Raw genomic sequence first — 56,383 nt, 5'->3', positions numbered from 1 at the left:
TACTGCTAAATACTCCTCTTTCGAATTCTACTACTTTTCCAGACAGCTTGGTACATATTTGCACATGTGCCGCGATAGAGAGCGACGGATCAGGAGAGCCGGAGAGCAAACAATAAATAAAATATTCACATAAATGCGTAAGACGTCAGCTTGGTTTAATAAATAAAACAAGCAGGAAAATAAAACAAGCTGATCGTAATTCGAAAATCAAGTTTTCGATCTTTACAGCCAGAAACTTATAAAAAAGCGAGAGAGCCAAAGCTAGAAACTAATAAGCCACACGGAAAGAAAAAAGTTATCAATACAAAAAATTAGCATATTTTTATTTTAACTGGCCATCACCTGGTGAGTGCAACACTTATATTGATTCAAATATAAATTCGAATAAAAATATACTTTTTTTTTCAACGTTATGGAATTTTCATAACTAATAATGAAGCTTTTGAGACACAAACCTTTTTTAATCAATGTTATATTTTAAATTTTTTTTTATAAAAATTGAACCATTTTAGAAAAGTATTGAGTTTTTACATCCAATATTCATATTTATTAAACAATTTTCTTTGATATCATTAATAGTCAGTAAAATTAGTTCATATTACACGATTGATCTTAAAATATCAGTAAAATATTAAATGATTTATATATGTAATTTTTTTGTCTGGTGAATGAGTTGGCCGATCGCAGAGAGAATAAGCAGAGTTCGCGTGGGAGAGCTGATATCAGCGTTATAACGGTAAAGGGCAAGCCCCACATGTAGTAAAGCAAAAAAAAACCGCCAATACAGTCAAGCCTCTTTGCCCAAAATCAATATTATAGCAAAAATCGAAGCGTTTTAATTGAAATGTTTTCGCTAGATTTTATTGCTGTTTATGTTTACTTTTCGCACTCGCATGTTTAATTATAATGTTAACAGCGGCTGAGCGGCCCCAAACATCTTTCGGGGGGTACGACTGTACTAACTAAATCGCCAAAACCGAACGGAAAACGTTCGAGCCAGATAGCCCGCTGTTTATTATTTTTTCGTGTTCATGTTAGACCTTAATTAAGTGTTAAAATGGCATGAAATTAAATCTGCGAGTGTGAGTTAGCTGGAAGTGATGACGCTGTGACGATAACGTCATTATCGTTATCACCCCCAAGCCACTCGAAAGGCGCAAATGTTATCAGCACTCGCACGAGAGAAACAACAACAACAGCAACAGATTCCACTCCGCAATCCATACCCAGAATCGGCCGACATTATTCAGCTCCAGCATGGAGCTTCAGTCTCAGCACACGGCATCCGCCCATGCTCACGCTCCAATCTCTCCACTTCCCGGGGGGCCTCTGGGGACATTGCCATTGCTGTCGCTATAATGTTACACATATTGCTATTGCTATTGCTCCAGCCAGCTGGCTCTATTCAAACAACTTTCTTACGACGGTAGCGGTCAAATAAATAGTAATTAAATAAATTTTAAAACAACGGGAGCTGACTTTGGCAAGCCGAATTTTATATATCCTTGCAGATCGTTGCAGATAAAAAGAAATTACTATGTTGCATTGAAAATTTACCTTGATTTACCTTCAAATCTTATTCGCTTTGACACAACATTTTAAAGTGTGTTCACGAAAAAGATTCTGAAAAATAGGTCCGCAATGCTGTTTTGCCAACTTTGAAGTTATTTAGCAGGTGAACGAATTCTTGTTTTTTTAGCAATTAAAACAATTAAAAGTTTAGTCCTTTATCTATCAAACCCCATACTCAAAATATCTTTTGGATTTTTTAAACGGAATAATATAATAATTCTTTACAAGAATATACACATTTTTTTAATGCGGTATAAATAAAAAAATTGTTTTAAGTTGTTACACTTTTAAAAGTTAATTAAACTCTCAGCCAAACTTCCACGTTGAAAGTGTCCCAACCTTGCACAAAATCGGTAATGGTACATATTATGTACTACATATATTGATTGGAGCTTAATAACTTTTGTGTTAAACATTTTACATTATACAATTTTTAAAAAACTTAAAAAAAAACTTTTGTTGAAAAATCGTACACATCTGTCACAGCTTAAGGGGTTATATACCTTTTTTGCGCGAAAAAATAGAGGGAACTTTGGATTTTTTTTTTGGTGTGTAGCAATTATTTTATGACAGTGAAGTTATTATTTATTGATAGTACATGTTCTTATCGAAACAACAAGCCTTTGTTCTTGAAAAAATATGAATAATTTACGAAGTTATGGCAATTCTTTCGGAACCCTTTTTTTTTTATAGCGGCTTGCGGTGACCACGATGGAAGTCCAGCAGGTCAACTGATATCAAAAAACCAAAAATTTTTAGTTAGTATAGTATTATTTTCAGTTCGTGAACGATTACTTTTAAGAATATTTCCTTTTTTCCGCATACAGTAACAATTTTTCCAAAAAGTTGATTTTTCAAGTTCTAAAAATTTTATTTAAAAATTCTGATCTGCGAAATTAAAATTGGCGCATAAAAACTGAATCGTTCACGAACTCGGCACAATCATTACGAATAATTAAAAAAAAATTGAAGAAGATCGATCAAATAGTTCTTGCGCAATCGTGGTCACAGCGAAGGCACTTTTGGAAAAACACGACTTTGAGATAATCGCATTTAAAGTTTTACGTTGACGTTGCAACTATTGGAGTCGAGCGCGTCAAAACGCTGTTTTCCTATCGAACTATTATTCGGATCTGTATGAAAATTTGGGAAGATGTTCTCTAGGGAATATTCTTTAGGATTCAGCAAAAAAAAAATTTCGTTTTTTTTTTTTTTAAAAAGGTATATAACCCCTTAAATTTGGTTTAGGCCAGGTTCTAAAGGTTTTGTTTAAAAACAAACTTTCCAGTGGAAAAGTTTTATGAAAGTATACTGTCTCAGACTGTGGCGGATCTATTTGGTATTTTTTGAATACCAAAATTCGTTTAATTTTTTAGCCGAGTGGATTTGCGCAAACTTATCGAGCCAAAAACACCTGGTACCATTAAAAATATGAATGACTTAATCCAAGGATTTTCTGTGATGTTTTTATATTAAATTTTAATGTACAAATATGGAATTTTTAAAGTTATATTTTTAAAATTGTTTGCTTAAGTTTAAAAGTTTATGCTGATTTATTGATGTCAACTGCGCAACGCATACACAAAATGTACATAAACATATATCGTAGTTTTTGCAGCACAGGCCAGGCCAGTTGAATGCACCCCAGTTGCTTATATGGCACACAATTGATAAGAACGCAAGAGATTCTCGGATTCCAATTGTAATGCGTACATCGGTGTGTGTGCGTGCGCAGAAGTAATCATAATAGCAAATAATTAGTATTGATTACAGCGCCTCCCCCATTGATTGATAGCACTATGCAAATCAGAAAATGCGCATTTTTGACTGGAACGTCTATACCTTAGCAATTATAATTACCTTCGCTTTTAAGAGTTTGTTATTTGGTGACTATTTATAAATAAATTTTTAGTTTTTTGTATTTTTAATTAATTACAATCTATTCGTAGACAATACATTTATATTATTTAATTAGTTATTGTGAACGAAGGGAAGGTATATCTTTTAATGCATGAGAAAAATTTGTTTACTTGTAGGTTAGTCTATTAGGGCGGGGCACGTGTCTTAAGTACGTACGTTTAGGAGTACATTGTCCCTGTATATATATTTATATTGTACGATTGGGCCTGCGTGTGATAGGAGCAGCTAAAAATAATCCATATGCATCAGAGGGGCCCAGCATTGACGTTAGAGATTGGATTGGATTGGATTGTGATGGCACATGTATTAGGATGGTTGGTTGCATTGCCTTCAAGGGCAATGTCGATAAAGGGTCCATCACAGTGGCGCATAAGACCTGAAATATTCTATAAAATATTATTTGGGGAGAGGATAGTCCCTTTCGAACCACTGTGAAACGGCGACTTTGATTACAACAATAGACAACAAGGACAGCAAATAAGAAATACTAATATAAATATGCATTGTAATGAAACGTAAACAGGCGATAGTGCACAGAGTTTATAAACAATTTTATTTGCTCTTTTCTCTCTGCCGATTGCGGTGCAGCATATTTCGCTGCTGTAATCAGTTGTGGGAGAATCGTATACTTTTAAATGCATTATTAAGAATGCTAATATTCAGAAAACACTTTTTAACGTTTATTTGCATAAACTCGTTTTGCAATTTATTGCCCTTGCGAGTGTATTAAAACTACAGTTTAAAGTTTCCAACGTTCTGAATGAGACCCACTAAAGGTATATAGTCTTGATCGCACCAACAGCTCAGAAAAACTAGATAAACGTTCGCAATATTTTACTCTATTACTGTTTACATTTTTGAATGCAAATCAGTCACAAAAAATAAACTTTTCAAATCGATCTTTTTTTAAACTTGACAAAAAAATATTTTTTAAGCCAAATAATAAAGAAATTGTAAATGTAATAATACAAAAATATCTGTTTCTTTATTGCACAACAACAAAATTGAAAACAATTTTATAAAATAAAAAAAAAACATCCCTTCGACTATTTTAAGACAAATTTGTTTAGAATTAATATAGTTAACTAGGGAACTGTTTGCTCATGCGCAATATCCGGACAATAAAAAGACTAAGAGAGCGGAAAGAAGGCTGTCAAGGCTGCGTCACACATCGGAAATAGACATCAGCTACGATTTTGGCGGGCATAAATATGATATTTGCTGTTTCAGTTACCACAATTACTCCAACAGGCTGATCAAATATTGATCGACCTGAGGACCCCCGACCATGTGAGCCCACTACGTCACTGCTGTGGGTCCGCAAAGGGGGTGGCGATGTGTTGTTTTGCCGGGGGGAAGTACATAACATTGTGATGTCTTCACAATGCGATAAGAATTCCGACCACAATGACCAGACTTTGTTGCCTCCGGGAACTTTCCTTTCCCATCGATAACAAGATAACAAATAAAATGATTTAATTTATATTTATGAATCAAAAATTCTCACCTGAGGCGCCGGCGTCGCATTGCAGTAGTTACCCATTCGAGTGGCTCTCAAACTGTTTTTAAACCGGTGGTGTTTTATACCGGTGGCGCGCAAAAAAAGCTCAGTCAAACATATGTTCATATGGGCATTTCCAGGAAAAAGTCAACTTGACTATTTAAAAAAAGTCAACTTGGCAAATTTCCTTTTAAGAGTTATGGGGTTATTATATTTAGTTTTCCTACTGCGTACTAGCCTCTTAGAATCTTATTTTAAGTCACTACTAATTATTATTATAAAGAAATCGGCGATTCCCGGTAACTTAGCATTTGCATTGCCTTTAGAAACGAGCTTTTCTAATGTCCTTCTTTTTTCACATTACACTTTATTTCGCGAATCACTAAAAGTACTTAATCTTAAAAAAAAAGTTAGAAAAATGAAAAAACAATAAAAATATTGAGATGGGTTTTTTTTTCAGAAAAAACTAATTTGATCTCATTTAAAAATCTACTAAAAACATAGAAATACGTTGAGAAAAAGGAAATAATTGATATTAAATTATTATTTCTCAAATTTCTTATTTGGTTATCCCATATATGAAACTATCCTGTTTTTTATGCATTAAGCTTTATACACACTTCCATCTTAAATCTTACAAAATAAATATTTATATTCAATAATGACGGATTACAATTTTAAAGAATCGAAATAAATAATAAATTTCTCGATTATCTTCGATTTTACTTAACTAGAAATAAGTGAGAGATGATGTTCGAGTTTTATAACTTCTACTGAATTGAATTTATTAATCTACTGTTTGGGAATGATAATTTCAGATCCTATTGGTGCGCAGATAATCCTCTTCGTCGTCTCCGTCGGCATCCTCGACCACGCTGTAAGAACTCTTGCCGGCACCATCCTTGGCCAGATGCGTTTCGAAGAACTCCTCTACGGTGTCCGTGTTCCATTTGGTGATGGAGAGGGTCTCCTGAACTTTACCACTGGCATCTAGAAGCTTGACCACGGGATCCAGGCCCCTTACGTATTTGATCTGCAAATTGGGGAACTTGGCGGGCCGGCCGCTTTGGATAAAGGCCTGAATCTGGGGATAGGCCCGGAATTTGCAGGTGCAAACCTCCAAAATGGCCTTGGCATATGTTCGCTGGGCCGCCGGCTGTTGATCTAAAGTGCAGCATTGCTTGCAATGGGGTCTGAAATGTTACAAAATTCTTTAGTTGTGAAAGAAGGTTGTTGTTAGAAGTGCAAGCTTAAAATAAACTTTTGGCTTTAAGCCGATTAACACTAATAGCTATTCTTTGAATTTCTATCAATATTAATTGTTGATTGTTATCATTATTGTAAGTAAAGTAAAACGCCTATAATTCGGATTTCAAAATACATAATAAGGTCTAGAAGTACGATTCACGTTGTTCTTCAGAACAATTACTAGAATTCTTATTTTCTACCTCACTAACTTTTCATTTTCCCGAGATCTTGAAGTTTCATACGGACATGTTATATATGAATATACTTTATAGGGTCGAAAACGTTTTAATCTATGTAGATAGTAGATTAGTATGTAAATACATACTTTTTAAGAAACTAAATATACATCTACCTTATAATCTGAAATCTAAATTAATCTATAATCTAAATTAGGTTTAAGAGAAGTAACGAGGGCGTAATCGGTAAGGTCCCAACATCGTTTGACAGATTCGAGTAAGGAGAATGCTTTACGATCAGAATTCTTCAATTACTTCCTCCTAACCACCCCCAAAAAATGTATGTGATATTATTAAACCCACTTGATGGTGTCCAGTCCATAATCATCTAGTTTGTCACAACTAGAACACATTAACTGGGCCTTAATGAATCCCAGTTCCCGGCAGTCAGCGGCCGTCAATTCGGCGTGGATTTGCTGGTACTGCAAAGGATAAATTTGACATTTTGCACATGTTCTGGATGCTACATTAACTTACGCCTAGGGCCAGCAGCAGAACGAACACAAATTGTCGCATATTTAGGGATAATTTCTAATTAAATTTACTACGTCCACGTCGTTGTTTACAAAATGTTCTTGGCTTAGTGGTGGGAGTTAGGGCCTAGCGAATCGTTTATCGCTTTTATCGATTGTTATCTGCGAATCAGCAATATAAATGTAAAGCTATTAAAAACACTTATTTCTTATGAAGTGTTTTATAATATTTTGTATTTACCTTTTTTAGTTTTATGACCCAAAATTTCAACCACTCAATATTTTTCCCTGCGATGGTACCTCACGCTCCCATCCCCACTATCGATAGCGACTGCGCAGCACCTTGCCACCACTAGCTGAGAAATCGAAGATTTATTCCTGGTGGTGCATTTGTTTTTTTCGCTTCGCTCGCGAAGTGAGCCCAGTTTTAAATTAGTTTAATTGCCTACAGTGAAGCCACTCGAGGGCGGACCGTCGACTGTCGCTGTGCAGCCAAAAAACCAACAGTATTAGCTGTGTGCGTGTTTGGCCAAAACAAAGTTTCGAACAAAATCAATAAAACGGAAACGCGAGAGAGCTCTGCGCAAAAGAGAAAAGCGAACGCAATCGCAATCGACCAACGCATAGAAGAAAACAAGGTGAATAAATAGAACATGGCACAGAAAAGGAGAAATAGAATCAAATCGAATTAAAATCGAGGACAGAAATAGAAAAGAAAAGGCAAGGCGGAGAAAGGGAGGAAAATAACCGTTACAGGAGCGCTCCAGGAGAGAGTCAAGGCTCTCCCACCCCCCTCGCTCACCCGCACCCTGTGCGTGTGCTCGTGTGTGTGTACATGTGTTTATGTTTTGTTTAGCAAATTAATAATCTTAATTCTGCTGGGATTTCGCCACTCAGGTGCTAAAAAAAGTGCACACTCTGATAAGTCTGGCCATGTGTCGGTGTACTTGTTTATTTAATTCATATTTACACAAGTAAATTAATTCATTTGCCCTTGTACAATAACAACAAGCGCCGTTTGCCTGGAAACTTGTTCTCGCAGTTGTTCCCCCCTCCCCTTCCCCAGTCGACCATCTCGTATTCTTTTTCTCTATTCCATTGCAATACCAATGCAGTTGTTGGTGCTTGTGTGTTTCATTCAATCCAGGAAATTGCCCCTTGAGAGACCTTCCATTCAGACAGCCTCCATCTGCATCTTTGCGTCGTCTTCTTCTTCTTCTTCCGCTTGCATCTTGAGCCTCTCTTTTGTGCTCCCGGTCCCGTTTAACTGGTTTGCTTCTTACTCTATCCCAGCGATACACCTCTCTCCCTCTTGCACACCTGCTGCTCGGCAGCTGTCCACGCGCTCAAATTTCTTATCAACGAACGAAACAAACTCCGGCCGAAATCCAAAACCTGGCCCAAACTGCGTTGTTACTTTTCCACAGCGATTCGCTAATTTCCAACGCCTTTTGTCACGGCCCTGTTGCTTTCTCCCTCTCAACTTCGCCGCACTCCCTCCGCCCTCTCCTCTATTTCGCACACGCAAAGTTACAGTACAACTTCGAAAAGTTTAATTTTACTTTCTATTGCACGTAAAGTTGCATTTTCCACAACTAAGTACAAAATATTCATTACAGATAAAGAATTTAAAATATTTAAATGTTGCATTTTATGTTAAAATTTATTCAAAATAAGATTTAATATTTCCTTTTTTTGTAATAGTTTATTACGAACTACATGTTATCAGGAAATTAGATAGTAAAGCTAAATGAATAAACATATATTTTTGATCGCATTGAATTGATATTCTCAGAAAATGGAATATAAATTTAGTGTTAGTCTAGGTCAATTTAAATAATTTTTACATTATTCAATTTCAATTAAATTTAATCAAATGCGACCTTTGGAAAATGTAAATTGTAGGCGTACATGGCCCCGATCATTGCTGGATTCTTAGAAAATTTTGATAAGACTATGCGGACTCAATTCACATTTTACTTGCATATAAAAAGTGTTTACAATCAGATAAATCTGGGCAAAATTTGAATGATGTTTAAGAACAATAAAATGAAACAATTTCAACCTCATGGTGTCAACAAAGAAAAGTTATACCTATACATTTTTGTACAGAATTTTGTTATTTGAAATCGACGGCGTCACTTTTAAAAGTTTACAAAAATAAAGTTAACGTTTTTTCTAAGACATCACATTTTAAAAGATGACTCCGACTAGTACGACTGTATAATTTACAATCTTTCTCGCTTTCGTGCAATTTTGCAATATTTCAAGTGCCCGCACACCTGACTCATCCGCAGGTAACTGTAATTACCGCCTAGCATCCACTTGCGTTCCGCACTTGTGGATGGTATTTGTCACCTTATCAATACCGTTCACCTTTCTGTTGTTGGTGCTCCTGATGTTTCAGCACTAATCATCACACAGGAAGAAATAAAATATATATCAAATTGATAAAGTTTATAATGAAAATATATAAATTTTTATCGTATTTTTTGTAGAATTTTTATATTACATATATTTTTATAGCCAATATGATTGCAATATTAAATAATCAAATTGGTTATACTATCATATCATGGTTTTTTTATGTGCGCCCTTTTGTTTGAGGCCTTTTTTGTGATAAGCCCCCAGGTGCTCATTTTGCTCGTTGGCGTCCATTAGCTCATTATTCAAGCTTACGTCCGGCTCACCCACACACTACCACTAACTATTAAAAAACAAAAAAAAAAAACATTTGCATACACTATCAGAAATTAGGCACATCTTAGGCCCACTCACGCAAGTCTTTATTGGCTTGAACTATTTATTTTTTGCTTGTTCAGCTAAATTTACATTTCAATTGACCGAATTTATTGCATTTATATCTTGTTTCCATGGGACTGTCTCATTCGCACTCTCACTCCTCTCCTGTCATTTCAACTGTCAACTTTCACTCGTACGCATTGTTTTTTTTTTATTATTATTTTTAGACCTATGTATGTATGTAGAGGTGTGCATGTGTTGCGCAGTAAAGGAAAATATCTTTATAAGTATGAGGCTTTAAATTGAGATAGTTTTTATGGATAACTGTTTAATTTGATAACTGTTTAATTTAAGAAGAATTCTGGACAAACGCCAAATTTTTTTAAACTTTTTTGTACATATTCCATATTTTTTTCGTAGTATACATGCATGATTGTTAAATTAAGTTAAAATTTTCTTATACAAAATATAATCTATAAAATGCATATTATACGGTTAAATTCCATTGACTTAATTTTATAATATATGGTGATAGACAGTTTCGTTAGCATCGTTAACATCGATTAACTAATTTTATTCCAAATCGTTTGATAGATTAGAGCAGTTAACAAGAAGTTGATAACTTAATTAGGATAAACTTTTAGGACCATCGCTGTTTTCATTTTTTAAATATAAAACATTTTAAAAATCTGCCTAATTGGAAGTCTAGATCATAATTCTTTCAAACAGCAGTTTTATCTATCCGTTAAATTCAGTTTTGCTGACTAAGGCCAGTGCCTTATTATTATGGGCTTACTGATTGCCAAAGCTAAATCACCGCGAAGACGGAAACTAATTTGTTTATTTGAATGCCCACTCAAATGGTGGCGATTTACCTTAAACAACAATGAAATTGTTTGTTTCAGCGAAAAGGCTGTAAATCCATTTTGCAGATATAAACATAACGTAATCTGAGAAAAATTATTTTGTAAATAAACGGATCGGAGATCAATTACATTCGATTGAATCAAATGAAATGAGATACTTTTCGTCGGCTATCTTGAAAATGTTCTTTTCAAGATCAGCTTCCAATACAATTATATAAGTCGTAGATAACCAGATATAGCGAACCTTCGTCTCGTTAGCACCTTAAGGTTAAGATAGTTTTTTTTCTAAAATTTATATAAATAAAATAAACAGTTTTTATATATTGAAGTGTCTGAAGTGAACGTAATGTTAAGTGAGAGTGTAACCTGTAAAAAATACTCGATAATGAAAGCAAACTGTGCAAATACAACAGCCGCTTGGGTTCCGCTCGCGATTCCGGCCAGGTAAATAAATGATGACATTTTTTTGTTAAAAATTTATGAAATTCGATTTTCTGTTTCTCGTCCTCACTTGTAGGTCGAGGAGCATAGGTTGTAATTGTGAGAAGGAGGCGGCTGGCGGTGCTAGGCAGGCAATTAACCCACACAAACCCGTATACGAGTTTACATTTTTGAGTTGATTTTAATTGCACTTCGTTTTTGTTTTGCAGCCGCCTGCCGCCTGCAGCCTGCCAGCCAAAGCCAAGAATTCCACATTACCAAACACCTCACACTGCATTGCGCAACATTCCCAAGTAAAGCTGCCATGAGTTAAGATCAAGATGCGAGTCCAGGACCTGCCGCTTGCCATCGCTTTAATCGGCGCTTGTTTGCCGCTAACCGCCGCCTGCTCATCGCGTGCCATAGCCAAGCCGCGGCCCACAGCTGCACCGATCCTGCCGCCGGACAATGTGGAGATATCCACGACGCCGAGGCCGAATGTTACCTTTCCGATCTTCGCCTGTCCGCCCACATATGCCGCCTGGTATTGCCTAAACGATGCCACCTGCTTTACGGTGGAGATCCACAACGAAATCCTGTACAACTGCGAGTGCGCCTTGGGCTTCATGGGGCCCCGGTGCGAGTACAAGGAGATAGATGGCTCCTACCTGCCCACCAGGAACCGTGTGATGCTGGAGAAGGCCAGCATTGTGAGCGGAGCCACACTGGCGCTTCTCTTGATGGCCATGTGCTGTGTGGTCCTGTACCTGCGACACGAGAAGCTGCAGAAACAGAAGCTGCACGACGGCACCACAGCAACAACCACAACGACCGACGGTGGTTGTCAGAACGAGGGAATGGACGAGGTGGATGGCCTGCGACCCCTGCGCCCCGTGAGACGTCCCTTTGGCCCCTGCCGCATCCTATCGCTGGAGGAGGCTCACCTCCAGGCGGTGGCCTCCAATCGCCCCAGGCACTGCAACTAACACTCCCAATCGCCAATTAATAAGCCAGGCTGCTAATTTGTTTTTGAATGTCTAACATGTCCAACTGTTTATTTTAATTGCTACCACAAAACTATTCTTTTAACCATCCAATTGAGATGGCGAAAGCTCTAGTTTTAAGTGCCTACTGACGTGCCTCTAAAAATTTAGATCAAGTATTAAAAAAAACGACAACTAATTGCTCAGAGAGAGAGATGAAATGAAATCTAGATATAATGCAATGCAATTTTGGCAGCTAGCCGCCCATTTATTTATTATACACCTAATATTATTTAACGACGCGTGAACTATTAACGTTAATAAAAGCGAGAACTAAACAACAAGCTATACTTTTAATTTGGATTGGAATTGTGATGGAATTGAAATAGAGTTACATGTATACCTATTTATATATTTAACCTATTCCGATTCTGTAAAATTCTTCTGAAAATTATTCAGAAACAATTCTCTCTAAATTCAGCATGTATTTAATTATATTTTGCAGTTGCATGAAATATCAGGAGGTTTAATTAAAGCTGTAAGTTACATAGATAAATTATATAACTAAGGGGGACGAAAATATTCAATTTTAATTTATTAATTTAATTTCATTTAAAAGATTTTTCAATGCCAATTAGGGAAATGGATAATTAAATTTAATTTAGGTAGACATGTACATCTAATTTATCTGACTTGAGCTGTCAAAAAAAGACAGCTAATATATTCTAACCCCAGAAGCACTTTATTAACTAATCTTATTGATTTTTGTATCCCAATTTCCAGTCATGCCGCACAACAACCAGCCATCGCCCGGGGACGATCAATTGGGACCGCCAAAGGCGGACTTCAGTGCCCCACCGCCGTACGAGGCGAACGTGGGCCATGGCCAACAGGTGGCACTGCCGGCTCAGATGTCAACGCTGGCCCTAGCCACACCCGATCCCGGCCAGATGCAGATGCAGATGCCGATGCAGGTGCAGCTTCCGGGCCAGGCGGATCTAATGAATGCACAGCTGCCGCCGGAGATACACGGGAAGCTGCCCACCTACGAGGAGGTGCAAATGGAAAAGTCGCTAAACGGAGAGCTGCCGCCCGCCTTTTTGACGCTGCCCTCCTCGCAGCAGCTTCCGCCTCCGCCGAATCCGCTGCTGCCGCCAAATCCGCTGCGCGATGGAGCCGCTGCTGTGCGATCCGCTCAGCCGGCGCTCACTTTTATCGCCATCGATGCCAGTGATCCGGAGAACAGCCTGTCGACCACGGACAACTTGCTCGGCACGGACATCATGTTCATCACGGCCTTCATTGTGGCGTTTCTCTTCAACTGGATCGGCTTCCTGATGCTCACCTGTTTCTGTCACACAATTGCCGCCCGATACGGAGCACTGTCGGGCTTCGGACTGTCCCTGGCCAAATGGACGCTGATCGTCAAGCACTCGACGGACCTGGCCTCGCACGAGAACTCCTGGCTCTGGTGGCTGATCTGCGCCTTTGGCTTCCTGATCAGCATACGCGCTTTAATTCAGTATGTGAGCATCAAGCGATCGTGGCGCCTGCTCTCCGCCTCCGCCCAAGAACGGCTGCTATTCTTCTACTAGGTGCGCCGGGTGGCTTTCAATTGGCTACCATGTAAATACGTTGTGGGTGGCTAGGAAGCTCGAATCTTACCCGTTCCCAACACACCCAGAATTCCCCAGGAACCCCGGCACACAAAACATAAACAAAATCAATGCGAACTTATTTCGGAGAGTTTGCGAAATCTCTGAGGGTTTGAAAGTATGCCATTAAATGTATTAGTCATGTCCTACTTCAATATAAATCGAAGTAATAAGAATGTACAAAACTATTCTTTCATAAAACCATTTCATTTTGGGGCGAAATGCCTATACTTTAATGTCAGAGAACCAAATTGGATTGCTGGCTAGTCCAAAACTGTATTAGAATCCTATAAATGTTCTTTTGGAAACGAAATGTATTGCATACTTTAAGCACCACCTTTACGATATCAAAATCAGTTAGGCTTTGTTAAAAGGATGGTACACCGTTTACAAACCCCTTTAAGATTTGTGCGAACCTTTCTAGAGATTTCGTGAGCGCCCTGAGCTGTGGGTTAGTGTTTTCTCTAGTTTCTATGTTAAATAGCGCAACTTAGTCCACGGAGCCGGCAACTGTAGCATAATGACGTTAACTATGTGTGTTGAATGGTGAAAGGCGGATGCTTCTTCGCCTGCACCCCACAATCGATTATAATTGTATATGTATGTGAAATGTGTATGGATATATCACCCTTAATAGATCCTCTCCACACCCTTACCAAATTCCCCTTAGGCCATTTAGTGGCGCCCATGCACTTCAAACAAAGACACAAAACAAACCAAAAAAAAAAAAAAGAAATAAGAAGAAATATGAAAGGTCGAAGCTGAAAATATGCCACACATATTTTTTTGTTGAACCTACTTTACGCTGTGGTACTTAATTAATTAACTACACAAGAGCCAGCAGTAATAAGAATGCTAAACACACAAAAAACAACTATTGCTAGTACATATGATTATTGCCTATTATAACGTTTACAATTAATATGTTTAATCCCTTTGTATGTAAATCAAACGATGCATATGCATTGCAAGGGCGCAGAGTAGCAGGATCTGCGCCAGTTTTATGCAAATTTAATAAAATCGAATGTTGTCATTCAAGTAATGGACTTGGATTTTTTATTTTAGTTTGTGGCTTGGATTTTAGAAAAAAAGAACCATCAGAAATCCCTAGCAACTAAAGACGGTTGGTTAAGAACATTTTATAACGAAAAAAATAAAAAGGATTTTGATGGGAAAAGATTTCTGCGACACCTCCAATAAAAGACAATTTCCATGTTCCTGCTTAATCATTTTGTTTTTATTAAAAACTTAAACTTTAAAAACTTTTTAACGCTGTTTTAAATTTTATAAAAATTAATGCATATTTCGAATTTATTTCGTAAATTTTCATAGCAGTTTTCGTACAAAATAATTTTTTCCGATTAAGCTATACAACAACATTAAAGGATCAGTTGGTCAAAATATAGACACATAAACCCAACCCGTTTATATGTATTTTCAAATATTAATTTTAAAACATTGCTTAACATAGTAGGCTTTGCTTCTCATTTCCAACACTTAAGTTAAGTTTTGTTTGTAAAATTTCATTCTTGCTCCTCATCTCAACCTCTAAGGCTCGATACATTCGCTTTCCTAAACTGTTTTCGAAATATAGTGAAGTCCTGCGACAAAAAAATTGTGAATTTTACTCTAACGCTCGACCACCACATTCGCTTTCCCAAACTGTCTCCGAGAAACGTTAAAGAAATTTGTAAATTTCATCGTCCAATACAGAAGTCCAATAGTCCTCGAGTGAAAAAGTTAGTAGTGCTTAGCAGGATGGCTTATAACGTTCAGGAAATTCCCACATTCAAGTGCGTGCTCGTCGGCGATGGCGGTACCGGAAAGACAACTTTCGTAAATCGCCACATGACCGGGGAGTTTGCGAAGAGTTACGTGGCTACGCTGGGCGTGTAGATGCATCCGCTGACTTTCCACACCAATCGAGGGGCCATTCGATATAATGTTTGGGACACCGCCGGCCAGGAGAAGGACCAACAAAGATGGTTACGTAACTATTAAAATAGTTACGTGTATTTGGTTTTTGCTTTGGGTGTGTGTCCTTGCTAATTGTTTGTATTTTGTTGTTGTGGAATAACTATTTACTTAGTAGAATTGACAATTTTGCTGCTTTGGGCCTATTTGACAATTATTACAGTTGATTTTACCAAGTTTTTTTTTTTGGGTGTACGAAGTGGTAGATTTTTTTTTGTTAACTGAAAACTCGCGGAGTAGTTCCAATGCATTTTTATCTATTTTCGTGATTGCAATATTGAAATGACCACATCTTCCTCTACAGTATTACGACATTTCTGCCGAATCGAACTACAACTTCGAGAAACCATTCCTTTGGATGGCGCGCAAGCTGATTGGTGACCCCAACCTGGAGTTCGTTGCCATGCCAGCCCTGCTGCCGCCCGAGGTCAGGATGGACAAGGATTGGCAGGCGCAAATCGACCGGGACTTTCAGGAGGCTCAGGCGACCGCCCTGCCCGACGAGGACGATAGTCTAGTTAAAACAAGCCGAAGCTTATATACCCTTGCAGATAAAGTAATGCTCACTCGGTGCAGTTCCAGGGATTCCAGATTCAGCGTTTCTATTTTTGAATTTTGTTTTTAAGTAGTCAAGAATTAAAACGCCTACTTCCTACAAAGTAACAATGAATTTTCTTTTATATGTTTAACTATTCCCATGGGAGCCTTAAGATATAGTGGTCCGATCCGGCTCGCTCCGACATATGTAAAAGTTTCATTGCGATAGCTTTAAAACTGAGAGACTAGTTTGCATAGAAACGGACAGACGGACAGACGGACATGGCTAAATAGACTCGTCTATTGGTGCTGGATCAAGAATATATATACTCTATGTGGTCGGAAACGTCTCCTTCACTGCGTTGCAAACATCTGACTGAAATTATAATACCCTCTACAAGGGTATAAAAATGTAAAATGCCAATAATCATAACTGAGGAAAAAATCATTTTTAAATGTCAGGATCAGGGTCAATCATATGCTAATATAGGGAACTATGTGCCCAGAAGTGGTTTTTACCATTCCGATCCCTTTACGGCGTTTTAACTGTGCCAAAATGCAAGGCACACAGCCCGACCTCTGGGCTTAAGAGACCAGATAAGCGAAAGGATCAAGAAAAGGGATTGTGTCAACCCTTACATTTTATCAGCACAGATCGAAGTTTAGGATAGGAAGGACATTTGCAAGGATATTCAAACATCAGCCTTTCAAAAGGCCCTGCAATGTGCCAACTCTTTTTTTTGCAGTTAGAAAAAATTGATGTATTTTGAAGGTTAACTCTCCGAGTCCTTAAGTCTATAGAAAGGATTGATAGATAAGGTAAAAATGTTCTAAAAATCGAGTGGGATACTAAAGAATCCATTTTCGTACACAGCCTATGTAAAAAAAACAAGAGAGAACGCCATAGTCGGGTGCCCCGACTCAGAAAGGTAATTGCTACTCAGCTAAAGGGAGTGCGAAGGAGTTGGGGATAAAAACTTTGATCCGCGGTAACTTTTTAACGAATGGTCCGATTTAAAAAATAAACACCATAAAACTGCATTTTTACTTTTCCGAAAGATTGAAATTTTTAAAATCGTATATCTGCGATTGTGGGCGTTAGAGGGGGCGTGGCACCCTTTTGAAACAAACTTGCGCTGCGTAGGAACCCACAGAATTTGCATGCAAAATGTCAATCTTCTAGCTTTTATAGTTTCCGAGATCCCAAAGTTCATACGGACAGACAGACAGACGGACAGACGGACAGACGGACATGGCTAGATCGACTCGGCTAGTGATCCTGATCAAGAATATATATACTTTATAGGGTCGGAAATGCTTACTTTTAGCTGTTACATACTTTTGCACGAATACAATACACCCTTTTACTCTACGAGTAACGGGTATAAAAACAGGGTTATGTCAATAGTCCCACCCTAGTGTCAATAGGCTATTAGCCGAACTGAATACTAGGCTTTTGGCTTTGACCCCGGCTAAACCTAAACACAGTGGAGACAAAAACCAACCACCTTTGTATCCAAAGCGTACAAAAACATCGATGGAAAATCTGCACCTCTACAAAGTTATCGACAGCTAATGGTCTATTTACACTGGGGTGGAGTTATGGAGTTATGAGGTTATTGACATAACCCTGTTTTTTTTACATAGGCTGAGTATAGGCAACTAGATGTGAGCAAAAGTGAGGTACTTTTAGGGTCTTTGGAGTATTTTTTGTATTTTTCGATATATTTTGTATTCATTTCCTATCGGGGAAGGTCCATCCCTTGTCAAATAAACAACACAAACACCAAACTCTTGTTTTTTTGAGTAATCGGGTTATTGGATTACTCGATAGGTTACCCCACATAGTGTGACTAGACTATTATCTTAGAGCTGCAAAAACATCGAAGGTACCCGCATCGATAGTTTTGATAGTTTGCGGAGTTAACCTCGATACTATCGCGATAGTATCGCTCATACATAAACAGTAGGGGTCTTTTAGAAAATTATTTTATGAAATTAAAGCAATTATGGAAAATATCCATTTTTTAATGAGATCTTTTTAATACGTATCCATACATAATATTATAATATATATATATTATATTATGTGTGACATATGGATCAGTAATCAGTGATCCATTTTGTCTGCTGAACTCTTGCGATAAATTTCAATGACGTAAAAGTAAGAAACAGTGCGCGCGCAATCTAAAAAAAATATTTTTTTTTATAAAAATCAAAAATGGCTGGTCAATTATACAGGGTATTCCCTAAACTGTTAAATTGCTGAATTTGTTAAAAATTCAACAGAAAATTTCAGCAATTAAGGGAACGACCCAAAATGGTTCCTGTTGAATTTTCAAACAGCGGAACTTAAAGCATGTCAAATTTGATTTACTATTGCTAGTTACTGCCTAAAATCGTTACCAAGGTAAAAAGAACCACAAATATGCTTCCTAAGCTGATTTTAAATAAATAATGCGTACTGGTGATACTAAAATGTTACAGAGTGGCCACGACTTTTAAAAAAAGGTGACAACTCTTGCTTTTCAGCAATTCAACAACATTTTCAACAGCCCCGAGGCTGTTGAATTGCTGAAATTTCTGAAAGTTGACTTTGTATGGAACCGCTGATTAAAAGCTGACCAAAATTCAACAGTTCCGGGAGTACCCTCATAAAGAATTCCACCGAATTGATGGTTTTTTAAAACTATCGTGATAGTCGGCGGGCAACCATCGATACTATCGATGGTTACATCGATTTTTTGCAGCTCTAACACCCTAGTCAACGCATACGTCATTAGATTTTTTTCGTTTCATCAACATACATAACTGACACTTACGTATACATGACACTTACGTAGCACGTAAGTGACACTTACGTTTTGACACGTTGCCCGAAATCGCGTGGGATTTTTTAGGGGAAAGCAAAATGCCCATCTGGCAACCCTGAGTCGTGACAAGTATTCAATCTTTTCAATCATTCAATTTTTTTCGTCGTTCGGGTCGGTGCGAAGTTTTCAGGTAGCGAACTTTTCCACGCAGGCGGCCATCTTGCTGAAGTGAGGAAAACTATAGTGCAATAGCTGAGTAATTGACAAATCGCCGTTGCAATTCGTAAGTTTGCCAATATATTTGCCGTTTGCGTAGTTCCTTTGTGCTTTGCTTGTGTGCTGGTGAGGGACTAACGAAAATTGTGTGTGTGTGTATCTGGGGGCAAGTTTTTCTTTCGATCCCCGGGCATCTGAAAATAGTAATTATTGATTTTCCTGGGCCGCCTTGCATGTATTTGTGGATAAAGTAATGAGATAATCGGGTAATTGCTTTTTTACGAGGGCCTTGAGTGTTTTTTTTGTCGTGATGTGATTCGATTGGGGGTCTGGAATTATAGTGGGGCTATTTGCCGAGGTTTACTACAATTTAGCTCAATTTATTGGTGCAAAAACATGATTTTATCGCTGGGGAAATGGGGCTTCATCATTATTTTCTGTATTTATCTCTGTCGCCCTCTCTCTCGCACCCACATGGCCGGCCGGCTTTCCGACTGAATCAATTACTTATACACACGCACTGTCTGGGCCGCCATCTTTTTTCCACTCTGAGAACCCATTCCAGGGTTTTTACCTCTTTTTACCTGGCCAAAAGCAAGGGCATTGATGTGTTGGTGTCGCACAAACCAGTTTTAATAGTTATTAATGTAACCTGCTGACTGTAGCGCCAAAATTGTTCCCATTTCCTTTTCATTTCCCCGTCTCTTTTCATTCTTTGTTTGTCGGGCTGTTGGTGTGTGTATACGCACGCTGGGTTGTATTCCGGTGTTTTAGGGGGTTCAAGAACTACCCGCAGAAAAGAAAACCATGATCAGGGCTTACTAACCAAAAGAAATTAATATTCCCGCTTGCATCTCAACATTTGTTTCGTTCTTTGTTTGTGCCGTTTTACTTTCAGCTTGTTTTAAGTAATTTGCTCGCTTAAATACAAATCCTACATTACACATCCCATAAACTCTCCCTCAAAACCAAAACCCATCAAAATTATGGTCAGGTATGCTGCACATCAACCCCGAAAATCCCAAATTATTTATGTATCTCATGTTCCCAGACTTGTATTCCTTTGTAAAATTGTATTTTTCCAGGAAACTCTTAGAATGTTCAAGAAATGTTTGATAAAGTACAGAAAATCTTATGATATATTTTAAATTTTCATTTTAAAAAAGTTTGTATTTTACTATTTAGTGCTAGTACTAAACCCAACAAAAAGTTGTCCAAAACAAAAAACTTCATATGATACAACGACTTTTTGTTTTGTACTAGCCCTCAGGTACACATTTTTAAATATCCCTATTAACATTTTTGTACGAAAAAAAGTAAAATGAAAATATTTCATAAAGACCTGGAAAAGTATAAATTTATTGATCAACATTTCCCCCATATAACCATAAATCGGAAAGTCTTACTGATGAGTTTCTCCAATCTTTTTGCAGCGTAAAGGTCAACGGAAATCCTCAGAATCGCTTAGGAAACAATAACCCAAAGGTCAACGGCAACATGGCATTCCGTGGCAACCAGAACCGCAATCGCAACTTCGGAGGCGGCAACAACAACTATGGCGGACCCATGGGCACCAACCGAATGGGCGGCATGAACATGTCGCCTTGGGAATCGCAGAATCCCGGTGGCGGACAATTCGGCAACAACATGCGCCAGGGCGGCGGTCAGATGAACGCCCAGGCCATCAACTTGGCCAATAATCTGCTGAACAACCTGTTCAGGAACCAGAATCCACCATCGCTTCTCGATTTGCCCCGCGGCGGCGGAGGCATGGGAAATCGCAATCAACGCGGCGGCCCGGTATGTACAAAAGTTCAATTTTCCCCCACCAAATAAGTTGACAATGCCAACCGAATGAATTGTTATATTTATCTATGTTATTATTATTTCACGGTTCGTGTAGTGCGAATCGGACTTCTGTGGTGGAGATGTAAATATATAGATAGAAAAACGAAAGTTCCTTTGATTAAATTGTATAATTCTTAACTCATAGGATAGAAATATTTTAAGAGAAGAGTAAGCTTGAAAATATTTGTGAATTACCTATTTTTCCTATGTCAAAATAATCCGTATTTGTATTTTAAAGCCTAGTACTCACTTCAATCAAAAAGGCAACGAAACGAAAATTTCTATACAAAAATGGCAGGCCGAAAATTTCGTGATCAAAACTTTGTATGGAGATTTTCATTTCGTAGGCTTTTCGATTGAAGTGAGTATTAGGCCTAAAGTATAACAAAGTGTCTGTCCGTTTCATAAAATTATATTAGACAACATTCCAAATCACTAGTTTCAATAAATCAATGTATTTATAAAATGCCTATAACTCGCACTCCACAACAGAACCGTTTATTTTGTGTTTATTTACCTTTAGTTAGATTGTTATATTGCCAAACGTAGCTAATGCTTTTCCTTTAAGTGATAAACTACAAAGATCCAAAATCTAATCGTAGCTTGTAGTTTACTAAAAACCAACAACAGAAAAGACACAAATTAGCCAAAAAGAATATTGTAAAAATATAATGAGAACTTTGTGCAGTGTAGTCAGGGTTGTAAGAGGAGGATGGATGTGGTAGACGAAGGTTTTCATTATAAAAACGCATTTATTCCATTTAAAATGCAATACTTTTTTAGTTCTGTAGAAACTGCACAAAACGAAAAAGAACCTGATTATTAAACAGAAAAAAAGAAACGAAATTTATATAATACACACGCATTGATAACGAAATGTACCTATAAAAACATGTACCGCCAACACTTGTTCCACTTAACGATGAAAAGAGTATGATGATGATCTCTATATGTCAAGATTGAATCATAAGTAATTTATATGCAATAATTCTCTTACTAGATGTACTTAAGCATTTAATTACCTTTTTACCATATTTATAATTCGATTATTATCCGAAAATCCATTGCCAAGTCAACCAAACATTTCTTGGCTGGACTCTATTTGCCACAACGCTTTTCTAATTTATCCATTATCTATTTTTATTCTCTCTTCCAAAACCAAAAACAAAAATGCCAAACTCAAAAATTCGATGCTTTTCAATACACCTCAAATATCGAATATCGAAAACGCATCGTCTTGCATATTTCGAATGATGCATTCCATATTGTTGTTGCTGCTCCGGCATATATACCTGCTGTTATTGTTGTTGTTGCTGCTGTCGTTGTCGTTGTTGTTGTTGCTGTTGCTGTTGTCGTTGCTGCTGTTGCGTGTTGTTGTTGCCGTTGATGTTGCCTTTTCCCATTTGCAATTGCTATTTCTATTGCAATCGACGAAAATCAATTTCCCAACCAAAAAATGAATTCCATTGACGGCCAACAATATTTTCGAAAAACAAAATAAAATTGAAAAATATAAAATGCAACGCGCACACACTCAACACACACACACGCGCGATGCACACACAATGTGGCCAATATGCGAATCTCCACCAACGATGCGATACTCTATACTATATGATGCTTCCCGTGCGACGCCACTGATTGATTGACCGATTGCTCGATCGATTGATATATTGATCGCATTGCAATCTTCTAATCTGCTCTGCTCTGAAACCGAAACTGATCCGATCTGGTACTGGTACTGCTTGATGGTGCAACATAATTACATCCAAAAAAAAAAACCATGCAAAATATGTAATACCTATTAATATCTAATGTCTAATGCAAATTCATCGCCAATTCTTCTTCGACGTTCCTGCCTCTGAAACTCAAAAATCAAAAATCAAAATCCGATTTCCATTTTCAAATGCCACCCGCCGCCACACGCCAACGAATAAATATATATATGCAATATATATTCAACTATCCCCGTCGACTGATTGGCCGCCGCAACTGCCCCGTCGATCTGACCGAAATGACCAAAATATATACCCATGTGCTCTATGTGCCACTACATTTATATATATTTAACTATATATCAAACATCTCTGTAACGATTTATCCTATACCCGCAATTATCAATTATCTGTTCAATTTGATTGCTCCGCCCCCCACAAAAACATTGTAAATGGCCAACCGCGCCATATTGTCTCTGATCTTTCGGAAATATGCTCTATGAATATTGTCTCTGTTTGTAAATCAAAACGAAATCAATTCACATATATGCCCCATGTGTGCATTCGTGCATTCGGAATTGTGATAAAATGTTATTGTTAATCCTAAATGATAAACTAAACAATATATAGATGGTCAGTCGCGGCGGCGGTGCCGGCAATCGTCTCAATAACCGTCGTGGCCAGGGAGGTGGCTTCCAAAATCGTGGCGCCACTGGTAGTGGACCCAAGCCCCCGCAAAAGCAGGGCGGCGGCGGTATTCGCAAGCAAAATGCTTTTGATCGTGCCAAGAAACTTTTGGCTAAAAATGCCAACCAAAATAAAAAGAAGGAACCCACTCCTGGCGAAAAGAAAATCGAGAGGTAAGACTTACTACAACTTTTCCAAAAAAAACCAAAAACCACAACAAAAAGAATACATTTTTTTGCTGCCCACCAATCGAAAGGATTGATTTCTTTCACTAAAACCAAAACCAAAACAAAAAAAACGAACTCAGCAGCGCAAATATATTATATAAACCGTTTTACTACTTAAGTACTTAGGCATTCAAATTCTCTAATTGCGTTTCCTCATACATCTCTAAAAAGTATATTTAATTAGAATTAGTCCTTCATTAGGGATATTACCTTTTTTGATGCTGTTTATATTTCTGTGTGTATGTGGTTAATGTGGGCGGGCCACGCCCATTTGGGTAGGGAATCGAAAATCTATAGTTGTAAATATTACCCAAATCTATACAATTTTTTTTTAAATATATATTTATTTCAAAAAAAATAGATTTTAATATGTAAGATTGGGCTTTACTATTTTGCGTTTTGTGTACAATCTAAGTTTATTTTTGAAGTTTTTTAAGTTAAAAAGGAGAGAAGCAATGGAGTTTTATGATAATTAACTAATGTTCATCTGGAAAAATTGAATTCTCGATGAATTTAATATCTCCGCAATAATTATGTGGAGCTTTAAAAATTTTTTTAATTATCTCTCCTTTTTAATTTCTAAATATATCATCAACTCATATTTTAAATAACCTAAAGAAACTATAATCATGATTTTAAGATATAAGTACAAAAAGAAATATGCTGTAAATATTTTGAAATTTCTTTGTAATAACATTTTAAATAAATTGCTTAAATAGTTGAGACTAATACGCGACAACTTTTGTCACTCGTTAAATTTATGGCATATTCCTTTTTGGCAAATCATTCATATTCACTTTCAAAACGCATCAAAAACATAGCTAAAGATATTAACTATTGTATGACTCACCTATCGCCACCTGTAATGTACGTATCATAAGTATAAATTGCAGCGAGAATCATTCTCTACCTACCTCTAATATTGTATTCTCTTCCCTAGAGCCAGACCAGACGCCTCCCCGTCTATACACCTTATATATTTCACAACTAATGAATTTACCTTTCTTTATTCCTTCCCCAAAAAAAAAACCAATGATCTCTGATCGAACTCTATAGCCCCACCAAGGAGTCGCCCTACGCTAGTGTGCCGAACGACATGTTCTACTGTCATCTGTGCAAGAAGCACATGTGGGACGCCAACTCGTTTGAGAACCACATCAAGGGACGCACCCATCTGATGATGCGCGAGGGTATCGAGGAGAGCTATCGCCTCAAGGCCAACATGATCCGCCAGGAGGCCAAGATCGCCGAGCAGCTTAAATCCATCGAGTTCGACCGTTTGAAGCGCATGGGCAAGAGCAAGCAGCGCCAGTTGGACTACTGCACCATGTGCGACTTGAACTTCCACGGTCACATCTCGACCCATCGCAAGTCGGAGGGGCATTTGCAGCTGAAGAAGTTCCTGCATCCCAAGTGCATTGAGTGCAACAAGGAGTTCGCCACTCGCATCGACTACGACACACATTTGCTGTCCGCCGAGCATCTGAAGAAGGCCGCCGAGAGCAACACGAAGGTGGGAGAGCGCAAGCGCCAGACCCTGCCCATCAGCACCGAGGAGGAGGAGACCCGCGATCTTCGTCTGCCCCAGAAGCGCAAGAAGAAGCCGGCCAAGAAGGAGGGCGACGCGGCCGCCGATGGCGAGGGCAAGAAGGAGGGAGCCGGCGATGGTGAGGCCGCGGAGGGCGATGAAGCCGAGGGCGATGAGGCCAAGGAGGGCGAGGAAAACGCCGACGAGACCAAGGAGGGCGAGGAGCTCAACGAGAGCCAGGAGGAGGAGGAGGTGGCCCTGCCCGTGGATCCCGAGGACTGCATCCTTGACTTCACCGACGGCGACGAGATTCCCAGCGAGGTGGACACCCGCCTGCCCAAGTACAACTGGCAGCGTGCCGTCGGTCCCGGCCTGATCTCCAAGCTAGAGTGCTACGAGTGCTCGGTGTGCTCGAAGTTCTTCGACACCGAAGTGACCGCCGAGATTCACTCGCGCACGGCCACCCATCACCGCAACTTCTTGAAGTTCATCAACGAGAAGTCGAGCGACACCAAGATCGCCCAGAAGCGTGCTGCTGCCGCGCTGGAGGAGAATGAGCGCAAGAAGCGCAAGGTGGAGGAGTCAGAGGCTCCGGCCACCGAGGGCGCCGCCGAGGAAGCCACCGAGGGAGCCGAGGGTGAGCTGTACGATCCATCGGAGGCCACCGGCGATGACGACGATGTCGAGATGGTGGAGGACAATGCCGAGGGAGAGGGCGAGGGCGACGAGGAGGTCGAGGGCGAGGGTGAGGGCGAAGAAGGCGGCGCCGGCCAGGATAACGGGGAGGAGGAGATGGAGGCCCAGGATGAGCAGGAGCAGGAGGCTGAGCCGGAGCCCGAACCGGAGCCATCTCCAGCCAAGGCGGCGGCTCCCGTTGAAGCAGCGGCTCCCGTTGCCAAGACCCCAGCCAAGACTCCGGCCAAGGCAGCTGCTCCGGCTGCTGCTGCAACGCCCGCTGCTGCAGCGGCGGCGACGCCGGATGCATCGCCATCGCCGGCCAAGAAGGCAACTCCCGCTCGCGCTGCCGCCGGACCCAAGGCCACTCCGCAGCGCCAACGCGCCCGTGGTCGCTACAACCGCTATTAAGTAGACGTCGGAGGAATTCGTAATTTAATATAACACATAAACTTAAACTCTACACAAGAAACAAATATATACATTCACGCCCAGGAGGAGGATGATGAACAGATCAAATCGATCTCTTCCCGCAATTTGACATTTGCATCCCAATTTGCATAAAAACTGAATGAGAGGAAACTGAGAAGAAGACGACAGGCAACAGTTGAATACATTGTGTAACTGAAGACGGAACTTCTTGATATACTGTGACGAGGGAGAATACAAACAACTTGATTGAATCGATTTAAATTTGAACTATACGCAATTCCCCCTACCAACACTGCATACCATACCAGCCAACCAACCATTCAACTTATGTAATCATAAAAATTTTAAAATAAACAAAGAAACAAAAGTAGTTGTAAAACAAATGCGATTCCTGTTTGTTTTGGTCGAGGGAAATGGAAATTAGCTTTCGGTCTGTTGGGCAATGATGTGCAGTAGCCGAATTCCGGAGGCTGCACGGATTGGGAATGTAATTAGTCGGGGAAAATAAAGATATGTACATTTACATTCCTGTCGGATTGCCATTTGATAGATGGTTTGGCCTAATGAAGGATGTACTTTCTCAGCTGTACAATGTTTTCATTTTTGAAAGTTCGTATAGAATCTTAACATTTCCTGGCACATACTATACCCTTCTTTTTTTAAAGTAAAAAGGCTACATTGTATTAGTCCCTTTGGGAGGTGCACTCAAAACATTATTCGCCCTGAATTTTAGAAATTTGCTTCACTGGCAATTTTTTCTATATTTCAGGAAAATTTCTTATATTTAATAAATTTTGATTAATTTGAAGAACATTTTTTTACCAGTAGAAAATGTTTATTATTTTAAGAATAAAATCGCCAGTGACGCAAATTTCTATAATTCAGGGCGAATAATTTTTTGAATGTGGAAGGGTTTTCCACTATAGTATATTAATTCTTGATCAGGATGAAACTATAATAGCTAGAACATTTCTCATGCAAATTCTAGAGGTTCCTGTTCAGTTCATCAAAGTGCTACGTCCACAATATTCCGTAACGACCGAAAAAATATTTTTCCAAATGAATCCAATTCCGGAACCCCTTAAATCAAAATATATATATTCTTGGATACTATACATTCACACATAAGCGGTATATTTTATTCCACAAATCGCCTATCGATTCTGAGATTATGTGCGCTGAGCATACATATAAGGAAAGCCTTGATATGGTGTGATACAAAGTAGAGTATATTATTTACAGCTTACGAAACTACGAGGCGCTACTCCTTAGAGACTTTTTTTTTAAGAGGCGTAAACGATAGTTGAGTGAGATCCCATTGAGCCGGGACATGGGACTAAGTACTTGGGTGCAATATGAGGATCGGTCGGAGTCAGTTAAACTCCAGAGTATTCGCCTCCGTCATCGTAGTGCGCATACGGCTCTGGTCGCTCTGGGATCGGCGAAGTCCACCCGGACGCCATCCGCTCCTCCACCGCTTGATGCAGCCCAACAAGGACCAATTGATGGACTTGGATCGACTTAGCACATAGACATACGGATCCGAGGTAAAGTGCAAGGCCGTCAAGACGTCGGCGATGAGGAAGAATTTATTCGTTGCGGGCACCCGATCTGGGGCTATGGCCAATGGGATGGCAATCTTAAAAAAGGATACAATAAATATTTTAATTTTAAAGGAAATAATACGGTTTCATTAAGAACTTGAATAAATAAGAAATGTTTTTTTTTCTTTTTGGCGTCTGGTATAAAAGATCTTATAAGTTACAAAAAAGCATGCTTTAATAACACAGGTCGACAACATCAGGACTTTTTCTTGGCCCAAGAATAAACGCTACAAAACCTGAAAGAATTTTAGCTGTAGATTACTACCTCATACTTGGAAACTTTCCATCACGTCGAAGTTTTGAGAAATCCGTGGTCAAAGTTCCGAATTTTCGATTGTTAGGCACTTTTTGCGGCTTAATAGTAAGAAAACCTTTCGTAGCCCAGAGCCACAATTTAGCGGAAATGGTACCTTGAACCTTTAACTTCAAGAGTGTCCAATCACAAAGCTGGGCGACCTCTACTTCTTTAGCTACAATGGATTTTACAGAAGTACTTTTTGTCACTTTTTTTCATCTATAGTAGCCTGATATTTTTCTTGTTGAACTGAGACCCATATACATACAATACATTAAAAATATCAGGCTACTATAGATGAAAAAAAGTGACAAAAAGTACTTCTGTAAAATCCATTGTAGCTAAAGAAGTAGAGGTCGCCCAGCTTTGTGATTGGACACTCTTGAAGTTAAAGGTTCAAGGTACCATTTCCGCTAAATTGTGGCTCTGGGCTACGAAAGGTTTTCTTACTATTAAGCCGCAAAAAGTGCCTAAAAATCGAAAATTCGGAACTTTGACCACGGATTTCTCAAAACTTCGACGTGATGGAAAGTTTCCAAGTATGAGGTAGTAATCTACAGCTAAAATCCTTTCAGGTTTGGTAGCTTTTATTCTTGGGCTTTTTTTTTGTCGACCAGTGTAATATGTCCTAAAATATGTTGGATATGTCAAATCCTAATTTAATCAATACCCAGAAAATTATACACTTCATTAATATTTGCAACATACTATATAAGATATAAAAAAAATCTGTAAAATATAATAAAAATAATAATCACAACTACTAAACTACAATAAGCGAGCTTAAGGCCTTTTGCTGCTTTAGCTCTAAAATAAAACCATTGTAAGTTTATAGTTTAACTATAAGTTAAGTAAGCATTAGATAATAATAATAATAATAATGTTGGATATGTTCTTGATATGCAAGATACTTCGAATATGTAAAAACTTCATGGGCTTAATCTTATTATTAACGAATTTAATGAATTTCAATCGAAATTTGATTTTTACAAGTCGTTAAAAATATGATTTTCAATATAATCCAATGTCTACTTATAACCGAATGATAGTCCGAATGATATGAAATTTGGTATGTGGATAGAATATATTAAGACCCATGATATTTATCTCAGACTCACCATCTGTGGCATCCAGCAGATGACGAATGAGATGCTGAGGAAGGCCATCAACTTGGCGAACTTGATCTCCACCGGAGAGGAATCAGTGGCCGCCATCGTAACGCTAACGCTGTGCCGGAATTGCCTCGTCGGTTGGACACCGCGATGGCTGCCACCGCTTCCGGAGCTCAGCTGCGTCTGGTAGAGAGTGGTGCCGCTGCTGCTCTCCGGATCGATGCTAATGGCACTGTTCTTATCCCCCGAGACGAGGTCATAGTGCATGTGCCTCTTGGCCGTTCGAGTTCTTCCGATGACGCAGAGCAAAGTGTGGGCGACGAAAAGGTTGCAGGCCACGATCACAATGCATAGGAGGGTACCTAGAAAAGATCTCTCGCCAAATTAGTAACAATATATAGTATCTGGTATCGATCGGACATTACCGAAGACCATAAAGAGCACCGCGTACGACTTGTTCCACACTCCCTGGGCATCGCGATATCGCATGCACTTAAGCTTTTCCGGATTCGATTCATCCATGTACGCGCCAAACCCAACCAATGGCAGGAACGTGATGACTACGGCCACAATCAGTATGCTATTGATGCTTTTGCGGATCAGCTCGTAGGTGATGTGCTTTGGGAGAGATTTATAACGATTAGATGGACGGATGTGTACGCTTTGTGACTTTTTAATCATAAGACATTTTTTTTAATGTTTTATAAAAATATCAAATAGTAATATCATTTAAAAACTATTCTTTAGTAATAATATTAAATAAAAAATGAATTTTAAAATCGCATGTTATTTTGATACATACATTTGGGAAAGGTCTGCCATTGCCTCAGATTTTTTCAAAACCTTTTACATTCACTTTTTTAATTCAAATATAAGCTGTGACAGTCCTTTAACATTTTCCACCATAAAAGTGGAACTACTTTAAATCTAAATCTAATAAAATTAAAAACGCGCTTAAATTGAATTGAAAGAAGGTAAAATTCTAAATTCCTAACAATATCGAAAAATATAGTTAATTTAACTGTTAGAACACAAGGTGTTTATTTAATCCTGTGTTCCTTCAAATAGGACGAAAATCAAGTTAAAGCTCAACTGATTAAGTTAAAGAAATTTGTATTTTTGAAAAATGTTTTCTTTGGCACTTAAAAGAGAACATTTTTTTTCTTTGTAAGCTAAAAGATTAATCTTTGCAAAAGTACCTAGCACGTTAGATTCATTAGCGATTGACCAAATGGCAGGAAAAAATCAAAAATTATTACAACCTACACATATTTCCTTATGTACTGAACTTACTTTGTTACTAATATATTACACGTAAAATAGGCTAAAATTATTATACCCTTGTAGAGGGTATTATAATTTCAGTCAGATGTTTGCAACGCAGTGAAGGAGACGTTTCCGACCACATAAAGTATATATATTCTTGATCAGCACCAATAGCCGAGTCTATCTAGCCATGTCCGTCTGTCCGTTTCTCTGCGAACTAGTCTCTCAGTTTTAAAGCTATCGCGATGAAACTTTCCCGAAGGTCTTCTTTCTATTGCAGGTAGTACATATGTCGGAGCCAGCCGGATCGGACCACTATATCTTAAGGCTCCCAAACAAATATAAGAAAATTCATTGTAACTTTGTAGGAAGTAGGCGTTTTGATTCTTGACTACTTAAAAACAAAATTGAAATAAATCGAAACGCTGAATCTGGAATCCCTGGAACTGCACCGAGTGAGTATTCTTTTATCTACAAGGGTATATAAGCTTCGGCTGGCCGAAGGTAGCTTCCTTTCTTGTTTTTAAATAATGTTACGAACCTTGTGATAAATGAAGGGCCTTGCAAGGGCCATCCACCTTTCCGCTGCCATGACTGCCGCGATGCAGCCGGAGCTAAGGCCGAAAAACCGCCACACCACGAGTCCCACACAGTCCAGTCGAATAAAGGAATAAAGGACCTCCTTCGAAAGGTACATTTTCAGCAGTGATGTGGTTAGCATCCCCAGAAGAGCCAACAGATTGTTAGTGGCCAGGCATCTGAAATAGTTAGGGACTTTCATTCATAAATTTCATAAAGGTTCGTAAATGGGATAATAAAATTGTTCCACTCCATTAACGCTAATGTGCAAACAAACCATTGGGTCTATAATAATAAACCACGAATATAGGATGGAGGAACGATAATTTGTAATAGCAAAGTGTTTTTAATTAATTGCCAATTTGATAAGGCGAAACTTTCAATCAAGATACCTCAAAGCTGCCCCATATGGTTGTATAACTTTCTGATTTTGGTGGCCTAAGACGTGACTTGATCTTTAAACGAACATCGGCATATTTATAAGTGTAATTTATATTGTATTGAATAAATTAAACAAAAAACCAACCAAAAAATAATATGGATATTTTTTTTAATAAATGAATAATATATATATATTTTTTGTATTAAACGAAATCTTATTTGTAAATAATACACCAATTAAGTAGTCATTACCTAGTCGGTAAAATATGTGTCTGTCAATTTAATTAAGTGTTTCCCTTTTATTGAGATCAAAATATATTGCGTTTGGGTATATTTCTTTCCGACTACTTTTGGGGCCCCGTTAAGACAGGAAACTCATTTTTCTTCGGGTGAGATGAAAATATATATTTAGATGCAGGGCTTTTTCAATGGAAATGAATGAAAGCGCCTGCTTGGAATATAATAAAAAGTGGGATTGAACATTTCTGAATATTGAGGCTGGGCTAATCGTTGGGCATTGAAATGACTTTATTCATCTATATTACTTGCTTGTATACCATTATACCTGTTTTTAGCGCAGAAACTACTAAAATTCAATTTATGGTGCGTTGTAAAAGTTTCACTGAAAGCAAAAACGCCGAAACAGCTCATTACAGGGCGAAAATATCTAAATTTTCGATTTGCAACGAGAAATGCATGATTGTGTTGTTGGCTTGTAATAGCAAACTCATTGTTTATTTTTGCAATGGGGAAATACACATTTCCCCAACCATTCCGGTTCTCTTTCAGAGGCAAATAGCAATAAGGGTGATGCCATTTGGGATACCCTGATTTATCGACACTGCTCAAGTGCCAATCACCGGGTTCATTCAATCAATCAAATTACAGATCAAAGGCTCTTCCTAAAGGAGGCTCATGTCTGGAGTGGAATTCGCCTTAATTTCTGCTCCCTTGAAGGCTCAAATTGCTGGCGACAGCAATTTGCGCATATTACGCATACGCACTGTCGTCTCAGCATAAAATGTAGGGAAAGGAGCAAATTGGAAAAAAGCTCACTGAATCTGCTAAACGGCCCAATGCTGATAAATGACGTATAAATTGTGACAAATATTTGGCAAATAAACTACAAGAATTTCTTGTGTGTCATACATAACATTTCATCACTTGATAAGGTTGCACTTAATATCATTGCATACCCTTTTGGATTGTGGTTTTTTTTATGTCTAATTTTAATGACTCAAAATAAGTTGTGTAATTAAGAAGTAGACACATGATGCAAAAAATTGTAAAATACATACAGCATTGGCTCTGTGTTTTTAAAGTAATAAAGTATGCAAACAAATAAAAAAAAAACATTTAAATATATGGCAACATTTTTGCATAATGCAATAAAAACATAATAAATTCTCACCTTCTTAATTTCAGATTGCAATTCCTACATAAGTATATGCACATATGCCAATATGGCAAGCTCTGATCTCTGTCTTCAGTTACACCATTAAGCTTTTAATGCATTCGCAATTGCTGCATTCCCATGTCGCCGATAAGATTGTCCGAAACAGACTGGTATATGGCAAAATCTCACTACCAAAACACATGGCCAACGAACTAATTCCGCCATTTGATAAGATATTCAAAAACAAAGCCCCGGCCAAACAAAACAGTTCATAGTATGCAAATCAGGCCCGCATAGGCATATAATCAATCGAACACTATATAGTGGCCGCAGTTGAGAGCAGGTTGAATAAACTTACATAGCCATGAACTGGCCGCAAACAGTCACAAACATTATGTGCATAAAATGAGTAGCTGCACTTAAAGAAAATATGCTAAAATTTCTACACTTTGTTAGTCATTTTAGATTTTAAAAAATGAGTTTTTCCTAAACATAAATTTTTCTGTTTTTATTTTTTTTGCTAAAATCTCAAATATTTTAAATTTGTAAATTATTTGTTCATCCATTTAAATGACATAAAATTGGTTTGCTTAAAATATTTTTAGCAGCTTTTGGGAAATTTTTAAAATTGTCTTTTTAATTGCCAAATCAATAACAAATATTTCAAACATATGTACAATTTTTTTATGTTTGTTTTTATGCACTTACCGCAACATGAGCGTGTATTTGCTGTTTTTGTTGAGTTTTTTGCGCGCCAAAATAAAGAGGGCCAGGGAATTGCCAAAAACTCCTAGAACCATGACAATGACACCGATGATCAAATTCTTTTTGTTCGCATAGAGGGCTTTTGGAGTGGCCGCAGTGGTTGAACTCTCCAGCAGCAGCAGCTCCAGCACAGGTGTTGTGGATTCCATGTTGCCGGTATGATTGTGATAATTGGAGCTCAATTGCAATTCAGGTGAAAATCTAAGCTGACCGCAAACGATTTTTCTTTTCACAAATGAGCCTGCCGCAAAAACATAGTCGCTTGCACATGCAACAGATGGAAACCCGTTTCGATAGCCAAATTGGAATTATTTTCCTAAGACACTTAATTAATGATTAGAGCGAGCGACACTTGATTAACCGACCAATTCGATGGCGATTCGATCCGAGGAGTGCGTCTGCAGCCAGCAAGGCGTCGATTTAGAATGACTTGCTCGACGAGCGCGCACTCGTCGGCTGCTGCCCATAGCTCCGAGCTATATATGTAAGTGGGTGGTTGGGCAGATCGGACCGCAGTGGGGTTTTCTAGGGGGCATGGTTCCTTGCTCAACAGTTGGCAAACATTCGGCCTCGGCTCTGGATCGGCTCTACTTCGGTTGGCGCCGTCGGTGGTCGGATCGGATATAGTGTATGGCATATGGACACCCCAAAGCACAAGCCCAATCCGCACCCACTGGCGAACCACCCCATCGAAAATGCACAGCTCGTGCCAGCGCCTTTGGACGTGTGCGAACGGTCAATATAGCACGACAAATTTTATTGTTTCTCTTCATACCCTATCGAATTGCGGCTCACTAAGAATATCAATTTCAATCGGAAATTATAAAGTGCCATTTTTGTATCGATTTTAATAAAATAAATCATTATAATTTAACTGCTTACTGATAAAATATAATAAATAAAATATTTCATTTAAAACTTATTATTTTATTTATTTTTAAAACAATCTATTTATTATTAATTAAAAACAGAAGCAAAAAAAGAACGTAAACGTAACGTAATGATTATGTCTTTGGTTTGTGGTTCGATACAATATTTAAACAATATAAATGTACGGTTATTCATTAAAAAAAAATAATAAATTGCCACCCATTCACTAACAGTTCTTTTAATCTCGTTTGTCGGTTAGTAAAGATAATATACATTTAAAAAGGAAAATTACGTGATACATTTTTTTGCACATCTGTAAGACATTATTTAAAATCCATTACAATTTCCTTTGTCTGATTTAAAATTTTATTTTTATTCATATGATGAATACTTATGATTCTAATTTTTAAGAAATTATAATCTATACTCTCGGCACAGACAAAAATGGAACTGGCATTTAATATGAGTTGTTAGTCATACCCATTATTTTAGACCTATCTTGTATAACAGCAAAGTGTTTGCTTAAGTTTACCGGAAGTTTGCTCGGCAATAAAAATGTTTAATGTTTTATTAAAGCTGCTAAGAAAAATGTACGTTTCCATTACATAAGCTGAATTTAAAATGTTACTATTCCAAGTTCAAAACATATAGAATATAGTAATGAAATAGAAAATAAAATTAACAATAAATTAATCAATTTATTCTTCTTCCAATTATAATTAATAAATATGTTTAGTCGATTTTTATATTCCCATCAATAGAACGAAATAACTAAAAAAAAAAGGAATAAAGAGCATTTATGAAAGTCTACTTTGAATATTATTCACCATGCTTTTGATTCAGCTTTCTGATTTGACTTGCCAGGCGCTCTAATGAAAACTCACAATTAAGATTTGGCCATTTGTGATTATTGCAAAATTGTTTTGGATTAGTAGATGCAATAGAAATTTCGGAAACCAATTCTTCAAAGAAATTGTAAATAAAAAAAATTATTAATGAATCGATTAAGAATTTATTGGAAAATTTATTGGGATTTTAATATTTAAATTGAAAGTCTCGCATATTTGTATTTTAAATGGGAAATTAGCCATGCGGCGAAAATAGCGGAAGCGGCCAATCGGCTATGGAAAAGATCCATATTGGGATAGCTCAATGGTAGGGAATGGATGGGTGGTCTTTGTTGTGGCGACAACGGGGCGTATGAGGAACTTGAAATTAAATGCTACATCTACAGCTGGATGAAATTAACGAGCCTGCGGCTGTGGGAGGCTGATGTCGTCCTTGTGGTTCGAAATTGCGGTTCAAGTATCATCCCACTGACTTCTGCAGACGTCATGCGGTTGGACTATTTTTAGTTAATTCCCCCGAAAGGCAACAAAACGCAAAATGTGAATGCTGCCCTAGAATTGGGTGTCCCTTGATATCCTTGTTAAGCGTCACCAGAATTGGTTTGGTGTCTATTAATTGTACGCCTCGAAATTGGATGCCCAGAGCAACGTCGACGGCAGCCCATATATTTGGGCCTCCGCTGCGTGGGGTGGATTGGATGGCTGGGACAAATAAAAATTACTTTTTCGTGGCTCAAGGGTTGACTGACCTCTGATCCGACCCTCTTTGGCGCGTTTTTGCAAAATTAAATGAATAAATAATAACTATTTGCACTTATTCAGTTAGCACTTCTCAGTCATAAAGCGGTTGATTAATGGGCCAGGATTTTTGGGCACAGAGGCATGAGGTCATGACATGCTCGACTCGTGACTCCAATTGAATGTTATATTGCAGTTTTCTTTTTATAATCTTTCAAATCAGTTCCGAAATGTCTACCACGGGGTTGTAATTCCGGGACTTTCTGTTTAATCTGTCAATACTGATAAGGTCGTAAAAAGTCATTGAAGTGTTTAGCTAATGTTTAAACTAATAAACGTACAAGAAGTACAAGAACATACGGAAAAGGGAAGTAGATAAGATCGGGCAGTTTTCAACGATTAATTTAAGTTGCTCTATGTATTTATTTTGCTAAAAAAAAATGTATATTTCAAATAGTTTTCGAAAGATAATCCGTCATAACGATAACAATAAAAAATAATTTTAATAAAGATCAAAAAAATTGTATTTTAATTAAAATTCTGATAAATGATCGACGCATAATTAGTTCTAATTTTGTAGAAAATAAATGTATTATAATGCTTGAATAACACGGTTACTGAAATAGAATGCAGGGACTTATTGCGGCGCTAAGTGTATTTCCCACTTAACTTGAGAGACCATTGGAAATTGCACTCCCTTGGCGAGTGTAACTTCCCTTAATGATTCATCCCTGCAGTGTCATTTATATAACTAGAGCTGATGACCGAATTGCAGCCTTATGATAGGAATTGGTCAGACCTTGGGACTGCATTAGATTGCTATAAATTGAGATAGGCCGCCCCTGACATATCCAACTTTCCTCCAAGGTTAAAACTCTAGAATATAATGGTTTTAACTATTGAGAATGCAATTGAAAGAATGTACTTGACTTGCACCCCCAGTGAGTCAGTAAATGTTTGTAGAACTGCAATGAGCGAATACTTTTCGTGGCCAGTGTGCCAGCGCACTTTACAAATACTTGCATTTAGCATAACAAACAAACCAGAGCTTCAATGGATTGATGATACTTGGTCAGAGAAGAGTCGAGACTTCTCTCCGGGAATGTTTATGGGAGGCAGGCGCATACCAAAATATAGCCCAGCGTATCGTTGGCAGAATATTAAATCGAAGATGGCCTGCGAACAATTAATAGAGTTGCCGGTGTCCGGAATTAAGGAAGATTGATATTTCAAACACGCAGAACGCAGATTGAGCGACGCGTGCAAGACCAAAAGGCGATCGAAAATGGCTGAAGCTGAAGATTCGACAACAAAACAAGAGATATCAAAAGGCTGTGTTGGAGGAAAACAATGCAAATTAAGATTGAAATCGAATGCGACACAAATGCATGGTAAATGTTTTGTTCTTTGGGCCTCGCGGCTTGAGGTATATATGCATGTATATATATATTTATTTATGGGTGTTTACTATACTATGTGTGTGTATATATAGATATATTCGTTTATAGCGTTTTATGCACAGTTTTCTTTTAGTTGTGACATAGAATTTCGTTTAAAGTACAAAGATATTTGTAATATTTAGGAAACACTCATCTTCTGTTACATTCAGTATTCTATATTGCACCTATTTAAAGCTCCAGCTGATAGCCCCCTGCCACTGTCAGCCGAGTCAACTACTTAGTAATAAACATTTAAAAAATAAACTTTCGTTTGCCAAGCAAATTGCCTGGACAATATACACAAATTCACTAGCTCATCCTCCCACTCGCCATCACCATCACCCACACACAATTGGCTGCATTGTGTGTGCGTGTTTGTTTGGCGTACAATCACAGCAGTCAAAATTACATACAAGAGATATGATAAACTAAACAGGAAATCAAACTAAATTTGGCGTAGTTGCTTCATCTTTGTAGTAGCTGCCTCTAGATGCGACTGCAGAAATTGTAGAGCAGCAGTTTATCCTCGAAGTGATAAACGTTGTTTATGTGCCTCAAGACCCGTCCATCGACCAGATGTCGGGCATAGTGAACAGCCTCCATTCGGTCCTTGGAAAGTCCCACCTCGATGAGCCAGCTGACAAACTCGGTGCCGTAGAACACCCTGCGATACACTCGAATGCGCCACCTGTAAAAATTTAGTAAATGTTTTAGTAAATACTAATCAAATCTTATAGTTTTTCTAATCTAGCTCAAGCGAATACTAAAAACGTTTGCCACAAGAGTGCTAAGATCAAGCTGAATAAAATGCTTAGCTGCTAACTGGTTCAGAATGGAAATCACTCAAAATACTTACTTAGTTTAATTGAAATTAAAAATTATTGTCCTCCATAGGACTATTCCTATTGCTGCTTAATATTCTAAGGCAGGGTTTAAATTAGAAAAGGGTTTTCAAAAATAAAGATTGTTTATAAAAAACTAAACAACTTTCTAAATAATTCCCTATGTTTGCTAAGCTACGAAAAATTGAAGTCTTGGCAATGCCCACCTTCTGTCCTTGGCAATATCCTTCTTGCAGTTTTCCAAGTGATGATTGCGGAACTGTTCACAAATATGCTTGGTTTCGGGTCGCACGTTCGACCAGTGCGGTAGACTAACCACATTGGCTCCATACCTTTAAGGGAAAATGTCATGAAAATCGATCTAGGATTTAAAACAAGAGATCTCACCATATTTTGCGCCAAAGCTTGACAACTGGCCTCAGTAGCTCGCCCATGTCGGTTATAAACACGGCCAGCACAATTAGACCCTGACCAAAGTTTAGGAAAGCATCGAGGAAACTCAGTTCCAGATAAATGCCCGACATTCCTTCCATGACCAGAGTCCAAATGGACACCGCCAGGCCGACAAACATGGAGCACAGCAGAATGATCAGCAAGACAGTGTGCTTCAAGGTTTGGTGCTCATCCGTGTCGCTCGGGTGCTCTAGGGGCTCGAGTCCACGCCTGTTCTGATCCTCATAGCGTTCGATAATAGTCTGACAACCTTGTCGAGAGGTACTTGGTCCGCAATTGAACGAGCTGCTGCACATTTGATGGCGAATTCTGTAAGAATAATTATGTTTTCTTATTATGAACCTTGCTAATAGTTAATAATATTATCTATAACGTACTCGTCTGCAGCAGGTGCACTCTCGATCTTGTCCAGATCTTTATTGTTGGCTCCATTGGCGCGTTGACGAGTGCGATTCAACAGATCCTCAATGTCTACAACCACGGTGCTGGCTGTCGATGGAGTGGTGACCGGTGCTCCTCCCGAGCAGCAGGTTCCATTGCCAGAGCCACAACCACCTCCTCCTCCTTCTCCTCCTCCTGATCCTCCGCTGCTATTACCATTCGTTCTGTTCGCTGGCAATCCCGCAGCTGTTGGTATCATATCTTCATCGTCGGATGAGGACGAATAGGATGCAGTGCGAACACTCTGCCGGATGGACGAATGATCCGTATTACTCAATAAGTTAGTTGTGGATATTGTCGAGTGCAAATCTGATGTTTCTATAATAAAAGAAGCATTAAAAGTTATTCAATTTATTGGGATTTCAGGAACATACCCGACTCCGGATTGGACAACTCACGTGAATAGGTCATGTACTTTTCGTAGCGTTTCTTATAACGCTGATGCAGCACCAAGCAGCCGACAGTGACTGAAATATAATATATATGAGTTAATAATGTTATGAAAAACTTTCACGAACTTCTCAAGGGAAATTATATCAGATTGAAAACTTTTGACGCATCATTGTACAACCTGACGGATTATTATATATGGTTTAGAATAGATAACCAATCATAAACCAAAGATCCTACAGGCTTTAATTAACCCTTCAAGTGCATATAGATTTTTCATCATTTTTTTTGGTGCTGAGTTCATTTTTAAAATAAATTTTATACACACCTATAAAGCACATGACAAGCATAAAAACTGAGATGGCAGCCTGAGCATTTCCGTACTGAAAGCTCGGATTATGTTTTTCTCCAGACATCACATTTGAGTCAAAGGCCACCAAGAGACCCGAAATGATGGCCGGCACAGCCCAGGCAAATACCAACTAAAAGCAGGAAAATTAAAAGTTACATAAGGTTACATTATATTTGTATCACTTTAAATAGTTACCATATACGGCCATAGTTTTAGGACAAAACACAAGCTGCGACACTGCAGGAAGAGCAGGGAAATGGCCAAGAGAGCCGTCCACAGGCGAGTGCTGTAGGTGCCAATATTGAAGAGGAAAAACTGAAGATACAAGGGCCAACGGTGCACGTGTTCCATCTTGGACCAGAGAATTACTCCTATGCAGCACATGAGCTGGAAGGGTTACACAATTTAAAAACCATCTCCAAAAGGTAACCAAAAAGGATGTCTCACCTGCGATAGCACCAGACAAAAAGTGATCCTCTGCGGCATTCGCTTAAACCGCTTCGTCACGATCAACAATACCAGCATGATGCAACAGGCAGCCGCACCGGCCACACTGATGTCAAACGAAAAGGCGTCCAGCTCATGCAGATAGTCCAGTGGCTTCAGATTCGTCAGCGATATCATTTTGGCTGATATAAACATCAGCGGTGCCGAGATGAATGTGCAGAAAACCATGCTACGGGCAACCTGAGCAGAGAGAATACATTATTAATGGGCACTGGATATTTCGATTTGACTTTCAATCCAATTACCAATTCAACCTCCATGTTGTACTGTGTCGCAACGACAAAAGCCCCGGGGGCAGCTGGGAAGGTGCCGTAGAGAAAGCCGAAAGTACTCAGCTCGGTGGTGTCGTTGAAGTTCTGGCCAGACTGCATAATGTTGACCGTCTGCCGGATGACCAGCGGTAGCACCAAGCTATGAATAAATTTCAAGATATGTTGATCTATTGAATAAATAAATGTTACAAATTACACATACATTTTAACCAGTATAAGCACTCCGGGCAATAGAAATCCTGTACTCTTTCGTTCCGATCCCGTTCCTCCGACAATCTTCAGGCCAAGTAGAAACAAAGCTGTGGCCGAAAAGCTCTGTCCAAGGACACGCAAAGTACTGGAGACCATTTCGGGCAGTCCGTGCGGAAAGAGGAAACCGCCAGCAACACCCAGCAAGGTCATCAGGAGCAAAGGGTTGAAGAACAGAGCAACCAGGGTGTTAAAAACGAGAATAGATCGTTCACCCAGGCACCGATTCCGTTTGGCCATCTGCTCTGCGGGACAAGTTTCAGGACACAGTGGTGGATTACGGGTCTGAAAGGGATTTTCAACAGGAATTTAATGAGGAGAGAGAGAAATAATACTCAGGTACTTACCACATCCTCCTTGTTCTTGATTATCTTGGATATCTCCATGAGCACTAGACCAATGGGATTCAGAATAGCCAGTGAGATCGGGGCCATTAGATACAGATATGAAGCATATTCCGGATGCACATCCTTGTATAGAGCCATAACTGCAGGAAATATAATGTTAATTAAATTGCGTTGAAGTTACAGTTAATAACAGTTTATTTATCAAATCGTTTAAATCGGAAAGTAAATTATAATTACATCATATTCTCGGCTTTGTTTGGACCAATTTAATATGTGAATGCAACTTTAAAAGCCATTCATTTCAAATTACTATTTATCATTATGTGATCGAGCGTTAATGTTTATAATCTTTTGAAACTGACGAATTTCATAGCCGGCAACTATAGTTGCCAAAGTTTACGTGCTGAGTTTTAATTTTTTCCATTTTATTTTTGCATATTGAATACAAATGATACTTCTTACGTAAAACCCAAAACTATCTAACCATTCTAGAATTGAATTATATTAAATCTAATCTTTGTTTACAACTAAGTGATCCTCAAAACTAAAAGGCTTATGAAAGTTTAAAGCCCCTCTGTCTTAAAATATAGATGGGTCTCAAAAAGCAACACATTGGGTAACAGTTGGTCCCTGAAGTACATTTTGCTTTTAAGTGCTGACTAAGAATTAAATAATATCTAGTTTTTTAAGTTACTAATTTTATTTAGCCAACTTGTAATCCCGGCTAGAACTCACCTATGGGATAGCCGATGGCAAAGTCATTGCTTTGGGTGCAGAAAATGGCCATCAATCCGCCGCGGGCGTAGTTCAGTGGCCTGGCAACCAGCAGGGAGATGATCAGCACGGAGAAGAAGACCACCGCCTTGGAGACGGTCATGGCCAGGAGGAAGCTCCAGTTCACCGCGTTCCAGTTCAGCTCCACCAGAGACAGGAAGATCAGCGAGGGCAGGGCGAAGGTGCCGACGAAAGTGCCCAGACCCTTGGTTTCCGCATTGCTAATGATCTTGAATCGTCCGGCAATGTAACTGCAATGTAACAACAAGGAGTGAGCAAAAGGAGAACATTAAGCCAGTAATCAGGTTGTAAAGGCGTGTCGGACCACGCCCCCCTTATAACGAAAAGGTGTTTATTTATAATGCTAATAACCCAGCCAGCCGGAAAGGCGGAAACTCTTAATCAATATGTACAATATGTACTACATGCATATAAAAAACAATCACCAGAGCCACCACACGTGATCCCCTCGTAAACCAGTTTTATTTCGGTCTGTCTCTTGGCAAACAACGATTTGTAAACGTTTTTATTTATGTGCGAGTATTCGTATTTCTGTCACACTCGTCGAGACAAATTAATTTGTCTGGTAATCTGGAGTAGGGAGTACTTCCCCCAGCTTTATACGAACTAGTTTAGCGACCTTTCCGTATGACTCAACGCGATTTATTGCAATTACGTTGGATTTATAGCAGATGTTGTGGATTTTATTGTTGGGAAGTACCTAAGAAATCTCTTATCTCCGGATCCTCTTATTGATATAGCTGGCAGACTGCAGCTTCTGGTTTTGAGGAACCCCATGTGTCATATATTTATATTCGTGAGAATGCTTTTTTCCTAGGAATGCGAAACGCTTGTGAACATTATCTATGTTTTGTTTAGTCTTGAAGAGGTTACACGACATGACTGATAAGAAAGTGTGCCTATTCGAAAGCTTGAAAAAGCTAAAAGAAAGAAATACAGTTACTGTATTAAATAAATACATATATCTAGAAAGATTTTTATAATAACTGTATTTTAAAATAAATTTTAAAATAATTATATTGGTAAGATATCTTTTAATTTATAGATTTCATGGCTTAAATCATGGCCCATGTTTTGCCTTTCGAAGTTTTAACAAGTGTTTTTTATAAAAGTGTTCTGTCTACCGACTTAATAAACAAAAAACGTCTACCATTTTTCCTTATTTACCTACCTCATTTATCTGTTGAGCAAAACAAGTGTTCTAGAAAGTCAGTCGAGAGGAACAACATCGAAATTAGTCAACCTAGTGAAAAGCTTCTATATACTTCTAAGAAGTAAAGCCTTAATTGGCAGACTGTTAGGATCGGCACGGAAATATTCACCTTACGTGCCCGAACAAAGTAATAGTTCATTTAATTTTGTCATAATGCGGGGCGACCTGTTGGGCAACTCTCGCCCAGATTCCGATAAAGAAACAGCTGCGAATGTGTAGATTAGAACGTTTTACATATAATATGCATGGGATCAATGCATTTATTACACTCGCACTATAGCTATAACATCACACAAATGTCAATCCATAAAAAGCTGAGGTGCTTATACACCCCCGTAATTACTGGTAGCGCTTATCAGGTTATTCCCACCCTATATCACAAAGCAAAAGGTCTATAACAAGTCGATCAAATTCTCACAGTCAGCAGAAACAACAAAGATTCATCAAATAAATGATTAAATATAATTTCAATCTGATAACAGTCGTAAAGCAAAATTTAATTGCATTACGGGCACCACTTAAACCTGGAAATGATGTGTATCTTTCGACTACCCTTTAATTATAGAGCAAACAAGTTGTGTTTTATTTTTGGGGAGATCTTTCTGAGGGGTTTGCTAATGATTAAGGTTTAGGCTACTGTAAAAATTGTATTTTATAGAAAGTTCCAAGACAGGGCATTTTACTTGTAGAAAGTATTTTCCTAAAAGATTTATGTTTATAAAAGTGAGTTTAAAATAAATTAAGAAGAACTTAACGACTGAACGGAGGGTGTTTTTTAGCTGTAAGTCCGATTCCAGTATTAAATTCTAAAGTCAGATGCCAACGAACGCGGCGAGAGAAAAGTTAAGTAATATATAATCGTACCCGACTTTGTATTCGAGTTTGTATAGGCGATATCTGTAATTGTTTTGATTGAACAGTTGGAGGAGGTGCATCTGCCAGTTGGTCTTTTGTCTGGGCATGCATATCGCCTGTAATTGGTAGTGCTCGGTAGACAAATCGGTAATTGCGGTTACATAATCCGTGTACTAGTACTGTGCGAATATTGCCTCAGGTGAAGTGGCTAGATATTGTTTACAGGCTTAATGCTAAACATTGCTTGGCAAGGTCATTTTTGTAATTGTTTTGCCGAGTTTTTACGTTTTTTCTCGCACTCTCTAAACGTTTTACTTTCGATTATTGCCCACTGGCAATTAAGTTTCGGCTCAGATGCATATATAAAGATTGCTATGGGACCTAGGAAATTTACATATGCCGCTCCCCATTGTTATTGAGCAATTTTTTGTATGTCAAATTTAATAGAGGCTTCACGGCAATTTCCCGGGAAAAGTGCCGCGAGCGGCGGGAATTAGTTCAGATTTATGAAATCGCTTTTAATTATAATTGCTAGTAATAGGTGTGTAAACATTGGGAAATAATGCAGCTAAGGGAAACAAAGAGATTCCTATCAAATAGCCGGAACAAAAGGCTTAACAGTTTGGATTTTTCAGGTGAATGATCAATCAATATCAGTTACCGACCGGCAATGAGTAATCGGAAATTTTGTAATTTAAATAACCCTTTTACAACCGCTAACGAATTAAGCATAACATTTTTTCGCAATGCATCCGCAATTAAACAAAGAACAGCAGCATAAATTAAAGAAAACGTTGAGGGGTTTTAATAATAATATCTTAAATTTTAGTAAATTCATGCATCTATTTTATGTATCCCAATATTAAACAAGCTTAGGCCACCAACTTTTGCTGACACGCCAAATTTAACCCAAATAAATCTCTTTTTGTGAATTGTATTTCTAAAAATAACAAAAATTAATTTAGCTGATTTAAGATAATTGCTGGGTTTGTTTAAAAAAGCAAACGATTCAATTGGAGTACGCACAGACAGTGAGACAGCAGTTTGGCGAAGATTATAAAATTCGAGTGTCAATTGATAAGTGGGGAAAACAAATCAGAGAAATTGAAATTGGTTCGAGACGGTGTGCGACATAAGTGCTGGTCACTGTACGAGCAAGTGCACACACAACTTTCCTTTGGCGCACGTACCCAGTAATCACAGCGATAAGGTGATCTAAGTCTAAAGACCCTGCGTGGGATGTGGCAACCTATAGTGCAACAAGTTTTTACTTACTCTACATGGGTTTATAAGTAGTTACAAAAGTTCAAAATCTTGTGAAAAAAGTTGTTGTAATTGCAAACGAATTTAAATGTATTTCAAAACAAATAACTCAATTTAAAAGATTTGTTGGTATTATATTAATTAATGGGAAAATTCACATTTGCGGTTCTGATGAAGAGTTCAAACATTGTTAATAAAAGCTCTAATTGTGGCAAGAATATATAAGCCTGTGTATTTGGGGTCTCAAAGTCTTTGATATAATAAAGATTAAGGATTCTTAATGAAAGTTAATTGTTGGCGATTTAAAATATCCTGAAATATTAATTAACTGCGAAGCGTGCAGATAGTGTTAAGAGTCAAATGTGTAGGTTTATCATTTTTAAATCATATAAATTGCCTTAAGAAGAAGTTCTAGCTTAAAAGACAAAATTTCTATCCCATTTGTAGATGTAATTTATACTTTTTTATATAATAAATAAACAAATCAAGAGCTGTACTATCAACATCGTTGACCAAGGTACAGTATGGTACACATTGTGCGGTGACTAATGAACTTTGTGCATATAGTTCCGCATAATAAAGTAAATTATTTTCAATTAGGGTGGTTTTCCTGTACCGAATGAAACAAAGGAGGGCCATAAGGGGTAAAATCGATGGGTTATCTTATCGGTTATCGGTGAGGATGCGTGGGCCAACTAGGTGCTATCTCCCTGCCCCCTCTACTAACCCGCAAATGATGATGCCGAAGCATTGAACCAACGCCGGGTAAAAGTTGTTCATGGAGACGCCTCCGTCATCTGCGCGTGGCGAAGCGGTTCCGTTGGCCAGAGATGCGGCCATGGTCGATGCGATGACCCTGACATTAGCCTCTGTGCTGGCCGCAATTCGCTCCCTCGCATAGTACATGGAGCTATCCATTTGGGAATTTCTTCTGGAGCTCAAGCGTGGGTGTTTACTGTTAGTGGGCGAGTCTGCACGTCATAGCGAAAAGGAAGTAGGGTGCTCCGTTAACCAAACAGCTGATGCGCTGTGACGTCAAAGGGCCAGCTGCGAATTTATTGAATTTTCGCCTTTTTGATCTCTTGCGAATCTTTTGATCTATTATTTAACTGCCTTATCTACGCAGTTTTGTTTGCTCAAGCCTTGCCAATTATGTATTGTTGTTGGTTTATTTTTAGCACTCTTTTTATTCCATCGAAAATGGTAGAAATTCGCAATGCCCGGCAGGCAGATTTCACTTTCATCTGTTCGAGCGGCGCATCTCCGATTTTTAGGTCCGCGGTTCTGGCTTTCGGGAAGCAATAAAACGGCTTACTTAGCGAAAATCAAGTTAGTTAAGAGCTCGAAAGCGCCCGCCGATGCGATTTGTTTTTAATTTTTAACGCGAATGGTAGGACCAGTTCAGCCTACCCCTAAAAAACCTCAAACAGTCGATAGTTCCCACTGAAAATCCCTCCATCGATATTCCACAACGATTGTATTTCGTTCCAATTGGCAATTGTCAGCTCACAAATGTTTCCATAGAGGGCGCCCGTTTCCTTACACCAGTTTCCCACTTCCGCCAATTTGGCGCTGCTAAATGTTAGATTTCATGGTTTTCTAACAGCAATGTTAAGATACAACGTTTTCTTACATTGGCAAAACTGTTGCGCCTCTGCCGCTGCTCTGCCAATGTAAGAAAACGTTGTATCTTAACATTATGTTAAATTGAGTTTTAGTGTTGCCAGATGAAAATTCAGTTTTCCCCCTAAAAATCCTCCATCGATATTCCACAACGATTGTATTTCGTTCCAGTTAGCAATTGTCAGCTCACAAATGTTTACATACTAATTTTAAATGTGAAAGCATTTCCAACTGAAACCGTTACACCAAGAAAATACAAATAATTGTTTAAAAGTCACAAATTTTAGTTGCAATAAATATTCGTCGACTTATTTTATAAAAGTGAAATTATTATTATAATTTAATCAAAATTTTATATAATTGACGGGTATCTAACCTACAGATATATTTATCTTATTCTTCTATCTGTTTTCTAAAAAATAGTTAAGTTCGAACTCATAAAAAAAATTAAAGCGAAAAACAGATCAATAAGAACTTAAACTTTTAAAAAGTGACCGCTAAAATAAAAAGTGTTGCCTAACGTTTGATATATGGGAATCACTGGTTGGAAACAGCTGATTGGTTTCCGAACAAGAAGAAGACAATTAGTCATCAAACAAAATTTTTAAAACGAAATTGCCTGAAAAAACCGTAAATTCTCGTCCAATTTAGAATTTTAAAGGCAAAAACAAATCAAAATGAATCGCCTTTTTGGTCGTGGCAAGCCCAAGGAACCGGGTCCAAGTCTAAACGACTGCATAGCCGGGGTAAGTGAAGAAAACATGGGAAAATAAAGCAAATAGAGATTTTATTATAACCAATAAATCGCCCATAGGTCGATGCTCGAGCCACAAACATCGAGGAGAAGATCAATAAATTGGAAGCGGAGCTGCGTAAATATCGCGAGCAAATGTCCAAGATGCGCGAAGGTCCTGCGAAGAATTCTGTGAAACAAAAGGCCCTTCGGGTGCTCAAACAAAAGAAGGCGTAGGTTCAAGACCCCACCCTCTCTTTTTTATACTGATTTATTTCCATTCATCCGTGCTTAATCTTCTTCAAAATTAGAAACTTTACTTTTTTTGTTTTATAAAGTTGCGATACTATCAACGTTATCTAGTTAACATTCCCTTTTCCAACCTGCTAATCTTATCCTCGAATTTGATTTATACACCATGTCTAAACTGATTTTATTATCCTTTAGCTACGAACAGCAGGCGGAATCTCTGCGCAACCAGTCGTTCAACATGGAACAGGCCAACTATGCTGCGCAATCCTTGAAGGATACTCAGGCCACAGTGGCGGCCATGAAGGATGGAGTCAAGCAAATGAAGACAGAGTACAAGAAAATCAACATCGACCAGATCGAGGTAAGCTTCATTAATACTATTATTAAGAAAAATGTGGGGGATTTAACAGAATTTATAAGTATTGTTCAAAGTTTTTTAAACAATTTTTAAGTACTTTTTATAAGAGTTTTTTTTTAACCGAAAACGAGAACTTTTTTAATAGGCATCTGGACGATAATCTCCATATTCCAACCTTATTTATTTTAAAATATGGTTTTATTTTAATGTTAAATATTTACCTACCTAAGACCTTTCATTAAAAATTATTGATTTTACAATAGAACATTAACTTAAGTATTCATTTTTTATTTGAAGGACATCCAAGACGACATGGCGGATATGTTTGAGCAAGCGGACGAGGTGCAGGAGGCACTGGGTCGCACCTACGGCATGCCCGAGGTGGATGACGACGACCTGCAGGCCGAGTTGGATGCCCTGGGCGATGAGATTGCCCTGGACGATGACACCAGCTATTTGGATGATGTGGTCAAGGCTCCGGAGGCGCCGAGTCGAGAGCCTGGAGCCGATAGCATTGTGCCTGGAAAGGTAAATATCTGATAATGGGCAATTCATCTAGATTATCTTATTATTTTGTTATTCGCCTACAGAGCACTATTGAAACTGATGAATTTGGCTTGCCCAAGATTCCCACTTCGCTGAAGACCACATAGGCATGGTGCTGCCAGCTCTCAGGTTTCCACTCTTCATCCTTTGTTGAACTTTGGGCACGCTTTGTATATTTTTTGTGTAATGGAGCCATCAAAGATTTCCTTTCAAACCTCACTTTTGTACCCATTTGTTTTTTCAATAAATAGCCGCTTAAAAAATCACACCACATTAATATGCACTCAAAATCATTTTATTTAAAAATTAGGAAGATATAGCCAAAACATTTTCTTAGTGAAACATCAGTTCAACTTCGGAAAACATTTAGTTGGGCCAAGGGGCGGTCCACATTTATATAAAAATGTTTAAGGTCCTACTCGTACCCGCCTATAACGTGCGCATTGAGGAATTTAAGGTTTACCAAAATACATTTTTGAAAAAAAAACGAGTTCTAGGGTCTGCAAATTGGCTTCAAAGTTTATCACTCATACGCACTGTTGTCTTTGATCAAAACATGTTTTTAATCTAGATGATCTTTATTATACCCTTGTAGAGGGTATTATAATTTTAGTCAGATGTTTGCAACGCAGTGAAGGAGACGTTTCCGACCACATAAAGTATATATATTCTTGATCCAGCACCAATAGCCGAGTCTATCTAGCCATGTCCGTCTGTCCGTCTGTCCGTTTTTATGCGAACTAGTCTCTCAGTTTTAAAGCTATCGCAACGAAACTTTCCCGAAAGTCTTCTTTCTATTGCAGGTAGTACATATGTCGGAGCGAGCCGAATCGGACCACTATATCTTAAGGTACCCATAGGAATATTCAAAGATATATAAGAAAATTTATTGTTACTTTGTAGGAAGTAGGCGTTTTAATTCTTGACTCTTTAAAAACAAAATTCAAAAATAGAAACGCTGAATCTGGAATCCCTGGAACTGCACCGAGTGAGCATTACTTTATCTGCAAGGGTATATAAGCTTCGGCTGGCCGAAGGTAGCTTCCTTTCTTGTTTTCTCTTCCTTTTTTATCAAATTTTGCTAGAAAAATTCATAATTTGACAAGACTAGAAATGGGAGAATGATTTTTTCGAACAAATTTGAACTTTTATATGTGTTATATGAGTAATTTTAAGCAAACTTTGAATGTATTACTTTGAAGGATGGGCGATTAAAAACAGTACAACTCTAATAACATATGTACAGAAAATGTTTTTTTTAATTCAGAAAAATGTTTAAAGACAGTTAAAAGATTTTTGGGTAATACTATACATTAGCGGGCTCACCCCCGAAATTCGCGAAAAAATTATCCTCGATGGACCGCGATTTCTTAAGAATTTACGTGCAAAAAGAATTTGGCGGTCGGCCATGGTTCTCTTGTAATTGAATTTCAAAGTTCCCGGGTTTGCTATAAAAAACAAGGGTGCTTTTCTAACGTTTGCTATAAAAATCATATATGTATATATGTACCCTTTTCCTTTTTTGTCAAAATAAGACTAATTTAAAATTCCAAACATCTGAGTAATTGGTATTATAGGGAACTAGTCCTCACAACCGCGTAAAAATGATCCTCGATGGACAGCGAGTTCTTAAGAACTCTCATAACCATGGATACTATAGATGAAAAAAAGTGACAAAAAGTACTTCTGTAAAATCCATTGTAGCTAAAGAAGTGGAGATCGCCCAACTTTGTGATTGGACAATCTTGAAGTTAAAGGTTCAAAGTACCTTTTCCGCTAAATTGTGGCTCTGGGCTACGAAGGGTTTTCTTACTATTAAGTCGCAAAAAGTGCCTAAAAATCGAAAATTTGGAACTTTGACCACGGATTTCTCAAAACTTCGACGTGATGGAAAGTTTCCAAGTATGAGGTAGTAATCTACAGCTAAAATCCTTTCAGGTTTGGTAGCTTTTATTCTTGGGCTTTTTTTTTGTCGACCAGTGTTATTACAGTTGATTTTACCAAGTTTTTTTTTGTGTGTAGATGATCTTAATGTTTTTTCTCTCTCACTTATTTTAACCAATTATGCCAGGAAAATTCATAATTTGACAAGACTTGAAATGGGAGAACGATTTTTTTCGACCAAATTTAAACTTTTATACGTGTTGTATGAGTAATTTTAAAGCAAACTTTGAATGTATTACTTTGAAGGATGGGCGATTAAAAACTGTACAACTCTAATAACATATGAAAAAAAAAAATTTTTTTAATTCAGAAAAATGTTTGAAGACAGTTAAAAGTTTTTTTGTAAGGGATGCTGGATTAAAACTTTGATTTCCCATACGTTTTCAAGATTTTATGCCTACTTTCATAGCAAGGAACGACGATTTTTTCTCTGCATACTTTTTGGTGACCCAAATTTTTTATCCCTTTTCTCAGAATCCTCCAGTAGAAAAGCATTTTCATAAACACAATCGGGAATTCTTGAGCATTCATTAAGGTAAAATAATTACGGTCAAAGTGTTGAAGATTGAATTTATGTTCAAATCCAACCAAGTTTATTTTAAATTTATCACCCCGGGTTATGGAATCTGCGTATACCATCAAAATATTTGTAACTTAAAATAAGCATTTTTTCCTAAAACAAACTAAAGTCTTTATTGGAAGAGATTTGCTTTTATTTTATACATTTTACAAAGGTTGCACTGTAGTTCCTTCGATAGCTCTCTTCGGCTCTCCCGCCAGTGCAGTTGCATTTTGCACTCTCTTAGCCTCGCTCTCGGGAACCACCCCCACACACAACCGCACACACGAGCGCTTGCGCTCTCTTCGCTCGTTAAACGAAGGTAACCAAGCTCTGAAGTTCAGAGCGTGAACTTGAGCGCGCGCGTGTTTCTCTGCCGTTGGGAAGTGTGCGAGTGTAGGTGCGTGTGCGGTGCAGCGCAGTGCCAGTGTGCAAAAATAGGCGCTCGCCGTTTTAGTAGTCTTTTGACTGCTGCTCGGAACGGTCGCAAATTCTCCCTCTGCCTAAGGTTCGATCGCTTCGAACTCGAGGAGGAAAACCTTCGCTTTTCAAACACACAAAACAGAATAACAGCAACAAAAATCAATTGTTCAAACGTAACTGCAACTGCAGCGCTCGCGCCGACCGACCGCCCGCCCACTTTCCCGTCGCCGTCGCGTCGCCAATTAAACGTTTTGCTACCGATCAAAAGTGCAATCCCAAAATATCAAACAAGTAAAATGCGTTACAAAGAGTTCTGAAACATCAAAGATTACGCGAAAAAATCTCGCAGTTTAAGTGGCCTTAGAAAATGATTCAAATGTCAATTAATTAAACCAAATATATCTGGTGGCATCTGACAACCTTTGGTCGGCTCTTCCCGCCTTCCCCTCACCACGCCCCCTGCGCCCCCCAAAACAAGTGCCTGAAAGTTTATACATATTTACACAACAATTTTAGAAAATAAGTGAATTATCGTTGAATAACTCAGAGAAAACTTGAAACAATAAAGTATTTGAATTTATTTGCTGCTGCCGAAACATAATGGATATATCGCCAATTGGATTACTTTTGCTTGAAATGGTAAGTTAATTGGTTAATTCCAGAACCCTGTTTTCCTTTCGGTCAGCAGATCGCTCATACGCAGCGTTGCATTCGCGGCGGCAGCGGAGTTGCAATCGCCTCGAATGCAGGAAGCGAATAGCGCAAAAAAAGCTCTCTATTCATTTCGTCATCGGTGCACACATTGCACATAGACGCATATATATGTAGCTACATACTTGAAAGTTCATGAAAATATTGGAAATTAGTGAGGGAATTGTAGAGATCAGGGTAAAATATGGTCTAAAATAGAGACCTGGAAAATTGGAAATCAAGAAAATTATCCTGTAACTATATTCTGCAACAGAACTTTGTGGAATACATAGAGTATATTATAGGAATACTAATAAAAGCTTTTCTTTGTTAACATATCGAGTATTTGACATGTTTTTAAACGCAAATATGCGAAACGCTTGCTTATTTAGAATTACATAAATGAATTATTATTACATAAATGAATTTAAAAATATTTTTTATTAAATAGTTTTGTTATGTTATTAAAAAAATAAATGATGTGCTATAACTTAATAATGAAGAAACTTTTAAGTTTTAAAATTATTAGCTTAATTTAGGAAGAAAGAACTATTGTGTGTTAGTTTTTAAAAAATATTAGCTATGTTTATTTTTAATGATTGAAAAATACACTATTTTGTAAATCATTCAAAAGTTAAAAGTTTCTTTAGTTTTTATTTAAAAAATGTATTATAATTTCTCTGTTATACAAAATATTTTTTGACTAAATGTGCAGTAACTGAAAAAATTATTTGGTTATTCAACATTTTCCTTCTTTGATTTTATTTATTTTCAATGCGAGCATGACTAATCCCTGAATCGGGGAAAAAATCATATTTGCTGAATTTCAATTTGGCAAGCAATATTTTTTGCATGTTTGATATTGGATAATGTTGGCCACCCTTCTAGAATTTCACTGGCCATGCGCTGGCCCAGTTAAGAGTTCAGTTTTGGTTTTAACCAATTAACAGAGTTCGATAAAAGGTGAAGAAGCGATCAATAAAAACCGCCAGCCACAGCAAATAAATTATATTTTGCTATTTTATACTTTTTTTATAGCTGCAACATGTCAATCAGTTTCGTTTTTCGGCTTCATTTGTTAACCACAATATAAGATACAAAAAGTTATAGAGATTTGCAAGTCAAAGTTAGGCGATCGGCCTTCGAAGGGGGCAATAAATAATGATGCCTGACCTGAGGGCCCTGAAAATACGTACTTCCTAAAATTTATTCCATTTGCCGCTGAGCAACAGAATCACTGACCAACCTCACCAAACACTGCCATTCCCACATTTACCAAAAATGAAACCAAAACAAGCTAAATAAAACGAGGAAAAAAAATCTAAATGAGATTTGCCAAACAAAACCGATAGCCCTGAGCCCGCCGTCGATAAGAAAGTTCGGGTAGAGCTCTCACTCAAAATTCATGGGATTCTCCTTCGTCAAATTAAAGCTGGCTAGCTTCCCATCAGATAATCTTTTTCGGTGGGTAGAAAAATATAAATATCGCACAGTGTTTTATTATTATAATATCAAGTTCTTCCAAAACTATCTAAAAGAGATATAGAAAGAGGGGGAGGGCAGATAGAGCTACAGAGAGAGAGAGACGGGAAGAGTCGAAAACGTTTGCAAAGGCAATGAACGCGAGCTTTTGGCGTTTTCTTCCGATAACGGGCACTACGTACACAGCTCTCGCATACCACTAAACCCTCGAATATCAAGAGACCCACACACAGATACAATCGCCCGAGTTCGCTCAGTTTCGCGTCAGTTCAGTTTTTCCTCCCATGTCGCATGACCCTGGCCTGCTATTGAAGCTCTAGACACATTCGGAGGCCGATACAAAGCGCACCATTCAAAATATATACTATAGTATATTGTCTATGCCCGCGCACACATGTCCAAATGATACTAGTTGCCGGCGTAGTTGTACCCAAGTACTCGCTTTTCTTGCCTCTGTTTCACTGCTCTACTACTGCTGCTGCTGCGGGTCTCCGTTCAATTTTCGTTTCTAAAATAAAGCAATAGGTACGTAGGAGATATGTGTGAGTCAAGAGAGGTACGCAGGCAAAGAAGCGGGAAGTGCTAAACTCTTTTGTTGCGACAAGTTTACGAGTAAACTCTGAAATATTTAAATATTTTGTGCGATTAACATTTTCACAAAGTCATTTCTGCAAATTCTTCAAGTTTTTTCTTCTGTCAGAAAAAAAAAACATTAACCACAAAATATAACACAAATATTTAATTTTTTTTAGTTTTTTTAAATCAGTTTCAAACATTTAACAATTAAATTTAACATTTTTATACTTGCTACTTTTTATATTCATAATATTCACTTTTAAGAAAGAACAACTATTCAATTTACATTATTTTTAAATTATTCAATAAACTAACAATTTCTTATCTTTAACTAAACTTAAGGTTGTACAAGAAATATCTATGTTTTCTTTTTAATTTAAACATAATCTGCGCGGAAGTTTAAAGTTCTAAAAAAACCTTGAAAATTTAATTTGGGTAGTCTAAAACGGTTAGCCATTGCAATCATTTTAACATGCATGTTTGCAAATTCCTTCGGTTATCTCTAAGCTTTAACCTTCATTCTTGTCAAATTTACATTTCAAAATAAAATGTTCCTAACAATAACTTCTGTTTAATGCATTTTTGAGTCTACTTGTTGAGCCACCAACTTCCTCATTACCAATCCATACATCACCATGATTTACGGTTAGCTTAAAACTCCACCTGCTAAAATAAACAGTCATAAGACTTGGACAAAGCCCCACTAATCTGGCCAATTGGCTAAGCTCTGAATGGCATTCCGTGATCTTGTTTGTTTCGACCAACTGATAAGCGACCCATGAGGCGTATACTTGATAAAAATCGAACAGAACAAACACAGAAGCAACCTTAGACAAACCGAAAGAAATCCACTTGATCCACCTCGGCCAATTGTTGAAATATTTGGTATTGGGTGCTCTTGGGCAATCGCAGCCTTGTCTAAAAGGTTTGAGGGTCTCCGAGGGGTGGTGGTGGTGGGCCTAGGCCTTCTGCTGGTGACTGAAAAACTAGTTCTAAGAGTTATGTGCCTGATATTAAAATGACTATGAAAATCCCCCAGCAGATGCTTCGTGCCAATGAAGTTGATACCCACAAACACACATGCTTTTTAACCTTAAGTCACGTTTGATTTTTGTGGGTCTGCGACCGCGTAATTTTGTTGGTAACTACATACGTTGTTTTCTTGGCATTCTGTGTATGGCTTTCGATGTTTTTGTTATTGTTTGCCGCTTGCGGCAAGTTCAACAAAACATTACTCGAAAAACCCAGCCAAAAGCACATACTGCTGGCTCAACGCAAACTTCTGCGGCTCCGAAAAGCAGCGTACTTCTGCCCCCACAACACACAATTCGGCACATTGAGGTTCAAGGCCCTCAGTTCCACAAAACGGAGTGGAGCGGAGCATTCGACTCCGCAAGGCCAAGTGCAAGTCCAAGTCGTGGCTCAGTCGCAGGTCTCAATCTCAGTCCGTATGCTTTTCGATATACCATTTTTGATATTTTCATTTCCATTTCGTTCGTGTGTCGCTGCGCGTATGATTTTCAGTTTTAATTATGCATTTGCTCGGCTCGAGAGGCACGAAAGATAAAGAGTAGCCATGACAAACATTTACCCCAATAGGCCTAAAATGGCAAGGGCTCGTGCCTAAAAAGCCAGTGAGCAGCAAGAGATTAATCAC

At 38.2% G+C, this 56,383-nt stretch overlaps 8 protein-coding genes and 1 long non-coding RNA gene across 15 annotated transcripts; 5 read left to right on the top strand and 4 right to left on the bottom strand.

The window, feature by feature from the left end:
- Window positions 1-3,568: 3,568 nt before the first annotated feature.
- LOC138913108 (uncharacterized) lies at window positions 3,569-5,150 on the bottom strand. Its single transcript, XR_011418696.1, has 3 exons — window positions 5,000-5,150; window positions 4,727-4,931; window positions 3,569-3,868 (listed from the first exon to the last, which is right to left on the bottom strand). It is a non-coding gene; the product is annotated as an uncharacterized lncRNA (long non-coding RNA).
- A 596-nt stretch (window positions 5,151-5,746) lies between these two features.
- LOC108061707 (selenoprotein F) lies at window positions 5,747-7,111 on the bottom strand. The gene is made up of 3 exons (XM_017148037.3): window positions 6,955-7,111; window positions 6,781-6,899; window positions 5,747-6,186 (listed from the first exon to the last, which is right to left on the bottom strand). Exons 1-3 carry the CDS (start codon window positions 6,991-6,993, stop codon window positions 5,808-5,810), a joined length of 537 nt encoding a protein of 178 aa, XP_017003526.3. The 5' UTR covers window positions 6,994-7,111; the 3' UTR covers window positions 5,747-5,807.
- Window positions 7,112-7,446: 335 nt separating this feature from the next.
- Window positions 7,447-12,305, top strand: Krn (Keren). Its single transcript, XM_017148036.3, has 2 exons — window positions 7,447-7,588; window positions 11,209-12,305. Exon 2 carries the CDS (start codon window positions 11,320-11,322, stop codon window positions 11,962-11,964), a length of 645 nt encoding a protein of 214 aa, XP_017003525.1. The 5' UTR covers window positions 7,447-7,588; window positions 11,209-11,319; the 3' UTR covers window positions 11,965-12,305.
- Window positions 7,447-14,658, top strand: Ndfip (Nedd4 family interacting protein). The gene is made up of 2 exons (XM_017148035.3): window positions 7,447-7,588; window positions 12,745-14,658. Exon 2 carries the CDS (start codon window positions 12,747-12,749, stop codon window positions 13,554-13,556), a length of 810 nt encoding a protein of 269 aa, XP_017003524.2. The 5' UTR covers window positions 7,447-7,588; window positions 12,745-12,746; the 3' UTR covers window positions 13,557-14,658.
- Window positions 14,659-15,072: 414 nt separating this feature from the next.
- On the top strand, window positions 15,073-16,244 carry LOC108061646 (GTP-binding nuclear protein Ran-like). 2 transcript variants are annotated; one of them, XM_070215076.1, is made up of 2 exons: window positions 15,073-15,648; window positions 15,895-16,244. In XM_070215076.1, exons 1-2 carry the CDS (start codon window positions 15,559-15,561, stop codon window positions 16,213-16,215), a joined length of 411 nt encoding a protein of 136 aa, XP_070071177.1. In that variant the 5' UTR covers window positions 15,073-15,558; the 3' UTR covers window positions 16,216-16,244. The 2 variants fall into 2 exon arrangements, with proteins under 2 accessions (XP_070071177.1, XP_070071178.1); XM_070215077.1 differs by having other exon boundaries at window positions 15,074-15,621.
- A 2,807-nt stretch (window positions 16,245-19,051) lies between these two features.
- Pep (Protein on ecdysone puffs) lies at window positions 19,052-26,651 on the top strand. Of its 4 annotated transcripts, XM_070214395.1 has the most exons (5): window positions 19,057-19,223; window positions 20,055-20,150; window positions 20,590-20,956; window positions 23,350-23,579; window positions 24,690-26,651. In XM_070214395.1, the coding sequence occupies exons 2-5, from the start codon at window positions 20,143-20,145 to the stop codon at window positions 26,245-26,247; spliced, it is 2,163 nt and encodes a 720-aa protein (XP_070070496.1). In that variant the 5' UTR covers window positions 19,057-19,223; window positions 20,055-20,142; the 3' UTR covers window positions 26,248-26,651. The 4 variants fall into 4 exon arrangements, with proteins under 4 accessions (XP_070070498.1, XP_070070496.1, XP_017003521.2 ...); XM_070214397.1 differs by lacking the exon at window positions 23,350-23,579 and having other exon boundaries at window positions 19,052-19,223; window positions 24,690-24,719; XM_017148032.3 differs by lacking the exon at window positions 20,055-20,150 and having other exon boundaries at window positions 19,058-19,223.
- Window positions 26,652-27,368: 717 nt separating this feature from the next.
- LOC108061704 (prostaglandin E2 receptor EP1 subtype) lies at window positions 27,369-34,097 on the bottom strand. Its single transcript, XM_017148034.3, has 5 exons — window positions 33,610-34,097; window positions 31,087-31,303; window positions 29,705-29,897; window positions 29,286-29,641; window positions 27,369-27,907 (listed from the first exon to the last, which is right to left on the bottom strand). The coding sequence occupies exons 1-5, from the start codon at window positions 33,813-33,815 to the stop codon at window positions 27,641-27,643; spliced, it is 1,239 nt and encodes a 412-aa protein (XP_017003523.1). The 5' UTR covers window positions 33,816-34,097; the 3' UTR covers window positions 27,369-27,640.
- A 3,649-nt stretch (window positions 34,098-37,746) lies between these two features.
- On the bottom strand, window positions 37,747-46,931 carry anchor (integral membrane protein GPR155 homolog anchor). 3 transcript variants are annotated; one of them, XM_070214788.1, is made up of 14 exons: window positions 46,268-46,931; window positions 42,150-42,439; window positions 41,415-41,554; window positions 41,021-41,352; window positions 40,792-40,957; window positions 40,487-40,726; window positions 40,235-40,426; window positions 40,016-40,169; window positions 39,672-39,764; window positions 39,234-39,615; window positions 38,791-39,165; window positions 38,610-38,735; window positions 38,418-38,481; window positions 38,120-38,249 (listed from the first exon to the last, which is right to left on the bottom strand). In XM_070214788.1, the coding sequence occupies exons 1-13, from the start codon at window positions 46,456-46,458 to the stop codon at window positions 38,433-38,435; spliced, it is 2,730 nt and encodes a 909-aa protein (XP_070070889.1). In that variant the 5' UTR covers window positions 46,459-46,931; the 3' UTR covers window positions 38,120-38,249; window positions 38,418-38,432. The 3 variants fall into 3 exon arrangements, with proteins under 3 accessions (XP_017003542.2, XP_017003543.2, XP_070070889.1); XM_017148053.3 differs by lacking the exon at window positions 38,418-38,481 and having other exon boundaries at window positions 37,747-38,249; window positions 46,268-46,930; XM_017148054.3 differs by lacking the exon at window positions 38,418-38,481 and having other exon boundaries at window positions 37,747-38,249; window positions 39,696-39,764; window positions 46,268-46,930.
- Window positions 46,932-47,721: 790 nt separating this feature from the next.
- Window positions 47,722-49,318, top strand: Vps60 (vacuolar protein sorting 60). Its single transcript, XM_017147931.3, has 5 exons — window positions 47,722-47,909; window positions 47,978-48,129; window positions 48,344-48,509; window positions 48,804-49,034; window positions 49,097-49,318. The coding sequence occupies exons 1-5, from the start codon at window positions 47,841-47,843 to the stop codon at window positions 49,157-49,159; spliced, it is 681 nt and encodes a 226-aa protein (XP_017003420.1). The 5' UTR covers window positions 47,722-47,840; the 3' UTR covers window positions 49,160-49,318.
- The last annotated feature ends 7,065 nt before the right edge of the window (window positions 49,319-56,383 follow it).

Source organism: Drosophila takahashii, chromosome 3L (assembly GCF_030179915.1).
Source record: "Drosophila takahashii strain IR98-3 E-12201 chromosome 3L, DtakHiC1v2, whole genome shotgun sequence".
Taxonomy (NCBI): Eukaryota; Metazoa; Arthropoda; class Insecta; order Diptera; family Drosophilidae; genus Drosophila; species Drosophila takahashii.
This window is presented reverse-complemented; position numbering and strand designations above follow the sequence as displayed.

Bases quoted from the DNA above. Each gene is read 5' to 3' on its own strand.
- LOC108061707 (XM_017148037.3), bottom strand. From the start codon at position 6,993: ATGCGACAATTTGTGTTCGTTCTGCTGCTGGCCCTAGGC. The intron at 6,900-6,954 runs GTAAGTTAATGT...TATCCTTTGCAG, and splicing joins TTCTGCTGCTGGCCCTAGGC to TACCAGCAAATCCACGCCGA. The intron at 6,187-6,780 runs GTGGGTTTAATA...GTAACATTTCAG, and splicing joins TATGGACTGGACACCATCAA to ACCCCATTGCAAGCAATGCT.
- Krn (XM_017148036.3), top strand. From the start codon at position 11,320: ATGCGAGTCCAGGACCTGCCGCTTGCCATCGCTTTAATCGGCGCTTGT.
- Ndfip (XM_017148035.3), top strand. From the start codon at position 12,747: ATGCCGCACAACAACCAGCCATCGCCCGGGGACGATCAATTGGGACCG.
- LOC108061646 (XM_070215076.1), top strand. From the start codon at position 15,559: ATGTTTGGGACACCGCCGGCCAGGAGAAGGACCAACAAAGATGGTTAC. The intron at 15,649-15,894 runs GTGTGTGTCCTT...CTTCCTCTACAG, and splicing joins GTATTTGGTTTTTGCTTTGG to TATTACGACATTTCTGCCGA.
- Pep (XM_070214395.1), top strand. The intron at 20,957-23,349 runs GTATGTACAAAA...AACAATATATAG, and splicing joins GCAATCAACGCGGCGGCCCG to ATGGTCAGTCGCGGCGGCGG. The intron at 23,580-24,689 runs GTAAGACTTACT...CGAACTCTATAG, and splicing joins GGCGAAAAGAAAATCGAGAG to CCCCACCAAGGAGTCGCCCT.
- LOC108061704 (XM_017148034.3), bottom strand. From the start codon at position 33,815: ATGGAATCCACAACACCTGTGCTGGAGCTGCTGCTGCTGGAGAGTTCA. The intron at 31,304-33,609 runs GTAAGTGCATAA...TAACTATTTCAG, and splicing joins AAATACACGCTCATGTTGCG to ATGCCTGGCCACTAACAATC. The intron at 29,642-29,704 runs GTAATGTCCGAT...GATCTTTTCTAG, and splicing joins GGTGCTCTTTATGGTCTTCG to GTACCCTCCTATGCATTGTG.
- anchor (XM_017148053.3), bottom strand. From the start codon at position 46,458: ATGGATAGCTCCATGTACTATGCGAGGGAGCGAATTGCGGCCAGCACA. The intron at 40,727-40,791 runs GTAATTGGATTG...CTCTCTGCTCAG, and splicing joins ACAACATGGAGGTTGAATTG to GTTGCCCGTAGCATGGTTTT. The intron at 40,170-40,234 runs GTAACTATTTAA...TCCTGCTTTTAG, and splicing joins TAAAACTATGGCCGTATATG to TTGGTATTTGCCTGGGCTGT.
- Vps60 (XM_017147931.3), top strand. From the start codon at position 47,841: ATGAATCGCCTTTTTGGTCGTGGCAAGCCCAAGGAACCGGGTCCAAGT. The intron at 48,510-48,803 runs GTAAGCTTCATT...TTTTATTTGAAG, and splicing joins TCAACATCGACCAGATCGAG to GACATCCAAGACGACATGGC. The intron at 49,035-49,096 runs GTAAATATCTGA...ATTCGCCTACAG, and splicing joins ATAGCATTGTGCCTGGAAAG to AGCACTATTGAAACTGATGA.